The 52581-nt window shown below is 34.5% G+C and overlaps 3 protein-coding genes across 3 annotated transcripts; 1 reads left to right on the forward strand and 2 right to left on the reverse strand.

Annotated features, from left to right (window-relative positions):
- Positions 1-511: 511 nt before the first annotated feature.
- LOC133331230 (carboxypeptidase B1-like) lies at positions 512-1501 on the reverse strand (the record flags this gene model as incomplete). The annotated part of the gene is made up of 2 exons (XM_061539631.1): positions 1398-1501; positions 512-1341 (listed from the first exon to the last, which is right to left on the reverse strand). Coding segments are annotated over exons 1-2 (934 nt in total), but the record flags the coding sequence as incomplete, so codon positions are not given.
- Positions 1502-4952: 3451 nt separating this feature from the next.
- Positions 4953-12536, forward strand: LOC133331218 (cytochrome P450 6a8-like). Its single transcript, XM_061539620.1, has 3 exons — positions 4953-5892; positions 10671-10913; positions 12520-12536. Exons 1-3 carry the CDS (start codon positions 4953-4955, stop codon positions 12534-12536), a joined length of 1200 nt encoding a protein of 399 aa, XP_061395604.1.
- A 446-nt stretch (positions 12537-12982) lies between these two features.
- LOC133331229 (carboxypeptidase B) lies at positions 12983-33738 on the reverse strand. Its single transcript, XM_061539630.1, has 6 exons — positions 33644-33738; positions 14882-15197; positions 13744-14055; positions 13566-13676; positions 13343-13497; positions 12983-13274 (listed from the first exon to the last, which is right to left on the reverse strand). Exons 1-6 carry the CDS (start codon positions 33721-33723, stop codon positions 12983-12985), a joined length of 1266 nt encoding a protein of 421 aa, XP_061395614.1. The 5' UTR covers positions 33724-33738.
- Between the last annotated feature and the right edge of the window lie 18843 nt (positions 33739-52581).

Consider the following 52581-nt stretch of genomic DNA (forward strand, 5'->3'; position numbering starts at 1 on the left):
TCGTTCCTGTCCGACTTTATTGCTTTACTTACTGGTTTTTTTAAAGGTATCGACATGTGATCTAAAAATCGTATTAATGCCGAAATCCGTTTCTGAACCCACAAAACTGGTAAAACATTGAACCAAATTAAAGAGAACACAAAACAAAATGGCGTTCTCTTTGTAAACTTTTTACTCAAAAAATTTGTCCGAATGTTTTAGAACTTTTTACTCGAAAAATGATAAACAGGAATGCCAACTCCTGATTGGCTGTAATGTTGATTTTGAAGTATTGCCATCTGATTTTGGCACATTTACTAGATTTGCATTCTCGAACTTTTCAAATTATTTTGTACTCTGAGAGAGATTTTGAAATGTTTCCTTTTAACTAGATTTACTGTTAAAAAAAGTACTGGAACATTGGTAAGAGATATATATCTGTTGGTAACACCAAATTTTATTCGAATTTAAAATGTTAATTGTAAAACCACCAGTAGCAGAACTATTAATCCCAGTGAAAAATACATTTTACATCTGTCGTTGATTTCGAACATTAAATCTCTCAAGGCAACTGCTTCGGGTTCTGAAAATGCCTCGGGTCCATGATAATCCGTTTCACACGGATCAAATGAGCTGCCAGTATGTGCCCAATAAAAATCAAAATTACGATTTAGATCAACACCCAGACATCGAGAGTAGCCCTCTGGATCTGGTTGTCTTGTTTTACGCCAAAACCTGTCATACTGATGCGAATATTCATAACCATCAGGATTTACCACCGGCCATATTAGCCAATCATACATTTCCAATTCGCGTTGATAAAATGTTGAATTTTCCACCAATTGTTGTATGGCATATAATGCTGTGGCATGGGATATCCATTCTCGGGCATGTATGCCGGCATCTATAAATATTAGTGGTTTCTTTGACCTCATCGTTGTTGCTTCAACTTTTTGCCTTATGTGAATGGCTTTTAAGCTACGACCCTCGTATGATTTACCTAGTTCCACAATATTCACTTGCCGGGGGAACTCCGCTGCCAACTTATCTAGGTAATTATTGATAACGTCAAAACGCTGATAGCTATGAAAATCGATAGCGTCATTTTTGTTAGGGGCGGAACGACTGGAACGCTGAAACACTTTCTCCGCCTGCATACTTGTAGCCACATTGTTATTAATAATCTTAAATGTCAGTTTGTTTTTCTTCAGATAACTCTTTATTGTCGGCATTTTAAATGGTTCTACTAGCACGCGCATGCTGTAAGCTTCTTCACCACGGCCAATGACATCTGGATGGAAATTTTCTCGGAATACTTTGTAATTTTTTGGATTTTCCAACTGAATATCGAGGATTTTGTAACTAAAATGAAAAAAAAAGTTTTAGAATTTAGCAGTTGAAATTTAGTTTGAGCTTACCCCTCATAGTTCCGATGATATGTTGTAATATTCAGACCTTCTATAAATTCGAAATGCAATATTATTCCAAATAATAACAGAAATGAAAGCGGTAAAACTCGCATTTTGCTTGCTACTCTCCGAAGATATCCACACAAATGAAAACTACTTGCAGAACATTCGATTGTAGATAATAAGTTCATGGTTATCAATTTAGTGTTTTATTGGGTGCTATTATTATATGCCGGCAAATATTCTATAGAGGAAAACGTATCAGTGGGTGTATACATTACATCATTGTTCGGAAGAGAAAATCGATGGTGAAGATTGGCAAAAAAATGATTATAATCTTCATCTATGTATTTATTTATTTCATTTTCTTTTGAATATAAAATTTAATTATACTCGACACGAATGGTTCGAATGTCCGTACGTCTACCTATTATAATTTGAAAAACAACAAATGTTGCACGTAGGTTCGGTTCTGGTCAATGGCGACACTTATAGTTGTTATGTCGTAAGGTTATTATAGATTCGTGTGGCCCCATCCCTATTGGGATGAAATGAACCAAAACTTTACTTTGTCTATTTTTCTGGTCGCTGTAGAGGCATCAATTCGGACCGAACATCACGGAATTTTACACAGAGAAGGGTGTATGACCATGGGATATGCATGACAGTTTTGATGTGTGAAATATGACAACCTTTCTATTTTATGACGTATGTATTTACTCCTGAAGAACATAGACGCGAGCAGTTTATAATATATCACAGAGGAGTGGTTGACCTTTAAAATTCTGCTAATTATGTTATTGTATACTAACATAATTGCCTACGTAGGTGTCTACGTATTTTGATTAGATTAGTATTACCATTAATGAAAACGTTTTACATGAAGTTCCGGTTATGATGAAGGACGACACCTAAAAATTATGGATTGGTGATCAATATCATCATATTTAGGAGATTGAAAGGGCCAAAAACCACTATTGTAAGCCGAAAATCACAAAATTTGCACGGGGAAATGATTTGGCCAACTATTTATTTAGGTCAAGTGTGTAAAATACCCAATCAAATGGTATTACCCGCCAATATTTACCAGATCAAATGAACCTAGTAGTTGAGTATGGTATCAAATGATCAGGTTAGTTCGATTATATCCCTTAACACCCAGTTAAAATACCTGAATCTAGAATTTTGGATATTAGGTCAGTGTTGGCGTATGATTAGGCTAGGTTATTGGCAATTCGTACAAAAATGTACTAAACGTGCTCACCGAAGTATAGACAATATTTCAACCTTAAGTTGAGCGAAGCGCACGAAACACATTCCTCACAGAACGTGAATTTTCCCCAAAAAATTTGAACGATATATAAACGTTGTTGTGGCTTAAGCCTTTTCATAATTAAATACCAAAAAATGCTAAACAAAAACCAGCAAGGAAAGTAGTAAAGTCGTACGGGCTCGACTATATGATACCCTTCACCACTTTGGGTCGAAATGAAGTTGGATACATAAACATGTCATTCTGCAACCGATACTAAATTTTTCATTTGGTCAGATATGTAAGCTACATCTAAATCTGAACCGATTTCAGGAAACTTAACACACATCATTCTAGACCTAATTCAGTGCGTTGTGCCAAATTTCGTGCAAATCTAATGTTATATAAGGACTTTGGTATACCATTTACATTAAATCGAATGAAAATATATATGGGAGCTATATCTAAATCTGGGCCGATTTTCCAGAAACTTAACACACATCATTCTAGACCTCATTCCGTGCGTTATGCCAAATTTCGTGCAAATCGAAAGATATGTAGGGACTTTGGTACACCATTTACATTAAATGGGACGAAGATATATATGGGGGCTGTATCTGAAACTGAACCGATTTTCAGCAAACTTAACACACATCATTCTAGACCTAATTCATTACGCTATGCCAAATGCAAGGACATATAGGGACTTTTGTACACCATTTACATTAAATCGGATGAAAATATATATGGGAGCTATATCTAAATCTGGACCGATTTTTCCCGATTTCAATAGGGTTCGTCCGTGGGCCAAATAAGAGACCTATGCCAAATTTCCGGATCATAAATGCGACCTGTACTTTGTTTACAATTTAACATGGACAGACAGACGGACGGACATACATAAATCGACTTAAAAAGTGATTCTATGCATATTCTCAAAAGGAACAATGTGTCTATCTCGACAAGGAGCTTTCCGAAAAATGAGGAGAACCAAGGGTACATAAAAAAATATTTGAACAAATTCTTCAAATATGTTTTTCACTCTTCAAGAACCCAAAATGCCTTCAAAATACAAATATGGCGTGTTATCCATATAAGGGGATAATTTCAAATCTATAAAATCTAGCTATATCTAAATCTGAACTGATTTTTCCCAATTACATAGGGTTCGTCCTTGGGCCAAATAAGTGACCTATGCCAAATTTCATCCAATTCGGATCATAAATGCGACCTGTACTTTGTTTACAATTTAACATGGACAGACAGACGGAATCTATATCGGGTTTTCACCCTTCTAGAACCCGGTATGTCAAAGTACTACAATTTCGTTGGAAAATGCGACTAAAATCTTCGAACTAACAAATATATTTGGAGGGTATCATGTCAAAGCGGAGACCCATATAGCACATTTCCTGAAATATAATTTTCAACCTCAAAATATTCGAAAAGACAAATTACATTTAAAATGCAAAAAAAATGGAGCATGATCTTTATATGGGTGTCATGTCGAAACAAGGACCTATACCGAACACTTTCCGTAAGGATGTTGTTCACGCGCATTTTCTTACCAAATGTTATTAAAATCGGTTCAATTTCCCGGGTAGAACCCTCATAAAGGTACCAAGAAAATTTCAGGATTTTTTTTTTGGATTCCCGTCATTTTATGCTGTAATTAAGTGTTTTGATTTATCGTTTAATACCAAATGACCCTACCAAAAATATTTAATATTTTTTATCTTCTTCTTCGGATAGCCTCATATAACAGTATAATCACGACCGTTCTTCCACTACATGGGAAAGTTTACCCACACTTTCCAAAACACTTCTAAGTTGTATTATTCCTGGTTGAGCGGTTTTTCACACCTTATTATTTCAACTTCTGTGTTCCGATAGTAGGTCATTTCTGATGACTTTAAAATATTGAATAGGAAAACATCCCAAAATGAAAAATGATTGCCCATTTTCCAGTTTAAAGATGCATGTTATGGAGTAGAACAGGTTAGACAAAAGCTGCTGTTATGCATAATTATTCCAGAATAAATCGAAGACAACCAAATGTCTACGTTCACCAACCCGACTGGTGTAGGGTGCTATGAAAAACAAAAACCAATTCAATGCATTTCAATTAAACGCCAAGAACGCTGAAACAGAAAGTATTTTAAACTCGTCGCAACAAGATGTATTTCGGCACCGGTTTCGTTTTATTAACTGCATGCCTAACGTGTTTCGTTTTTCTGTTCCGGAGGAAAGTCCAATATTGGCCGAAACGTAAAATTCTAACACCAACACATCGACATTGGTTATGGGGAAATATGACAGATTACGGTCGGCACAACTCATTTAATGATATATTCCACAAATACTACAATGAAATTCGTGCGTCTTCGCCACCTTTGCTCGGTTTATACGTATTTGTAACCCCAGTGGCTCTAATAACAGACTTGCAATTGGCCAAACGTATTCTAACAAAAGATTTCGGTTATTTTCATAATCGTGGTTTATACCATAACCCAGACGATTTGACGGGCAATCTCTTCACCTTGGACTATGATCGATGGAAAGTGTTTCGAACAAAACTCTCACCAAGTTTTACAAGTGGCAAATTGAAATCAATGTTGCCGACATTTGTTGGTGTCTCTAAAGAATTAATAAAAGTTATGAAGCTTGATATTGCGGAGGGTAATAATATTTTCGACATAAAAGATTTAATGTTACGTTTTACATTGGAAATAATTGGATCCTGTGGTTTTGGCTGTAAGACACATAGTTTACAAAATCCCAAAGATCAATTCCATCAACTCATACAGAACTCGTTTATTGGAGAACACAATGGAAATGTGACAAAACTTCTAATGATCGCCTTTCCCCGCTTGGCCCATCTGATACAACTTCAATATTTACCAGCTAATATGATACGATTTTATACAAAATTCGTAAAAGATATCTTGGATACTAGGAAAAAATCAGAAGTGCGTTATAACTACATTATTGATACCTTAAATGAAATACACATCGGAACGAGTGACCGGAAATTGACATTAACTGAAATTACGGCACAAACCTTGATATTCTTTCAAGCGGGCTATGAAACTACAGCATTCACGCTAACCTATGCCCTATACGAATTGGCAAGAAATTGTGAAATCCAGGAAAGAGCTCGCGAGGAAAGTTTTAGAGTTTTAAAGAGCCACAATGATGGCGTAACATATGAGTGCTTGAGTGAAATGAAATATCTGCAACAGGTTCTGAAAGGTATGTGGAAAAACTTGTATATACATGACACCGTAAGTTAACCTTTTATAATAGTTAAACTCTTAACCGAACTCTATTGGATATAAGTCGTACAATAGCTATTTATACCCTTCACCACACTGTGGTACAGGGTATTATGTCTTTGTGCATATGTTTGTAACAGGCAAAAATAATCGAGATAGACCCATGGTTCCTTTTGAGAATATGCATAGAATCACTTTCTGAGTCGATTTATGCATGTCCGTCTGTCCGTCCGTCCGTCTGTCCATGTATTTTTGTTAACAAAGTACAGGTCGCATTTATGATCCGATTTGGATGAAATTTGGCACAGGTCACTTAATTGGCCCAAGGATTGGAGAAAATCGGTCCACGTTTAGGCATAGCTCCCATATAAGGGTACCCCCAATTTTTCGGTATTTTGAGGTTCTTGAGCGCGTTTTTTAACTGAATTCGCTGAAATTTGGTAATTTGAGTTCTTATTGGGTAGCAAATCTCCCTACCAAAAATTATAAATAAAGGTCCATTTTTTCGGATAGCCCCCATATAAGATTACCCCCAATTTTCGGTATTTTGGGGGTTTTGATCGCATTTTTCCACCGAATTTGCTGAAATTTGGTACTTTGTGTTCTTATTGGGTAGCAAATCTCCCTACCAAACATTATAAATAAAGGTCCATTTTTTCGGAAAGCCCCCATATAAGGGTACCCCCAAATTTTCGGTATTTTCGGGTTCTTGGGCTCGTTTTATAACTGAATTCTTTGAAATGTTGTACATTGGGTTCTTATTGGGTACCAAATTACTCCACTAAAAATTATAAATATAGGTCCAGTTTTTCTGGTAGTCCCCATATAACGGTACCCCCAAATGTTTGGTATTTTGGGGGTTCTGATCGTATTTTTCGACCAAATTGACTGTAATTTAGTATGTCGAGTTCTTATTAGGTAGTACATCTCTTCACTATAAATTATAAATATTGGTCAATTTTTTCTGGTAGCCCCCAGGTTTTGAGGTTCTTGAACCAAATTCTTTTTTCTGGTACAGGGTATTATGTCTTTGTGCATATGTTTGTTTGCAAAAGGAAACGAGACAGACACATGGTTCCGTTTGAGAATATGCATAGAATCACTTTTTGAGTCGATTTAAGCACGAAATTTGGCACAGCGTAACAAATTAGGTCTTGAATGATGTGTGTTAAGTTTCCTGAATCCTGAAGATCTGACCAAATGAACAATTTAGTATCGGTTGCAGAATGACCTGTTTATGGTTCCAATTTCATTTTACTGGTCCTTTAAAAATGCGACGTCTGTTAGGATTAATCTGTTGAATATACTCAAAGTGGTGAAGGGTATCATATAGTCGGCCCCGTCCGACTTTACTACTTTCCTTACTGGTTTAAGATTGTAATTCCTTCTGCAAGGCTTCAATGGGGGAAGGACCTGCAGGTCTGAAAATGCTCTACGGATAGAAGCCATTTGATCGGTGCACCAAAAATATTAAGAGGCTAGATGTCTTTTATGAAAAACTGTTTTCTCTGCAATGCTTTTAGGGGAAAATAGGTAGTATAGTCGTTTTACAGGTATTCTCTGTATAGAAAATCTGTATTCTCTGTTAGAAAATTTGTGTACATATAATACGTTTATATAAGACCCTCTAGGGGCCTCTTTTGATGTAATAATTTCGTCTGGACTTTTATGTAGAAAATATATTCTACAGATCCTCTATAGGTTTTCTTTGGTTAGAAATACATTAAGGACGGATAAGATACCTTCTAGTCTGGATAGGAGACCTTATTCTACACCTTATATTTTACTTATATAGTTCGGCCCTATTGGCGAAAACTACAGGTCTTCTATGAAAAACCTTATATTTTATTTCTATAAGACCTCTCCTGTCCTGTAGATAGGTCCAAAAAAAGTACTAATAGTAGACATTCTACAGGTATTATCTGCATAAAAAATCTGCAACAGGGCCTTATGTGAAGAAAAACCTTTATATAAGACCATCTTCCTTACTTACTTAGCTTGCTTATTCCAGAACGGTTGTTCCATAAGCCGAGCTTAAAACTGATTTCCAATCGCGTCGGTCTTTTTCGCATTTCCTCCAATTTGAAAGACCACGTTCCAAGATGTTGTTTTCTACTTGGTCTTTCCATCTGATTCGTGGCCGTCCTCTTCTTCGGGAACAATCAGTAGGCTCGCTTTTATATGCCTTTTGAGCTGGGGCATTCCCATTCATTCACACAACATGGCCTAGCCATCGTAGTCGCTGCAGCTCAATACGACTGACTATATCGATTTTCGCGTATAAATTGTAAAGCTCGTGGTTAATTCAACGCCGTTATTCACCGTCGACGCAGATCGGCACGTAGTTCTTTCGGAGAATTTTTCTTTCAAACACCCCAAGAGCTGCCTCATCTGCGTGCGCAGGTACCCATGCTTCACATCCATATAACAGCACGGGTAGTATCAGCGTCTTGTAAAGTGTGAGTTTAGTCTGGCTGGAGTTGGCCTTGTTTCTAAACTGCTTACTTAGACCATAGTAGAATCTGTTGGCCATCACAATCCTTCTCCGAATTTCAAAACTGATGTCATTCGTTTTATTTTTGGCGGTACCAAGGTATATAAAATCTTTAACTACCTCGAAGCTGTAGTTCTCAAGTTCCACAGTTGATCCGAGTCTGCTAGACGTCTTGCGCGTTGATACCATCAGCTTGGTTTACTGCCAGACCCAATTTGTTCAAACGTGACTGTTACCGCTCCAAATGTTCGACCCATTATATCGATGTCATCGGCGTAGGCGAGTAACAAGTGTTGTTTGGTGTACAGGGTGCCATTTCAGTTCACCTTTCCGTCTCGTATGACCTTTTCCAGCAGGATGTTAAAAAGATCACACGACAAACTGTCACCTTGTCTGAATTCTAGTTAGTTATTTAAGGGCTCCGATAGCTCCTTTTCGACTTTAACTGCTAACCTTGTGCCAATAAGACCATCTAGAGGACTTTTTTATACCCTCCTCCATAGTATGGAGGGTATATTAATTTTGTCATTCCGTTTGTAACTCACCGAAATATTCATTTCCGACCCTATAAAGTATATATATTCTTGATCAGGGTAAAATTCTAAGACGATCTAGCCATGTCCGTCCGTCCTTTGTAATAACGCTATCTTCTGAAGTAATTGTGACAGGGTGCTGAAATTTTGCACAGGTTTGTCTTTTGTCTGCAGGCAGGTCATGTTCGAAGATGGGGTATATCGGTCCACGTTTAGGCATAGCTCCCATATAACAGTACCCCCCAATTTTCGGTATTTTCGGGTTCTTTAGCGCGTTTTTCAACCGAATTCGCTGAAATTTGGTACATTGGGTTCTTATTGGGTACTAAATGTTTTTTGGTCGTATTTTTCCACCGAATTGGTTGTAATTTAGTACTTTGAGTTCTTAATAGGTTTCGAATCACTCCACAAAAAAGTATGAATATAGGTTCATTTTTTCTGGTAGCCCCCCATATAAGGGTACCCCCAATTTTCGGTATTTTGGGGTTCTTGAGCGCGTTTTTCAACCGAATTCGCTGAAATTTGGTATATTGGGTTCTTATTGGGTACCAAATATTTTCACTAAAAATTATAAATATAAGTGCATTTTTTCTGGTAGACCTCATATAAAGGTACCCCCAAATTTCGGCATTTTGAGGTTCTTGAGCGCATTTTTCAACCGTAATCACTGAAATTTGGTATTTTGTACCCGTAAATGGAAACAAATCTCCCTACCAAAAATTATTAATAGTCAACCCCTTTGGGCGTAGTCCCCATATAACCCCATTTTTTATATTAATATAATTATCTGATTTTTCCGCGTTTTGGGTTTGGTTCTAACACTCTGTTGTAATCATTTCACCTGCGAAGGATATCGAGATAAAAAACTAGAACGTACGGTTCGATAATGAACTATATGTGAACTATAACCCGCATTTTGGCTTAGCCGTAGCCCCTGTGTGGGAGGTACCAGAAGGCATGGACCGATGTTCCCCAAATTCGGACTTGAACTATGTTTGGAAGACATAATAAGATGGTATGAAATCAAATTTTTCTGAAACGGATTTGGTCTAAAGAAACATGGGGTCTAGAACCAATATTTCGATGAGGCACATTTTCACCGTGTGGAAGTGTATACACACTAATTAGCCACAAGGCTGAGGGTATAATTTTCTATTAACAATTATTGTTTGCATAATCGGTTTGTAGAAATGTCTGTATAGGTCCATTTTTGAACATCACTTTCGATATGTTCAAAGTCCTAGCCCAATTATCCACCGTTAGTGCCTATAGTTTGGCTCCTTCAATTTACCATGCCCTGGCGCCCATATAAAAGTTCCGATCGATTTTAGATATTTTCAATGTCCACCTCATGTTAGGAAGAATAAAAGAAATCGGCCCGGTCGAACTTTATACACCAGATTTACTTGTTATCAGTATGTTTTCAACAGATAGAAGACCTGTATACGCAGATAATGTGAGCATAATTCCTAAATGGAATTTCTACACACAGGAACTTAAAAGAAATTCTATGACAGAAATCCATATATGTATATTTTTTTGACACATTCTCCCATACTTAATGTATCTAATATTTGTCTCCTCTGTATATATACTTATTTTATTTCGAATTCCAGATGTTATATAATTTTATTTATAATACAACAGTAATTATTAAATAAATGTTTATTAAAATAAAAACAAGACCCAACATCAACAATTTAAAACCGGTTTCTTATATCATTCCAGAAACGCTACGCCTTTATCCCATATCACCGTTAATTATACGACAATGTTCCAAAGACTACACGGTGCCATCACATTCGGATATTCTAATAAGTAAAGGTCAAATGATAATAATACCGGCGTATAGTTTTCAACGAGATGAAAATTATTATCCTAAAGCGACCGAATTTAATCCAGAGAATTTTGCTGCAGATCGTTCAAATCCTCCCCTGTTAAGTTTTGGTGATGGACCGCGTAATTGTATTGGTATGCGTTTTGCACAAATACAAATGACTATTGGTCTGGCATTACTTTTAAGATCGTTTAAATTTAGTTTTTGTGACAAGACAGAAAATCCAATATTGTTTAATAAACAGAGTGTTCTGCTGATACCACAAAATGAAATTTATTTAAAAGTTGAAAAAATAATAAGTGATTGAAAGAAAGAAAATTGTTGTTTTAATTTTGTGAAATCCTTTTTTATACCCTCCACCATAGTATGGTACCTCCGAATTTTCAATATTTTGGGGGTTTTGGTCGTATTTTTCCTCCTAAATGGCTGAAATTTAGTATTTTGAATTCTTAATAGTACCAAATCTCTCCACAAAAAATTATGAATATAGGACTATAGGACTTTGGTGCACCATTTACATGAAATCGGACGAAACTATATATTGGAGATATATCTAAATCTGGACAGATTTTCTCGAAACTTGGCATACATCAATCTAGGCTCAAATTTCGTGCAAATCGAAAGATATATAGGAACTTTGGTGCACCGGACGAAACTATATATGGGAGCTATATCTAAATCTGGACCAATTTTCTCGAAACTTGGCATACATCAATCTAGGCTCAATTCAGTACGTTATGCCAAATTTCGTGCAAATTGAAGGATATAGGGGGACTTTGGTGCACCATTTACATGAAATCGGACGAAACTATATATGGGAGCTATATCCAAATCTGGACCGATTTTCTCGAAACTTTGCAGACATCACTCTAGGCTCAATTCAGTACGATATGCCAAATTTGGTGTAAATCGAAAGATATGTATGGCCTTTGGTGCACCATTTACATGAAATCGGACGAAACTATATATGGGAGCTATATATAAATCTGGACCGATTTTCACGAAACTTGGCAGACATCATTCTAGGCTCAATTCAGTACGTTATACTAAATTTCGTGCAAATCGAAGGATATAGGCGGACTTGGTGCTCCATTTACATGAAATCGGACGAAACTATATATGGGAGCTATATATAAATCTGGACCGATTTTCTCGAAACTTGGCAGACATCACTCTAGGCTCAATTCAGTACGTTATGCCAAATTTCGAGCAAATCGAAGGATATAGGGGGACTTTGGTGCACCATTTACATGAAATCGGACGAAACTATATATGGGAGCTATATCTAAATCTGGACCAATTTTCTCGAAACTTGGCAGACATCACTCTAGGCTCAATTCAGTACGTTATGCCATATTTCGTGCAAATCGAAAGATATATAGGCGGACTTTGGTGCACTATTTACATGAAATCGGACGAAACTATATATGGGAGCTATATATAAATCTGGACCGATTTACACGAAACGTGGCAGACGTCATTCTAGGCTCAATACAGTACGTTATACTAAATTTCGTGAAAATTGACAGATATATAGGGTCTTTGGTGCACAATTTACCTTAAATCGGACGAAAATATATATGGGAGCTTTATCTAAATCTGAACCGATTTTTCCAAATTTCAATAGGGTTCGTCCTTGGACCAAACAAATGAGCTGTGCCAAATTTCATCCAAATCGGATTATAAATGCGACCTGTATTTTGTTTACAATTTAATTAATTTTGTTTACAATACATTCAGACTTTGCCATAACTTAATTAAATTCTCCCGATATTGTGATCTCTATAAATTGTGTAATAATTTTTCCTGCGATTCTTCTGATAGATCTCCGAGTTTCACCCATTTTCCCGAAGAAAATAAAAATTTTTGGATATTTTATGTTTATTTAAAATTAATTAACAATTAAATTAAACTACTAAATTATGAAAAAATAAAAAAAGAATGACAATTAAAAATTTCACTAATATAAGTACACATACAGACATACACAATGGCTATGTACATACCGTGTATACCCAATAGGAGTATGGAATTCTAACAAAAAACTATGAGTATAAATTGTTGTTATCTTTAAAAAGATTTGCAATAATAGCGTTATATAAATATATAGAGATTTGTTCTATATTCTAACCCTAAAATAATGTACTCCGATGACTTTAAAAGTTCATCGACTAATTTCACAAATAGAAAAACGTCGAGGTAATTAAAACAAACTAACATGACGAATAAATTCAACAAAACCAGCAAAAGTCTCTTTGCATATGTGGATGATGTCACTGGAGGCCACTTGGAAATTTTCACCCGGCAATTCGAGGGTAAACGACATGGGGATGCCCAAATTGCCGTAGGCAAAATCATCAAGACCACCGGCAGCTTCATACAAAATGTTGGCCGATGTACCGACCGTGTAAACGGTACCACGATATTTGGCTATCTGACTGCCGGCACGCAATGCCACCTGATGTAAGAAGTTACGGGTGGGGGCATTGGCATTTCTGTAAGACAGGAAATCATACTTTAATTGCCAGTTTCCATCCAACAAAATGAAATGAAATGAACTTACCTGGAATAGCCGTAAGGATAGAAAATAAATTTGCCAAACGAATGGACATCCAAACTCAACTTGACACGATGACGATTGTATTCCAAGTAACGGGTTATTGCCGATGTTTCCGGTTCAGAGGCAGGCGATGTGCCCGAAAAGACTTCAGAGCAAAGCTGGAATGGAAAAGAAGACACAAAAAGGTTAGTTCTGTTTGATATTCATTTTTTTCCATTTCAATTACATTTTGACTGGCACCACGAAGATTCCAATTATTGGCAAAATTACGATTAATATCAACACCAACACATGAACGACCAGGATAACGATGTCTGTTTTTACGCCAGAAACGATCCTGAAGAGGAAACGAGAATAAATTAAAAACAAATATGTCACAATATTTCTTTCATACGGAAACTTACCGTTGTAAATGTGTACTCATAACCATCCGGATTGGCCAATGGCAGCAAATATACTTCGACATCGTTGAGTACCTTTTGGAAGGCACGAATATTCGATAGCAACTCATTGGCAAAGTAAAGCACTGACATTGGGGTGATCCATTCACGACCATGAACACCAGCTTGAATATAGGCAACACGACGTGGACGTGTACGGCTATTTAGGGAAATTGACAAGGCAGCCAAGTGACGTCCCTCCGATGAGCGACCCAAAGATTCATAACGACAAAATTGGGGGTAGCGTGATGCCAATCCATTCATAAAAGCTAAAATCTGGAAGAGACATAGGATGAGGGAAATTTGAGAACAATAGTACTATAGCTATAGGTGGCATAGAAGAAGATCTACTATTAAAGTCAATGCAATAATAGCAGAACTATGAGAGGTCCTCCCACTAAGAAAATTCTATAAAAAGTCGTCAGACTATAAATGACATATAGAATCTATATGTCTATAACTGACATATATAGCTATATGTTTCAGGAACATCGATAAGGTGTAGAAATTATGGATATTATTGGTCTGTTCCCGTACTGCAAGAATCTGCTAGATTTTACTATTTTCTTTGATATCATAAATTAAAATTCGTTGTCGTAGTAAAAACAGTACGGGAACAGACCATATATTTATGAAAGCAATAGGTGATATTATACATATATATACGGCTGATAGAAGGTCAAAATTTTACTTTATTTAGAAGGCCTATATGCATAATATGACTTCTACAACTAATGATAATACATTTAGGAAGGTTATATATATAGAAAGTCGTTAAGATAAATTCTATGTAGATCTGCAGGATGCTCACTACCTATAGAATACAAAAGAGTGATAGCAGGTATTCCATATATGAGGTCTGTCTATATGGACCGATTAATATTTATATTGTGAGCTCTATAGCGATTTCAATATACGGAAAGAAGGACTGACATGGCTATAGGTAGGTCGTTGAAAAAGAGACATATTACTATTTTAAGAGATATATAAAAACGCGTGTATAGGTCCTTCTGCAGCACTCCATTTTGTGGTTTACCTCATAGTTCATTATTCTTTTCATCTATTATTTATATCTATTAAAATTTCTATACAAAATTCTCACCTCTGGATATCTGGGAAAATGACTGAAGAAACCACGTGCTTGTCTCCTTGTACGACTGTGTTCACAATCACTACCCTCACAACTGCTCAAAGTTTCATTGAATGATCTCATCACTTCCATAAGGGGTACTGCTTGATATGTAACACCCAATTCATTGAGACGTTCTTCAAAAATCGGTATCATAACTGGACTAACCGATACAATAGACATATTACGTGATAGCAACCAGAAATCCAAATCAACATCTTGGGATTGCAGATCGACCATATACTGGAAGGCATTATCTTTATCGTGGAAGACGGTATATTTGTTGTAGCTGGAAAAGAGAAGAAAAAATAATAATTATTTATATTAAATTTTTTTAAATTCCGAATATTTTATCGGGGAACAAAGCATTCGTAGAAAATTTTCATGTATGTAGGTTCTTAATTTGACTAGCACTTTCTTAAAGGTCCCACCCAATTTTATATAAATACTTCAATAATTGTAAACTGACATTTCAAGTTCAATGAAGTCCATGTTTTATGATATAATCTTCATCTAGAGGTCTAGCCCCATTGTCGACATTTTGATGGTCAAAGGGGCAGTTCACAAACGAAGCTACTGTAATTTGCTGGTTCATGATGGGTAGAGCTATGGTCCACGTTTTGACATACCCTTCATATAAATGTCCCGCCAATTTTAAGACTGTTTTGGCGCTAATAAAGTTGGCATTTCAACTGTAGATAAACAGATTATTTACAAAAAAAATTGTCAATATAGGTCCATATTTTGACCTATAAGGTTGCATTCTAGATTTTTAAGATTTTAGTTGCGTTGCATCCCAACGAAATGTCTGGAATATTACAATACGTGTACATTGGGTATAAACTAATTATTTGCAGATATTGTTCACTATAGGTTCCGATTTTGACATAGGCCCATTATAAATATACCTTGACATGTTGAAGGTTTTAGCCGCATTTTCCAATAGAAATGTATATAATTTGTCGATCCAAGATATGTGTTTTTTCCTTAGAAAACTTTCAATACAATTCCATGATTTAACAAATCTCTTCTAATGCCTTTTAATAGCCTAGACACTTTTCCAACAAAATTAGCTGTCATTTGAAATTTCGGTTTCTCGATGGGCAAAAACTCTTCTTAAGTGGGTTATGCACCCTATGCTATGTAATTTTAATGGTCCTGCACCTCTATTTCTATAAATTGGTATTTATTTTAGTCAGTAAGTAAACAAAATTACCTGCCAAACTATTTACAATGTAGGTCCATTTTTAAAAATTTCACCATATTTTGAAGATTTGATCCTCATTTTTCAAAGGACTGGAATTTCGTATTCGATTTTCTCAGAGGATTAAAAAATATCTGAGCACCACACTGTGGTACAAGGTTTTATGTCTTTGTGCAAATGTTTGTAACAGGCAAAAGGAATCGAGATAGACCCATGGTTCCTTTTGAGAATATGCATAGAATCACTTTCTGAATCGATTTACGCATGTTCGTCTGTCTGTCCATGTATTTTTGTGAACAAAGTACAGGTCGCATTTATGATCCGATTTGGATGAAATTTGGCACAGCTCACTTATTTGGCCCAAGGACGAACCCTATTGAAAATCGGTTCACATATAGATATAACTCCCATATATAGTTTCGCCCGATTCAAGGTAAATGGTGCAAGAAAGTCCTTGAAAATCATTTAATTTGCACGAATTTTGGCATAGCGAACCGAATTAAGTCTAGAATAACGTGTGCCAAATTTCGTGAAAATCGTTTCAGATTTAGATATAGCTCCCATATATAGAAGTGCGCCTTCTAAGAACACCATTAAGCGTTTATACGAAAAATTTTCGACTGGTAAGACTCTTTCTAATCCGAAGAGGCCATATAAAAGACGACCAAGGCGATCGGCCGAGAATATCGCTGCCCTACGAGCCAGTGTTGAGAGGTCCCCATGAACATCCCAAAAAAGCCGTTCTCAGCAGTTGGGCATGGCTCGGTCCACTTTACAACGGATTATTCGCATTGATTTGCATTTGTTCCCGTACAAAATTCAATTGACGCAAAGAATGTTGTCTGCGGACAAGCCTCGTCGATTGGAATGGGCCCAAAGAGTCATCGAAATGGCCGAAGATGACGAGCAATTTTGGAACAAAATTATCATGTCCGATGAAGTCCATTTCACATTGAATGGGACCGTAAATAAGCAAAATTGCCGTTTTTACGCCACTGAAAATCCTCAGGGGATTCAAGAAGTGCCTCTTCATGACGAAAAAGTCACAGTTTGGTGGGCCGTTTTTCTTCCAAAATGAAAATGGCCATGCTGTTACCATCAATCAGGAGCGTTATCGCGACATGATGACCAATTTTTGTGATGCCAATTATTCGGCGAAAGCGTATGAGGCAGTTCTGGTTTCACCAAGACGGCACTCCACCGCACCCAAGTCGCATAACAATAGATTTTCTGAAGAATTTGTTTCCGGGCCGTATGATGTCGAAAAGTGGTGATTTGGAATGGCCACCGCATTCGCCCGATTTGACGCCGCCTGACTTCTTCTTGTGGGGATATTTGAAGTCAAAGGTTTACGTTAACAAGCCAAGGACCGTAGAAGAGCTCAAGGACAACATTCGTGAAGAAATAGTCGCAATTCCGGCCGAAATGTTAGCAAAACAATGGAAAATGCAGCAAAATGGACACAATACGTCATCAACGCCAGAGGCGGCCATTTGAGAGGCATCATATCCAAAAATGATGTAAACAAATCAACTTGGAACAAATTAAATATTTAACATTGCCAACCGCCAAACTTTTATTTTTTTCTTTGTTTAAAAAAAAAAAAAAACATGGGTCGTCGAATATGGACAACCCTGTACAAAAACCAGTAAGGAAAGTAGTAAAGTCGGACGGATCCGACTATATGATACCCTTCACCACTATGGGTATATTAAACAACATTATTAACATGAAAGTGGATGAAATAAAATATGTGATATTTATCTAAATGTGAATCGGACTAGATCTATCCATAAACATGTCATTCGTTTGGGACAAAAGTATGAAAATCGGCTTCAAACAAATATCAATAGGTCACCCGTTGGGCTATGTCTGTACTTCTAGAAAACGTAACTACGTTATTCTAGGCTCAATTTTGTGCAAAAAATATATATCTAGATCTGAACCGATTTTCACGAAAATTTGCAGACATCGCTCGAGGCTCAATTCAATACGTCATGCCAAATTTCGTGCAAATGGAAAGATATATGGGGACTTTGGTGCACCATTTACATGAAATCGGACGAAACTATATATAGGAGCTATATCTAAATCTGGACCGATTTTCACGAAACTTGGCAGACATCATTCTAGACTTAATTCAGTACGCTGTGCCAAATTTCATGCAAATCGAAAAATATATAGGGACTTTGGTGCACCATTTACCTTAAATCGGACGAAACTATATATGGGAGGTATATCTAAATCTGAACCGATTTTTTCGAAACTTGGCTCACATCATTCTGGACCTAATTCAGTACCCTGTGCCAAATTTCATGCAAATCGAAAGATAAATAGGGAATTTGCTGCCCCATTTACCTTAAATCGGACGAAACTATATATGGGAGCTATATCTAAATCTGAACCGATTTTCACGAAACTTGGCAGACATAATTCTAGACTGTATTAATTAGGCTGTACCAAATTTCGTGCAAATCGAAAGATATATAGGGACCGTTTACATTAAATCGGTTAAATATATATATATATGGATGCTATGTCTAAATCTGAACCGATTTTTCCCAATTTCAATAGCGTTCGTCCTGGGGCCGAATAAGTGATCTATGCCAAATTTCATCCAATTCGGATCATAAATGCGACCTGTACTTTGTTTACAATTTAACATGCACAGACAGACAGACGGACGGACGGACATGCATAAATCGACTTAGAAAGTGATTCTATGCATATTCTCAAAAGGAACCATGTGTCTATCTCGTTTCCTTTTGCCTGTTACAAACATATGCACAAAGACATAATACCCTATACCACAGTGTGGTGAAGGGTATAAACATGGGTCCGTCGAATATGGTGAAGAGTATCATATAGTCGGCCCCGTCCGACTTTACTACTTTCCTTACTGGTTTATAATGTCTATGTTGTACCATAACCACCTCAATGCGAAGGGTATAAAAAGTTCGGCACGGTCGACTTGAATGTATTTCGCACTTATTTCTATTTATTTTTTGTGCAAAAATCTACATTTAATTATTCTAATGGCAAGAATGGAACCTTGAAATTATCAATGAAGACCAATGAAAACTTGATATTGAGCATGATAAAGAATATACCTCTTAAAATAAATTAACATCACATTACGCTTTATATTATTTTGCACAATGACATATTTAATTTGTCCATCCATTGATTAACACTTTTTTAACCTTTGTTTGGAAATTGTCAATAGAACGTCAATGCCTCCACCGACAATAGCAATAAAAACCTATATTTTATTTATCTCAAAATTCCTAATCAGACCGGAATTATGTGAAGATGCAAATAAATCGTGAATATCTAACTAAATTTTTATGGTGTCAAATCGTATAACTTAACTGTCATTTAAATGCCATTGTTTATGATGGTGTAAACAAAAATGATACGGAGCATCTATACAAAACGAAAAAAACGAAATAACGTTTAATACTATTTTATGGTCAACATCTTCATAGCCTGTCATTATTATCCATACATATGTATTAGCAAAACGTTGTTTGTTTGCAGTGGTGATGATGAAGCCAATAACTGAGATTGACTAGACCGAAATACACACACATTCACATTTAACAAAGTCACTCAACAACCGACCACAACAACAAATAATTTATTTGTTTATCATTCACATTTGTTTGTGGTTGTTTTCGGTCATTCGCTGTCATCGATGACCACGAGGCGGCTTTACCTATAATTATTATTAACATATTTTTTATTGGTATTCTTGTTGTTGTTTCGTTTGTTCAATTGTATGTTAATGATATTTTGTTTGAAAGCCCAAAAACACACATACACACACAATGAAACAAATTATAAATCTTTGTAACACTTTTAAATAAACATTAATCAATAAAATGCAAAATTAACTTCACAGTTGTATGTATACACATAAATATATCGAACACATGGGACAATCGATTAGTGGCAGATAATTTCTTTTTTTTCTAAAGTTAATTATAATGACGTAAAGTAACTTAAAACAATTGTGTAATATTTCCACATAAATTAGAGTATTTGCTACAAAATGGTAAAAGACATAATATAAGCCTTCCATTGATAGGTTCTATTGTACTTAAGAAATAAATAATTAATAAAAATATGTAGGCTTTCTAAAGAAGAACTTCTTTAGGCCTTTGAACCTACAAGAGGTGAACTACAATAGATATTTAGGAGATCCTCTAAAAAATAGTACACTTTCAAAAGTTCGTTTATGTGACCTTCTAAAGTATATACTTACATAAATATTTCTCTTACAGATAAAAATGATGTATCTTCTAGAGATTCATATTTCGGTCTATATGTTTTCCATAAATATAAAACCTTATATACATAGATCTTCTATACAACAATATATGTATATTTACTTTCTTATTTTCTAAGGTTAGAATGATGACCTTCCTTATACAGTATAGACCCTGTATGTTTTTTCCATATATAGAAAATTTTCTAAAGGCCTTCACTGGAAATCTATAAATAGATGACTTTTTTTCAGACGTAATTTTTCCGGTCAGGACCACCATAAAAACCAGTAAGGAAAACAGTAAAGTCACACTGGCCGACTATATGATACCATTCGAAAGCTATAACGAATTTATTATGACTGTTTTAGATAGATCATCATTTAAGCATGGATTTAAATATATATTGTTTTAATGTATGTATACTTTTGAGTTCCTACATCTAGATCAGATCCTTATAGACTAATTTAAAATAAAAAACCTCACGATAGTCCAATTTTTTAATGAGTTACAGAGCTATCTTTGGATGGGTACAAATGTACCACTGTTATTGATCTACGTAGGTAATAACTTTAAAAAAATTTATAGTGAAAATATTTATAATTCTTTTCTTCGATTATCTGTGAAAATACCTCAAGAATGATTCCTCAAAATTTGATTCAAACATCTCCATTATTAAAAATTTTACAACATTTTTATTCAAAAAAGGTACAAATGTACCCGGTTATTGAATATAAACATCAACCCCAACATATTCCATTCTACACACTATTTGGTAAGCTTCACTGTTTAAAATGTAATATTAACCAGGTACCCATTTATTATTTGGTGTACAATAAACATGAATAGGTCGAAATTATATATGCAAGCTAAGCTATATCTAAATCTGAACCGATTTCAAGGCACCAACATAAACATAAAATCGGACGAAAATATGTATGTAAGCTATATCTAAATCTGACCCGATTTTCTCGAAACTAAGCACAAATCATTCTAGAATCAATTCAGCATGCTATGCTAAATTTCGTGCAAATCGACAGATATATAGAGATTTTGATGCACAATTTACATAAAATCGAACGAAAATACATATGGGAGCTATGTCTATATCTGAACCGATCTTCAAGAAACTTAGCACGCATCATTCTGGACCTAATTCAGTATCCTATGCCAAATTGCATGCAATTCGAAAGATATTTAGGGACTTTGGTGCACCATTTAAATAAAATCGAACGAAAATATATATGGGAGCTATATCTAAATCTGAACCGATTTTCTCGAAACTTAGCACACATCATTCTGGTCCCAATTCAGTACCCTATGCCAAATTTCGTGCAATTCGAAATATATATAGGGTCTTTGGTGCCCCATTTATCTTAAATCGGACGAAAATATATATGGGAGCTATATTTAAATCCGAGCCGATATCCTCGAAACTTGACACACGTCATTCTAGACTCAATTCAGCACGTTATGCTAAATTTCGTGCAAATCGAAAGATATATAGAGACTTTGGAGCACCATTTACATAAAATCGGACGAAAATTTATATATATATATATATCTGAACCGATTTTCACGTAACTTAGCACTCATCATTCTGGGCCTAATTCAATACCCTATGTTCCAATTCAATGCTCTATGCCAAATTTCGTGCAATTCGAAATATATATAGGGACTTTGGTATACCATTTACATAAAATCGGATGAAACTATGTATGGGAGCTATATCTAAATCTGAGCCGATTTTCAAGAAATTATACACACATCATGCTAGACTTAATTGAGTGAGCTATGCCAAATTTCGTGCAAATCGGAAGATATATAGGGACTTCGGTACACCATTTACATTAAATCGGACGAAAAACTACCAATATTTGTCCGATTAAGAAACAATTTTGCACAGAGTACTAAATTAGGTAATCTATTGACGTGGGTGTTTTGTGTTAAGTTTGAAATCGGTTCAGATTTAAATATTTTTATGTAAATTATGCACCATATATCCAAAAAAAGAGGCGGTGCCATTTATGAAGGCTATATCCAAATATGGATCTATATACCATTCGAATATTTCGAGATAACATATACTCTACCTTATGGTGGAGGGTATAACATAACTATGTTTTATATATATTGAACCTTCTGAAGTTATTTAGGAGGTCTTCTAGAACGAAATCCAGCTATAGAAAAAATTTACAACTTTTAACAGGACTTCTAAAAATTAATTCCAATTTTCTTTGAGTGTAAATAAAAAATTACTACAATAACAACACAAAAAAATTAGTCACGTGATGTGACACCACATACCAGCAGCATAGTCACAACAATAGCACAGAGATGAAACCAACAACACCACCTGTTTTCATTGTTTTAAACATCTTCGTTGTTTTTTATATAAAAATAGATTTAATAAATGGAAATTTTATTATAACAAAATTCCAACACCATATATATTGCACATAATGACAGTAGTCATGGCATATTATTAGTTGGTTTGTTTTTATTATAAAAAAAAACAAATATGTTTTATAATAAATTATATTCACGTTAGGAGTGTTATTTTTTTGTTTTTCATCCACTGACCTTACCCTTCATTTGGGTTTTGTTTTTTTAATTTTCAAACATTTCATGAAGAAGCACCGCCATTTGGAAAGGCGGAAGATATTGATTTCTAGTTTATTTAAAATTTATTTCGTTGACGTGTTGATAAATCATTAGAATTGCTAAATAAACACTATAGTTGATTAATAAGTCAACTATGGATTAACATCAACAGATATTTTGAAATTTTTATAAAGATGTTTACATATGTGTATATGTATTATAAAGATATATGTGTTAATAGAAATAAAGTGAACACTGGCTGCATAAGTTATGAATATGGAATTTGTTATTTCAATTTAAAGAAGTTTAAAGTTGAAAGATCATACTTGAGAAAGAAAATCGAACAACCATGAATGTGTTGATATTTTATATACCCTTCACCACACTGTGGTACAGGGTATTATTTATTTGTGCATATGTTTGTAACAGGCAAAAGGAAACGAGATAGACACATGGTTCCTTTGCATAGAATAACTTTCTGAGTCGATTTATGCATGTCCGTCCGTCCGTCTGTTGATGTTAAATTGTAAACAAAGTACAGGTCGCATTTATAATCCGATTTGGATGAAATATGACATAGCTCAATTATTTGGCACAGGGACGAACTCTATTGAAATTGGGAAAAATCGGTTCAGATTTAGATATAGCTCCCATATATATTCGTCCGATTGAAGGTAAATGGTGTAACAAAGTATCTATATATGTTCCGATTTGCACGAAATTTGGTATATCCTACTGAATTAGGTCTAAAAAGATGTGTGCTAAGTTTCGTGAAAATCGGTTCAGATTTAGATATAACTCCCATATATAGTCTCGCCCGATTTTTTGTAAATGGTGCACCAAAGTCCCTGAAAATCATTTGATTTGCACGAATTTTGGCATAGCGTATTGAATTAAGTCTAGAATGATGTGTGCTAAGTTTCGTGAAAATCGGTTCAGATTTAGATATAGCTCCCATATTTAGTTTCGCCCGATTTTACGTAAATGGTGTACCAAAGTCCCTATATATCTTTCGATTTGCACGAAATTTGGTATAGCCTACTAAATTCGGTCTAGAATGATGTGTGCTAAGTTTCGTGAAAATCGGTTCAGATTTAGATATAGCTCCCATATATATTTTCGCCCGATTTTAGGTGAATGTTGGTGCACCATTCACCTAAAATCCCTGAAAATCATTTGATTTACACCAATTTTAGCATAGCGTATTGAATTAAGTCTAGAATGACGTGAGCTAAGTTTCGTGAAAATCGATATAGCTCCCATATATAGTTTCACCCGATTTTAGGTAAATGGTGACCCAAAATCCCTGCAAATCTTTTGATTGGCACGAATTTTGGTATATATAGTCTCCCCCGATTTTTTGTAAATGTTACACCAAAGTCCCTGAAAATCATTTGATTTGCACGAATTTTGGCATAGCGTATTGAATTAAGTCTAGAATGATGTGTTCTAAGTTTCGTGAAAATCGGTTCAGATTTATATATAGCTTCGCCCGATTTTAGGTAAATGGTGCACCAAAGTCCCTGCAAATCTTTTGATTTGCACTAATTTTGGTATAGCGTACTAAATTAAGCCTAGAATAATGTGTGCAAAGTTTCGTGAAAATCAGTTCAGATTTATATATATCTTTCATATATATTTTCGTCCGATTTAAAGTAATTTATGCACCAAAATCCCTATATATCTTTCGATTTGCACGAAATTTGGTATAGCGTACTGAACTAAGTCTGGTATGATGTATATAGAATGTGTACCTATATATATTTTCGTCCGATTTTAAGTTAATGGTGCACTAAAGATCCATAGCTAGGCCTATTGACACAACGTACTGAAGTTAATACAAATTAATCTCTGGCAATTTTGCTTGAAATCGGTTCAGATCGATTTACAGAAATCTGTCCCGCTGTGCGCAAACGACTCTAAACTTGCCCAAATGAAATTAACTTATATAAGTTCGTTCAATTTCATGTCAAAATTCCTTTTAAAAGGCGACGTCTTTTCGGATAAATATGTATGGTCATCAGAGAGTAGAATAGCTATTGCAAACAATTTGTTCATGTTTTCGGTGAGATTCAGGTCCTATCAGACATTTCCATCCGAAGTGGATATAATTCAATGTTGCTCAAAACTTAAAACAGAGAAGACAGATATCAAGTATCTAATCATTGTAACTGGTTCAGTGGTTGGGATTGACTGTATATGCATAACCCACATCAGAATGTATTATGGGTTATGCACCCTTCATTAGAGTGAAGGATATACCTCAACATATTCACCGGAGACCCTATAAGGATTATATATTCTTGATCACAATATGTGTCTTTATTGATTCATACATGTAGATTTAGATTTCATCCAAACTTTTCCCATGTTATTATTTATTCCAAACATAGTTCAATTTCGATGTTGGGGAATATTGGTCCACTCGTTCTGGTACCTCCCACACAGGGGCTGGGACTAGGCCTAAATGAGGCCTATAGTTCATTATCGAACATTACGATATCCTCCGCATGTGAAATGATTACAACAGAGTCTTAGAACCAAACCCAAAACGCGGAATAAATCATATAACTATTTTAATATACCAATGAGTGTTATATGGGACTACCCAAAAAAAGGGGCGAATATTATTCTTTTTTGGTAGGGAGGTTTGTTACCATATACGACTATAAAATGCCAAATTACAGCGAATTCGGTTGAAAAATACCCTCAAGAATTCCAAAATACCGAAAATTTTAGGTAGCCCTAAATGAGCGCTATCCGAAAAAATGGACCTATATTCATAATTTTTTGTGGAGAAATTTGGTACCTATTAAGAACTCAAAATACTAAATTCGGTGGAAAAATACGATCAAAATGCCAAAAATACTGAAAATTAGGAGGTACCGTTATATGGGGGATACCAGTAAAAGAGGGCTTATATCTATAATTTTGTTGTGGAGACATTTAATACCCACTAAGAACACAATGTACTAAATTTCAGCGAATTCGAAAAACCCGCTCAAGAACCCCAAAAATACCAAATATCCCATCTTCAAAGTTGACAAAAGACAAACCTATGCGAAATTTCAGCACCCTATCTCAATTCCTTCAGAAGATAGCGTGATTAAAACAGACGGACGGACGGACATGGCTCGATCGTCATAGAATTTTGCCCTGATCAATAATATATTTACTTTATAGGATCGGAAATGAATATTTCGATGAGTTACAAAACGTATGATAAGATCAGTAAGGAAAGTAGTAAAGTCGGACGGGGCCGAATATATACCCTTCACCACTATGGGTATATTAAACAGCTGATGATATTTATCTAAATGTGCATCTACAAACCTATGCGAAATTTCAGCGCCCTATCTCAATTCCTTCAGAAGATAGCGTGATTAAAACAGACGGACGGAGGGACGGAGGGACGGACGGACGGACATGGCTCCATCGTCGTAGAATTTTGCCCTGATGAATAATATATTTACTTAATAGGATCGGAAATGAATATTTCGATGAGTTACAAACCGTACGATAAAACCAGTAAGGAAAGTAGTAACCAGTAAGGAAAGTCGACTATATACCTTTCACCACATGGGTATATTAAACAGCTGATGATATTTCTCTAAATGTGCATCTACCTAGATCTATCCATAAACATATCATTCGTTTGTTACAATGGGACAAAAGTATGTAAATCGACTTCAAACAAATATAAATTGGCCATCTGTCAGACTATGCCTGTACTTCTAGAAAACGCAACAATTCTATGATTTGAAAGATTTCACAAAACTTCACCGACATCACTCTAGGCTCGATTCAGTACATTATGCCAAATTTCATGCAAATCGAAGGATATATAGGGACTTTGGTGCACCATTTACATGAAATCGGACAAAATATATATATATATATATATATATCTAAATCTGGACCGATTTTCTCGAAACTTGGCAGACATCACTCTAGGCTCAATTCAGAATGTTATACTAAATTTCGTGCAAATCGAAAGATATATAGGGACTTTGGTGCACCATTTACATGAAATTGGACGAAACTATATATGGGAGCTATATATAAATCTGGACCGATTCTCACGAAACTTGGCAGACATCATTCTAGGCTCAATTCAGTACGTTATACTAAATTTCGTGCAAATCGACAGATATATAGGGTCTTTGGTGCACCATTTACATCAAATCGGACGAAACTATATATGGTAGCTATATTTAAGTCTGGACCGATTTTCTCGAAATTTGGCAGACATCACTCTAGGCTCTATTCAGTAAGTTATGCCAAATTTGGTGCGAATCGAAAGATTTATAGGGACTTTGGTGCACAATTTACCTTAAATCGGACGAAACTATATATGTGAGCTATATCTAAGTCTGGCCGATTTTCTCGAAACTTGGCAGACATCATTATAGGCTCGATTCAGTACGTTGTACTAAATTTCGTGCAAATCGGCATATATATAGGGTCTTTGGTGCACAATTTACCTTAAATCGGACGAAAATATATATGGGAGCTATATCTAAATCTGAACCGATTTTTCCCAATACAAAATAGGGTTCGTCCTTGGGCCAAACAAATGAGCTGTGCCAAATTTCATCCAAATCGGATTATAAATGCGATCTGTACTTTGTTTACAATTTAACACCAACAGATGGACGGACGGACGGACATGCATAAATCGACTCAGAAAGTGATTCTATGCATAGTCCCAAAAGGAACTATGGGTCTATCTCGTTTCCTTTTGCCTGTTACAAACATATGCACAAAGCCATAATACCCTGTACCACAGGGTATTAAGTCCCTGTACCATACTACCGTGGAGGGTAAAAAATAGATAAATTCCAAGCTCTAATACATATTAATTTCCTTAATTTACTGTCAATTGGAATCTATCTTTTTATTAAATTTTTAATCCTCAGTTTTCTGCAAAAATTTTAATAACTTGTTGATTATCAGTCATTAGCCGACACTTTTGGCATGACATAAAACTAGGGTTTTCTAGAAAGGACAGTGGTTTTCTAATTATTCGATTGCATTTTGCAGTTATTAAAGAATATCAACGTACTGATTTATTTTATTTAAAATAGCCTATTGCCCCATAATACCTTTTATAATAAAATGATTTACATCCTCGTAAATTGGTAACCAGTGTTAAACAAATGACTTCAAATTATTGACCTCTGCTTAATTTCCTCAGCAACTGCTTATCGCTCAGTTGGCCATAATTATGCCACAGCCTCATCAAGATACCTATAGATTAAACATTTTAAACATTGAACATTTAATGTTTTAAGGCAATCTTTTAATGAGTGTGAGCAAGCTTTAACGCACATACACATGTTTATATGTAAGTTTATTCGGTCGTTTCTGTGTCCCTACTTATTGTTGGCTATAATTTAAATATAATTAACAAGAAAAACTTAATTGAACAAATATTTACGTTTTTATACAAGTCTTTTTATCTCATTTTTATTATTACAATCATTATTGTATTGATGGCGATGACGATGATGAATTGCTCTTTAATTATTTATTGCACGGCAGAGATGGAATAACAAATTTGACAACAAGATAATGTAAAGTGTAATACGTACATATATTATTTAATTATCAACGACGGATTTTAAGATAAGATAATTGTGACTTTTTTTGATGGAAGATTGATCTGTGATTAATGATTTCAGGCGTTTTAATTGGATTTAATAGGTTGAAATTATCATTATAGTGACCCATAAAAATCCATAAGTCCAACCATTTTAGATAATTATGAAAACTAAAATATCGATTATTTAATGCAGAGTTTGCAACACCTCCAAATATTTGTGGGAGACCAGATTATGTATATATTTTCAATATTTGAGATTTGTGATTTTTGCACATACATTAGCAACATTAAGAGATCATGGGTGAAAAATTCAGAATATTTTTAAAGTAGGTCCATGGTTTGATATATTACTCTCTCGCCCATTTTCGGAATGTTAAAGATCCTAATCGAATTTTTTTAACCTTATTAGTTTTCTCATAAAATAAAAAAAATCAGAGATCTAACATGAGATAGCCTCATATAAAAACCTCGACCGTTTCTAAGTAGATGTACCTGAAAATGTGGACCGAACTTTTGTACAAATATTACAATGTGCAAATATTAGCGTTAGTTCGGTAGAAAATAGCCGCAAGTTATCTCAGAATTATTCTGCTAATTTTTATTATAATATATTTTAATTCTCGTCTTCTATATTTTTTTAGAATATCGAATTTTTAATCATAGGTGGGATTTGGTTTTAAACCCAAACTCAAACAAGAAATCTGAACAGCTTATATATAGCCTTCATGTGTCTAGAACAAGTCCCAAACCTATTAAATTCAAATAAAATTATAGATTTTTTTAATTATGTACATATTTTAAATATAGATAAAAATGTGTTTGAGATTATTTAATTCGTCGTCTAGTCTTCTTTAGAAATATACACATTAATATCCCAAAATGATTGTCTAAAATCAACTACCACATTTTACTACAATAATACACCTATTTAACATTTGAATAGCAGTTTATGGCAGACAGTATGTCTGCTATAATAACATTATTATATCCTTTGTGTGAGATGACCTAAAAAATCGTACCTATTGTTTTGCAAATTTTTGATTTTAATAGATTTTTTTTTTTTTAATGTTCTTGAGAACTAATACTTTATTAGAATTTTATGGACAATTTCTACTTGGCAACATTGAAAATAATTTGGTAACAAGTTTTTGTTTATTAAAAGTAGATTTTCAAGTTTTGAAATGGAATATTTAGAAAATTTGTGTATCTCTCATCACAGTATACCAACAGATTTGAATATAACACATTTATGGCAAAATCTATAAACATAATTTTGGGGAATTACTTAGGAAACTAATCTGTACAACAGCAGGGTTTTTATGAAATGCTTTAATTAATTGGAGCCACAAATTATGTGTATTAAGTATGAAGGACAGTCAAAGAGAATTAGTCTGTCTACAGAACATATAGATTTAAGAAAACAGAATTCTTTCAATTTAATAAGCCACACCCTCCACCAGTATGCGGTGTTTATATTAAATTTGTAATTCTATTATGCACACCTTGAAATATTTAACAAACACCTGATACAGTATACAAGCAGGATCAGAATCAAATCCCATATCCAATTGTCTGCTGAAATAACGGTAGAATTCAAAATATTTAATTCAAATTTTGCATATACATTGCGACTACTCCATTTTCACCATTGCATTCCCGGTTTTTAGAGATTCTCTCTCTCTCATCATTGCAGAAGATTTTCGATATATGTCCATATTTTCACATTGCCCCAATATAAAACCAGTAAGGAAAGTAGTAAAGTCGGACGAGGCCGACTTTATGATACCCTTCACCACTTTGGGTGTATTCAACAGGACCATTAAAATGAAATTGGATGAACTAAAATAGTTGATATTTATTTAAATGTGAATCTACCTAGATATATCCATAAAGTATGTAAATCGACTTCAAACAAATATAAATAGGTCATCCGTTGGGCTATATCTGTACTTCTAGAAAACGCAACTACGTAATTCTATGCTCAGTTTTGTACGTTGTGCAAAATTTGATGTCAATCTGACTAACATGAGGAGTTTGATGCCCAATTTACTTGAAATCGGGCGAAAATATATGTGGAAGCTCTATCCAAATATTAAGCGATTTGAAACAAACTTGTCACAGTTTAGGTTGTTCTAATTTCAGAAAGTTTTGTTCCTATCAGCCTATTGGTTCCTTGGTGCGTCAATTACTTAAAATCAAACTATAATAAAAGGGAGCTATATCTAAATCTGGACCGATTTTCACGAAAAAACAGACATCACTCTAGGCTCCATTCAGTACGTTATGCCAAATTTCGTGCAAATCGAAAGGTATATAGCGACTTTGGTGCACCATTTACATGAAATCGGACGAAACTATATATGGGAGCTATATAGAAATCTGGACCGATTTTCTCGAAACTTGGCAGACATGACTCTAGGCTCAATTCAGTACGTTATACCAAATTTCTTGCAAATCGAAGGATATATAGGGACTTTGGTGCACCATTTACATGAAATCGGACGAAACTATATATGGGAGCTATATCTTAATTTGGACCGATTTTCACGAAACTTGGCAGACATAATTCTAGGCTCAATTCAGTACGTTATGCCAAATTTGGTGCAAATCGAAGGATATATAGGGATTTTGGTGCACCATTTACATGAAATCGGACGAAACTATATATGGGAGCTATATCTAAATCTGGACCGATTTTCACGAAAATTGGCAGACATCATTCTAGACCTAAATGATTAGGCTGCACCAAATTTCGTGCAAATCGAAAGATATATAGGGACCGTTTACATTAAATCGGTTAAATATATATATGGGAGCTATATCTAAATCTGAACCGATTTTTTTTTGGTGCACCATTTACATGAAATCGGACGAAACTATATATGGGAGCTATATCTAAATCTGGACCGATTTTCTCGAAAATTGGCAGACATCATTCTAGAAAGTTGGCACCAAATTTCGTGCAAATCGAAATATATATAGGGACCGTTTACATTAAATCGGTTAAATATATATATATATGGGAGCTATATCTAAATCTGAACCGATTTTTCCCAATTTCAATATGGTTCGTCCTTGGTTCGAACAAGTGACCTATGCCAATTTTCATCCAATTGGGATAATAAATGCGGCCTGTACTTTGTTTACAATTTAACATGGACAGACAGACGGACAGACGGACGGACGGACGGACGGACATGCATAAATCGACTTAGAAAGTGATTCTATGCATATTCTCAAAAGGAACCATGTGTCTATCTCGATTATTTTTGCCTGTTACAAACATATGCACAAAGACATAATACCCTGTACCACAGTGTGGTGAAGGGTATAATCGGATTAGGATAAAATAGAAATAAATAAAATAGGATAACAAAAAGGGCTTTTTCGACAGCGGTCATGATTTCCGAACGTACCAATCCAAGAATTCCAACGGCATTTGAAAGAGTACATCGCACAAAAAGTAACAAAATGGAGGACCTTTTAAGTTTGATTTTTGGAAAATTCTCTATTTTTGATTACGTATCAAAAATGAAAATAAGGAAGATATTGGCCGATTACATTTATCCTAATTCATACGACATACATGAATGTACAAGAAAACTTTCTAAAAATTGGAAGGAGTAGGATTATACATTTTTGAGTAATCGCGCCCGCTATTCGTAAACATCCTACTTCGACAAAAAAAAACGGGTTTGAAGTTTGATGATGACCCAATAAATCCCATTTGGCATAGCGTAATAAATTAGATCTAGAATGATGTGTGTAAAATTTTTTGAAAATCAGTTCAGATTTATATATGTTTGACCGATTTAATGTAAATGGTTCACCAAAGTCCCTATATATCCTACGATTTGCATGAAATTTTGCACAGCGTACTGAATTAAGCCTAGAACAATGTGTGTTCAGAACAATCGGTTCAGATTTAGATATAGCTCCCAAATATATTTTCGTCCGATTTTAGGTAAATAGTCCACCAATGTCCCTATATATCCTTCGATTTGCACGAAATTTGGCATAACGTACTGAATTAAGTCTAGAAATATGTGTACTAAGTTTTTCGAAAATCGGTTCAGATTTAGATATAGCTCCCATATATATCTTCGCCCGATTTTATGTAAATAGTGCACTAAAGTCCCTGGAAATCTTTTCATGTGCACAAAATTTGGCACAGAGTTATGAATAAGATCGAGAATGATGTCTGCCAAGTTTCGTGAAAATCGGTTCAGATTTAGTTATAGCTCCCATCAGCAACGTACACAGGATTTCATTTCGGGGGGAGCCCGGTAGTACAAAATGGAAAAATTCGCTGTTGCAAACATAAATTTACTGCGAAAAAATTGGCGCACCAAAGACCCTATATATCTTTCGATTTGCACGAATTTTGGTATAGGGTACTGAATTAAGTCTAGAATGATGTTGCTAAGCTTCGTGAAAAGATCCATAGCTAGGCCGATGGACACAACGTACTGATGTTATATAAATTAGTCTCTGGCAAGTTCCCTGAAATCGGTTCAGATATAGATCTTTAACAAAACGCGTCGTCTGTTAGGATACATATGTAAAATATACACAAAGTGGTGAAGGGTATCATATAGTCTGCCCAGTCCGACTTTACTACTTTCCTTACTGGTTTTTAACTATCGTTCCCACGCCTCTCTTACCCGCCTCTTCTTGAATTAAACAAAATTAAATTTTCTGAAACCGAGAACCGAGGTCCCCTTAACTATTTTTATATACAAAACGGGTTAAATGAGAGCTACCCCGAAAAAGGGGACGTATATTAATAATTTTGGTGAGAATATGAATCCAAACTACCATATTACAGTGAAAATCAAGGCGGATATTTTTCAAAAACGCCAATAATATAAATTAAATAAATTTCTTAACAAATTCTCTATTTTTTATTTATAGACAAATTCGATTTTTAGTCATAGACGTTGTTTCTTGAGATCTATTTTTCATGATCAACATTTCAAAATGTTAATGTGGTAGTATATGGAAACATTAACAGCCTGGTAATTATCCAAATTCAACTAAGGACCTCAACTTACCCTTCATATCCTGCCAAATTACTGGCAACAGCTGTGCCCAGCACTGCCACAGTAATGGCTAGAATTAATTGTAACCGCATTTTGAATTTATTACTGTTGGCGGATGGATGGGTGGGTGGCCGTATTTAATTGTCACTTAAATATAATTTACACCAACTATTATTGTAATTCAACAGTAATAATAACACAAATAAATTATTTATTTATTTGTTTAATTTGTGACTTTTGTTTTCGTTTCGTTTTTTTAATCCGACTCGTGATTTTTACACCGAATATGTTTAAATGTTTGTTTTTAACACTTTTTTGCCAATCGCATGCATCATTCAATGATAAGCAGCAACAACAAAAACAAATCACCAAGGCGGTAACAGCATCAACAAAAACAAATCGACAACACTGTTGATGTATCTGGAACTGAGCGGTTTCAATGGATTAACGCAGTTTATGGGTCTGTTTAGATGTTATTCAATATCTGCCAAAGCCAGAGATGAGTGTAAAATTAGCAGTCGAGGTGGTTGATTGGCTAAATATTTATTAACACTGCACTAAAGATGAGTTAATGTTTTTTTGCTTTGCCAAATGCAATGTGTTTTTTAGTTTAATTTATGTAACTTTATTTAAGTTTTAATTATTTGTTTTACGTTGCTTTTTTCTTCTTATTTTATTTAATTACATAATTGTTGATCTTTTTTCTAACGTTTTTTTTGTTTAATTTAATTTAAAACATAAGCTTAGACTTTAAAGCTTTTAAACGATTTTAGCGATTAACGTCCGCAACGCTTAGCTTAACGCGACAGACTGATAATCATGCAAAACTACAACTTAGAAGGAAGACGTTACCAAAATATCTGCAAGATTTCAAATCTAATAATGAGATGAGAAACACAACAACAACCAAGCCAGCCGAATCAATTCAAATCAAATAAATTCCGAAAAAAAAACCGTAATCATATACAAATTTTTATTTTGGTTTTCTTATCTAGTTTTTTTTTTTTGCTTTTGTTTTTATTTTATTTTGAAAAGTATGATTTGTCGTTTTTAGACAACTAACTGTGTGCATATATGTATGTGTGTGTGTGTTTAAAAATTCTCTAACTTTTATGTAGAAACACTGTCTTTGAGTGGATCTCAAAAGTTGTGAGTGTCAAGGTTAAAAGTCCAAATGAGACGACATCACAGCTTCCAATGTGAAACATTAAACCCAACGATCACTGTGACGACTGACTGGGTGACTGACTGACAAACAGCCCAGACCCTAATGAACGCCACAGCATATCCACACAACAAAATTCCATTAGCCCGCCGACGACGTTTTTACACAAATGTAAACAACTGTCCAACAGCAGACGATAGATTTCAACTTGTTACCACCTCAAAAATGTTTCAAATTTCAAATCATCAATGACCGTTAAGATAAAAAATTAAAAGTATTTTTAAATTGTTATGGCTCCACTGTTTCTTGTCAACACAACAATTGTCAATGTATTTGTCGGCGACAGTGTTTAGAATTAAAAAAAAAAATATGTATATATATATATATATATGAAGTTTTATATTTATTTACCTGTGAAATGAACCTTTAACTACATGGTTGTTGAATTAAATAGCAGAAGCTTATTAAAGGCTATATACGATAAAGAGATTTTTCTATGGATTTAAGAGATCTCCGTAAATCCAAAATATTTATTCGAAGTAGTCATGTGTGTGTGTTTTTTTCTACCCTTCACCACACTGTGGTACAGGATATTATGTTTTTGGGCATATTTTTGTAACTGGCAAAAGGAAACGAGCATCAAGTGTGTGTGTTTTTTATACCCTTCACACAATTTGGTACAGGCTTTATTTTGAGCATAGGTTTGTAATGCATGCAATCACTTTCTATGTCGATTTACGCATGTCCGTCCGTCCATGTATTTTTGTTAACAAAGTACAGGTCGCATTTATGATCCGATTTGGATGAAATTTGGCACAGTTCACTTATTTGGCCAAAGGACGAACCCTATTGAAATTGGGAAATATCTCTCCATATATACTTTCGTCCGATTTAAGGTAAATGGTGCACCAAAGTCCCTATATATCTTTCGATTTGCACGAAATTTGGCACAGCGTAATGAATTAGCTCTAGAATGATGTGTTGTAAGTTTCGTGAAAATCGGTTCAGATTTAGATATAGCTCCCATATATATTCGTCCGATTTTAAGGTAAATGGTGCACCAAAGTCCCTATATACCTTTCGATTTGCACGAAATTTGGAACAGCGTAATGAATTAGGTCTAGAATGATGTGTTGTAAGTTTCGTGAAAATCGTTTCAGATTTAGATATAGCTCCATTTATATATATTCTTCCGATTTAAGGTAAATGGTGCACCAAAGTCCCTATATATCTCTCGATTTGCACGAAATTTGGCACAGCGTAATTAATTAGGTCTAGAATGATGTGTGTTAAGTTTCCTGAAAATCGGTTCAGATTTAGATATAGCTCCCATATATATTTTCGTCCTATTATATGTAAATGGTGCACCAAAGTCCCTATATACCTTTCGATTTGCACGAAATTTGGCACAGCGTAATGAATTAGGTCTAGAATGATGTGTGTTAAGTTTCCTGAAAATCGGTTCAGATTTAGATATAGCTTCTATATCTGACCATATGAAAAATTTAGTATCGGTTGGGTATCATATAGTCGGCCCCGTCCGACTTTACTACTTTCCTTGCTGGTTTTTAAATCCAGTCGTGGATTTTTTAAATATTATTTTAACAGAACTATTCAGTCGAGGATTTTTTAAAAATTATTTTACCACAGCTATTCAGACGTGGAATTTAAAAAAATGTTTTTCTAGAGATTATTCTGGCGTGGATTTTTAATAAATGTTTTTCCAGAGGCTTTTCGAGCGTAAATATTTTAATTTATATTTTATTTATCCAGAGACTATTCAGGCGGGGATGTTTTAAAAATTATTTTTCCAAAGACTATTCAGGGGTGCATTTTATAGCCTACACAACTATGTTGTCAGCTTTGTGCAGTCCCAAGAGTTTGTTACGCCACGGAATATTGGTCCTAGACCCACCTTTAAGTATACCGTTCGTCATATCTCGAATAGCTGAGTCGATCTAGACATGTGTGTCCGTCCGTCCGTCCATTATAATTTGTAAACACGATACAGGCCACAGTTATGAACTAATCTTCACGAAGACCCCTATTGTTTTTGGTAAAGATTAATTAATATTTAGAAGATGAAATAGACCAAAAACTTTATTTTTGTCGGTTTTTCGCTCCAGAGGCCGCAATTATGGCCCAAACATCGCGAAATTTTACATGGAGAAGGGGATTGGGCCAAAGAATAAGCATGCCTGTTTTGATAAATATCGGTCAATATTTAGCAGATCAAATGTACCCTGACTTTTGTGTGAAAAATTACAAAATTTGTATTCTATAACGCATATTTTTACTCCTGAAGGACATCGAGCCGATGTCCAAGAGAAAAGTTGATTGTATATCCTTTAAATAAAAAAAATCGTTTTAATAAGAGCTATGTCAGAATGGGCATACTTTTTTAGAAGCTTTTAAAATTTAATCCATACAAAGTGTTTAGAGGTTTTTTGAATTTTTAGTGTAAAATTGTGCTAAAATTATAAACACACATGTAAGTAAAAAATTTAAATTCCATTAAATTCCGGTTGTCACCCGATTATTGAACTTTAACTGTCGCTATCGCATTATGTGTGCTTGTATATTTGTCAGCACTTTCAATTAATGATTAATAAAATTACTTTGTTGTTCTTTTCTTTTTTTTATTTATACGCCCATGGGTGTATGTAAACTTCTATTCTAGACTAATACTAACACAAAACATGAATAGTAGATATACATACGTTCTGTGTCTTGGTACGTGGCTAAGATCTGATGATGTTGTAGTAGTTGTTGGGGATTTTCGAAACTCGTTTATGTTTAATTAAAACCCCATTATCGAATATCGAATTGTTGCTTTCCAAAAAAAAAATAAAAACAAATTTCCATTTTTAATCGCATCCGCTTGCCACACAGATCCAGCCGATCATAGATAAACCCGTTCTTAGAATGATGCTCGAAAACAAATTCTGGCTAAAGATTCTATCTTTCGATTTTTTTTTGTCAGATTATTAATTGGAGTATCATTTGAAGAGGTTTTCTTACTTAACCAATACCATTAATAATTTCCAATAATTTTGATTTTTTTTCGTACTCTATATTTAACATTTTAAAATTTGGGTAAAGAACAGAGCGATATTATGGGTTTGTCATAGTCTTTGTAACATTTCGATGCAAAACTTTAATAAAAAATTTTTTCCAATATACGAATTTGATATTCCCAATATACGCATATTTTTAATTTCTAATATATGAGATATATTGGTATGTAATTCGTATTTATTCCATTTTTACATACTCAAAATTCGTAATAAGTTATTAATCTAAAAAAATATATTTTATTAAAAATCCAAGTTAAATTGTCACTAAAAATAATTTTTTAACCAGTTAGCGGAGCAGTATAGTCGGACGGGACCGACTCTACCCTCTACCACGAAAATCTAACTTTCTGCTGTTCTTTATTCTTAGCATGGGTAATATATCGCGATATTTGCACCCTCTTGACCGATTATACGTCAACAACTCCAATTTCTAACCCTGGCATATTTTCCAAATCATGTTTTCCAGAGGTGAAAATAAAAATTTGGTCACTTTAGTTTTTGGTTGATTTAACCCTCGAAATATTTACCGATCGTCATAGTTTCTTAAAAAAATATTTCTTTAAATCACGCTTCAATAGTTTCTGAAATCATTAATAAAACACACTTAAATATTATCTTAAAAATATATGTATATTTTTTTAAACCTGAATAGTTTAGCTGAATAGAATAGCGAAATATTGATCCTAGATCCACCTTTAAGTATACCGATAGTCATATCTCGACTAGCTGAGTCGATCTAGGCATGTGTGTCCGTCCGTCTGTCCATTATAATTTGTGAACATGATACAGGCCACAGTTATGGACCAATCTTCACGAAATTTTGCATGTAGGATGGGTTCTGCCCAATGAAGACCTCTGTTGTTTTTGGTAAAGATCGGTTACAATTTAGGGATGAAATGGACCAAAAACTTTATTTTTGTCTGATTTTCTGGTCAATTATGGCCCAAACATGGCCAATTTTTACATGGAGAAGTGGATCAGGCCAAAGAATAAGCACGCCTATTTTAATAAAGATCGGCCAATATATAGCGGGTCACATTAATCCTGACTTTTGTGTGAAACATTACAAAATTTGTATTCTACAGCGTATATATTTACCCCTGAAGGACATAGACCTGAGACCTGAGATATACAATATATACAAGAGGAGTAGTCGACCTTTAAATTGATACCAATTTTATTGTCGCATATAATCGGGTGTGGGAGTTACACTTAAGTATTAACAGGTGCTTACGTATTCAGATATTATTTAGTAACCCATTACCACACTAGAGGGCGGTAATATATTTTGAAATTTTTCATGAGGATCCAGGTATGGTCAAGGACAACGCCTATAATTTTCGGTGATGATCAGATAATAATTTTGGGATGAACTGGACCGAAAACATTTGCAAGAGGGTGTAAATATCGCGAAATATTTCCCAAGCTCAGAATATAGAAGAACAGGAAGTTCGATTTTCGTTGTGTAGGGTATCATATGGTCGGCCCCATCCGACTGTACTGCTCCGCTCACTGGTTTTAACATATCCACGTTTGAAAAAATTATTTATTAAAAATAACCACACTTGAAATATTATTTTTTTATATACACACTTATTTTATAATTTTTAGAATCAGCTCTTTTTTTAAAAATCATGCATAAAATAATTATTTTTTAAACCACCCTTTTGTTAAATACACAATTCATAGAGTATTACTTGGTCCGGCCATGTTCGACCATTGCCTTTACTTGCATATTTTTATACCCTTCACCACACTGTGGTACAGGGTATTATGTGTTTGTGCATATGTTTGTAATAGGCAAAAAGAAACGAGATAGACCCATGGTTCACTTTTTTGGCCTAAGAACGAACCCTATTGAAAGATTTAGATATAGCTCCAACATATAGTCCGATTTTATGTAAATAATGCACCAAACTCGCAATATTTGTCCGATTGGGACAAAATTTTGCATAGCGCACTAAATCAGGTTCATACATATGTATGCGAAGTTTTGTTGGAATCGGTTCAGATTTAGATATAGCTCCCATTTATAGCATAGTACGATTTTATGTGAATGATGCACCAAACTCCCAATATTTGTCCGATTGGGACAAAATTTTGCACAGCGAATGGAATTGAGGAAAAAATGATGTGTGATAAGGTTTCAGGTTCAGATTTTAATATAGGTCTTATATATATTTTCGTTCGATTTTATGCAAATGTAAATATTCTATATCTGCCCTATCTACATGACATTGTAGATATTAACATATCTTGTATGTACCCAAGTGGTGAAGGGTATCATATAGTCGGTCCCGTCCGACTTTTGAACTTTCATTACTGGTTTTCTATATATTTTAAATAAATTTATCACAATTACGTTCAAATTTCATAGACTTCAATTCTAATTGATCCGAACTGTCAATCATCTTTGTACATATTGGGAGGGAAAATTCCCAGGGTCAAAAACCTATAAATACTCATGGTCGGTTAAATTAATTTCGGCTTCGGTGGAGATGTCCAACTTTATTCAAGGTCATCTTTGCCAAATCTAAAACACTTAGCATAAATCTTTACTTTCACTTTTTTATTGAAAAAGTGTGGACCATCAACATTTAGGAATAACAAAGACTACAACCATTAACACTTATAAAAACAACAACAGCAAAAACTAATAAAACGTCATTAGGCGGAGTTTATTTTTATAGATTTCCTAAGTGAAATACAATTTCTGACAACATGCGTATTTATGAGCCATTAATTATTCAAATAATAATAACAACAATAATAATAATAAGAAAAAATTAAATAATTTTAAAATAAAAACAAAAATAGATACAATTAAAATCAAGCTGTGCCATATTTAACTAAAAAAAAATATGTATATTGGAAATATCTGAAAGAATTGAATAGCCATTGGCAATAATGATTAATCGTCGTGGAATGAAGTCGGATTTCCGAAACACAAACAAAAATAAATCATGTATCTAATCAGGTGTATCGCTGTACACCTGGATATCATTAAAGAACAGATACAAGAACACATTAAAAAACATAATTGATGAAATCTTCTGGCGATTGAGTACTCGGAACATGGCAATTAAAATTCGAACTAATTTAGTGATGGAACAGCAATCAATATACTCTCTTCCGCACAACAAAAATATTGGTTCTACAATCTAAATTTTAGCCATTATAAAACCAGTGAGCGGAGCAGTATAGTCGGACGGGGCCGACCATACGATACCCAACACAACTACAACGGAACTCTGGCTTTCTGCTAAGTTTTATTCCGAGCCTGGACAATATTTCGTGATAGTTGCATCCTCTTTCGCGATAAGAGGCCAATAGTACCTCTTCCTTACACTTACATATGTTCCGAATATTTCTAATATTCAGTAAAGACTTTCGAACTACTTGTCCATATTCCCTTTACCGTAGGTTGTGTTTTGATGTTCGGCTTATAATTGTCGCCTATAGATTGACTAGAAAAAAACACACACACACAAATTATGTTTTTCGGTCCACTTCATACCAAAATTATTATCTGATCATCACTGAAAATTTTAGGCGTTGTCCTTCACCACAACCGGAACCTCATAGAAAATTTCAAAGCGATCAGCGCTTTATTTCCGCCCTTCAGTGTGGTAATGGGTTACTAAATAATATTTGAATACGTAAGCACCTGTAAATATTTAACTCTTTCAGTGTTTTTATCGAATATATTCGACATTTAAAATTACTATCTTTCTTTGCGATTTTTTTTATCCTATGTATCGTTACAATTGATGTTTTTGTTTTTGCTGAAAGACAGACAAAACTGTCCGAGGGTTAAAATAAAAATTGCTTTTTTTCTAAACTCTGTGCCTTCATATGATCTTAAATACAAAATGTTAGATTTTTATTCCGACAATTTTTTTGACACTGAAAGGGTTAAGTGTAATTCCCACATCCGTGCACATACGACAATATAATTGGTATCAATTTAAAGGCCAACCACTCTTCGTGTATACACTATCAATTTCTCGGGCCTATGTCCTTCAGGAGTAAATATATACGCCATAGAATACAAAATGTGTAATTTTTCACACAAAAGTATGAGTCCGTTTGGCCCGCTAAATATTGATTGGCCAAAACCCATCCTGCATGCAAAATTTCGTGAAGATTGGTCCATAACTGTGGCCTGTATCGTGTTTACAAATTATAATGGACAGACGGACGGAGGGACACTCATGTCTAGATCGACTCAGCTAGTCCATGTTCTATATTCCATTGACTTAAAGTCAAACGAAATATCGCTCATATGCTGCAAGATCGACATAGAGATCTTGCAGCATATGAGCTGAGATCTTGATTTTTGAGTTAATAATACGGAATTGTTCACTATATCGGACCTCATGTTTTTTTTTTAAATACAGATAAATATCTCTTCCACACGCTGATTGGGAAGCTGTAGAAGTTCCTCTGTTTCTTGTAAGATGTAAGTGAATGGAAACGTAACCTTTAGCTGGGTGGGTATTTATTAAATATTAATTAAAATATTTACATTGATAGCTCAGAGAGTCTTCGTCTTCATGCTTAATTCGTAAGTATAACGCTCGTGTCTTAAGTCTTGTGATTTTAAATAACAATAATAAACATGATGATGCTATAAATAACAATTATAATGATGATGATGATAATGAAGACAATGTTAATAAAATTATAAAAAAATATAAAAATAATAATAGGCATTCTAAAAACTATTTAAGCGTAATAATAACAATAATATTGATAATAGAACTAACATTTATTTAAAAAAAATACTTTATAACAGTTTATTAAATCATAATAATAACAACAGTGAATATGTCGTGATTGGGCACATGTTAATTCGAAACACAAACATTTAATGATATTAGCACATGTCTAAACTACAGATCAACTTTTAAATTGTATTCTTTAAGTATAACCCCTTGATCTAATGGAAGTTATTGGAATATTAATCATTCGCATATTTTTCATGTTTCTCTTAAGCACCCATTTCCTAGTTTCAGCATTTCACGTGTTTATTTTTCATAAATCAAACTTGAAAATAATAAAAAATTCACAAATTAAATGATAATAGTTTATTGACCATTTGTTTGTTATGTTCGAACGAACTCACTTTTCATCTGAACCAGTTTTAGAATCATAGATTTTTATGATTCTATATTGACTTGTTCTAAAGCATATTCTCAATGCTATTAGTTAATTTGTTTTGTCGTCGGCATGGTATTTTGATGTAAAAAATCGAATTGGTATATAATTTCAATATTATGGAAATTGCCTATTAAGAGTTTTAGGGGATTCCATAAAATGAAGACAACCAAAACACACACACACAATGACTCAGTTGTTTTTCATAATTTATGGCATGCTTAATGTCGAATATATTAAAAAACACTGGGGGTCATTGGAAAAGTTCTGTTTGAAAATATCCACACTTATAGAGGTTTGGGTATTTGAAAAATATTGTTTAAAATCCACACTTATCACTCTGTCGGGGGTTTATAAAATACTGTTTGAAAAATCTACTTTGCGTTTTTTGATAGATGATTTTTAAACCAGTAAGGAAAGTAGTAAAGTCGGACTGGGCCGACTATACGATACCCTTCACCACTTTGGGTATATTCAACATATGTATCCTAAAAGACATCGATTTTTCGAAGGAAAATCGACATGAAATTGAACGATATCAATCGGCCTAGCTATGGATCTTTAGTGCACCATTTACCTAAAATCGGGCGAAACTATATATGGGAGCTATATCTAAATCTGAACTTAGCACACGTATAGATTCAATTCAGTACGCTATGCCAAAATTCGTGCAAATCGAAACTATATATGGGAGCTATATATAAATCTGAACCAATTTTCACGAAACTACGCACACATCATTTTAGACTTAATTCAGTACGCTATGCCAAAATTCGTGCAAATCGAAAGATTTTGAGGGACTTTGGTTCACCATCTAACTAAATCGGGCGAAACTATATAGGACCTATATATAAATCTGAACCGATTTTCGTGCAAATAAAAATTCGATTTTCAGGGACTAAAGTCCGTAAATTGGACAAAAATATTTATGGAAGCTATATCTAAATCTGAGCCGATTTTTTCCCAATTTCAGTAGGGTTCGTCCTTGGGCCAAATAAATGAGCTGAACCAAATTTCAGCCAAATCGGATTATAAATGAGACCTGTACTTTGTTTACAATTTTACATCAACTGACGGACGGACGGACATGCATAAATCGACTCAGAAAGTGATTCTATGCATATTCTCTAAAGGAACCATGGGACTATCTCGATTCCTTTTGGCTGTTACAAACATATCTTCGCTAGCTGCTGTTTAACAAATCCACGCTTATAGAGCTTTGGGTCTTTGATAGCTGCTGTTTAAAAAATCCACGCTTATAGAGCTTTGGGTCTTTGATAGCTGCTGTTTAAAAAATCCACGCTTATAGAGCTTTGGGTCTTTGATAACTGCTGTTTAAAAAATCCACGCTTATAGAGCTTTGGGTCTTTGATAACTGCTGTTTAAAAAATCCACGCTTATAGAGCTTTGGGTCTTTGATAGCTGCTGTTTAAAAAATCCACGCTTATAGAGCTTTGGGTCTTTGATAACTGCTGTTTAAAAAATCCACGCTTATAGAGCTTTGGGTCTTTGATAGCTGCTGTTTAAAAAATCCACGCTTATAGAGCTTTGGGTCTTTGATAGCTGCTGTTTAAAAAATCCACGCTTATAGAGCTTTGGGTCTGTGATAGTTGCTGTTTAAAAAATCCACGCTTATAGACCTTTGGGTCTTTGATAGTTGCTGTTTAAAAAATCCACGCTTATAGACCTTTGGGTCTTTGATAGTTGCTGTTTAAAAATCCACGCTTAAAGAGCTTTGGGTCTTTGATAGTTGCTGTTTAAAAAATCCACACTTATAGAGCTTTGGGTCTTTGATAGTTGCTGTTTAAAAAATCCACACTTATAGAGCTTTAGGTCTTATATAGCTGCTGTTAAAAAAATCCACTCCTATAGAGCTTTGGGTCTTTGATAGCTTCTGTTTAAAATATCCACACTTATAGACCTTTAGGTCGTTGATAGTTTCTGTTTAAAAAATCCACGCCTTTAGAGCTTTGGGTCTTTGATAGTTGCTGTTTAAAAAATCCACGGTTATAGAGCTTTGGGTCTTTGATAACTGCTGTTTAAAAAATCCACGCTTATAGAGCTTTGGGTCTTTGATAGCTGCTGTTTAAAAAATCCACGCTTATAGAGCTTTGGGTCTTTGAAAAATAATGTTAAAAAAATCCACGCTTATAGAGCTTTGGGTCTTTGATAGCTGCTGTTTAAAAAATCCACGCTTATAGAGCTTTCGGGTCTTTGAAAAATACTGTTTAAAAAATCCACGCTTCCTCCTCAAAATTCCGAAAATTGTGCAAAGTTGGCCGATATATTCCATATTTAATAGAATTTCAAGCTCTATCTAAAATATTACGATCTCTAAATTGATTAATCGGCACAAAACTGTATTCTAATCAGGAATACTTTGAGGTATCCGACGAATATTTCGAAGTGTTGCAAAAGGCAGTGTATAAAATATAAAAGTATTTCGCGGCGTTACAAACTCTTGGGCCTGCACAAAGCTATAACCCTGACAACATAGTTGTGTAGGGTATAAAAATGCACGGTTATAGAGCTTTGGGTCTTTGATAGCTGGTGTTAAAAAATCCACGCTTATAGAGCTTTGGGTCTTTGATAGCTGGTGTTTAAAAAATCCACGCTTATAGAGCTTTGGGTCTTTGATAGCTGGTGTTAAAAAATCCACGCTTATAGAGCTTTGGGTCTTTGATAGCTGGTGTTTAAAAAATCCACGCTTATAGAGCTTTGGGTCTTTGATAGCTGGTGTTTAAAAAATCCACGCTTATAGAGCTTTGGGTCTTTGATAGCTGGTGTTTAAAAAATCCACGCTTATAGAGCTTGGGGTCTTTGATAGCTGCTGTTTAAAAAACCTATGCTTATAGAGCTTTGGGTCTTTGATAGCTGCTGTTTAAAAAATCCACGCTTATAGAGCTTTGGGTCTTTGATAGCTCCTGTTTAAAAAATCCACGCTTATTGAGCTTTGTGTCTTTGAAATATACTGCTTAAAAATTCACGCTTATAGAGCTTTGGGTCTTTGAAAAATACTGTTTAAAAAATCCAAGCTTATAGAGCTTTGGGTCTTTGAAAAATACTGTTTAAAAAATCCACGCTTGTAGAGCTTTGGGTCTTTGATAGTTGCTGTTTAAAAAATCCACGCTTATACAGCTTTTGGTCTTTGATAGCTGCTGTTTAAAAAATCCACGCTTATAGAGCTTTGGGTCTTTGAGAAATATTGTTTAAAAATCCACGCTTACAGAGCTTTGGGTCTTTGAAAAATCCTGTTTAAAAGATCCACGCTTCCTCCTCAAAATTCCGAAAATTGTGCAAAGTTGGCCGATATATTCCATATTTAATAGAATTTCAAGCTCCATCTAAAATATTACGATCTCTAAATTGATGAATCGGCACAAAACTGTATTCTAATCAGGAATACTTTGAGGTATCCGACGAATATTTCGAAGTGTTGCAAAAGGCAGTGTATAAAATTCCATACTTATATCTCTAAATATCTTTGGAAAATATTGACCTCTTAAAGACCCACACAGTTATAGCATTTTAGTTTCAAAATTTGCCATAATATTAAAATAATTGTCATATAAAAGGTATAACAATTCAAGTGGTTCAGTTTTGGGATTTTTTTCAAAATGTATGATTTTACAAAATTAAGTATTTGGTCCATTTAATCCCCTAAATATTAACCGATCTTTACCAAAACAATAGGGGGTTTCATTGGGCCGAACCCTTCCTACATGCAAAATTTCGTGAAGATTGGTCCGTTACTGTGGATTGTATCGAGTTTACAAGTTATAATGGACAGGCGGACGGACACACATGTCTAGATCGACTCAGCTAATCGAGATATGATGATCGGTATACTTAAAGGTGGATCTAGGACAAGTATTTCGCGGCGTTACAAAATCTTGGGCCTGCACAAAGCTATAACCCTGACAACATAGTTGTGTAGGGTATAAAAATGCACGGTTATAGAGCTTTGGGTCTTTGATAGCTGGTGTTTAAAAAATCCACGCTTATAGAGCTTTGGGTCTTTGATAGCTGGTGTTTAAAAAATCCACGCTTATAGAGCTTTGGGTCTTTGATAGCTGGTGTTTAAAAAATCCACGCTTATAGAGCTTTGGGTCTTTGAAAAATACTGTTTAAAAAATCCACGCTTATAGAGCTTTGGGTCTTTGAAAAATACTGTTTAAAAAATCCACGCTTATAGAGCTTTGGGTCTTTGATAGCTGCTGTTTAAAAAATCCACGCTTATAGAGCTTTGGGTCTTTGATAGCTGGTGTTTAAAAAATCCACGCTTACAGAGCTTTGGGTCTTTGCTAGCTGCTCTTTAAAAAATCCACGCTTACAGAGCTTTGGGTCTTTGCTAGCTGCTGTTTAAAAAATCCACGTTTATAGAGCTTTGGTTATTTGATAGCTGCTGTTTAAAAAATCCACGCTTATAGAGCTTTGGGTCTTTGATAGCTGCTGTTTAAAAAATCCACGCTTATAGAGCTTTGGGTCTTTGATAGCTGCTGTTTAAAAAATCCACGCTTATAGAGCTTTGGGTCTTTGATAGCTGCTGTTTAAAAATCCACGCTTATAGAGTTTTGGGTCTTTGATAGCTGCTGTTTAAAAAATCCACGCTTATAGAGCTTTGGGTCTTTGATAGTTGCTGTTTAAAAAATCCACGTTTATAGAGCTTTGGGTCTTTGATAGCTGCTGTTTAAAAAATCCACGCTTATAGAGCTTTGGGTCTTTGATAGCTGCTGTTTAAAAAATCCACACTTATAGAGCTTTGAGTCTTTGATAGCTGCTGTTTAAAAAATCCACGCTTATAGAGTTTGGGTCTTTGATAGCCGCTGTTTAAAAAATCTACGCTTATAGAGCTTTGGGTCTGTTTAAAAAATACACACTTATAGAGCTTAGGTTCTTGAAAAATACTGTTTAAAATATCCACACTTCCTCTTTAATATTCCGAAAATTGTGCAAAGTTGTCCGATATATTCCATATTTAACACTAGATAGCCGAAGGCAGTCATTTTGACCGTTTTTCAATTTCAAGTACAAAAACAATTGTGTATATTATGACCCAGCTTTTTAAAATTTGGTGACTTTTTGTACCACATTGAACTAAGTTTATTAATCATAGTAGCTGCTTCCTCCCCTCTTTCATTCCCCGTATTCACATGTGTTATACCTATATAGCCTAAAAGCGGTCATTTTGACTTTTTGTGAACTATTAAATAATCAAAATACTTTTATTATTGTATAAAGTAAATTTCTTATATGACAAGATCACTACAACAACATCGAAAACCGTTTGATACTCTAGAAACACAAACGAACACACAAATCGGGAAAAATAAATTTTATATTTCCAGTCGATTTCACTCTTAGAGTAAAGACTTCTTCACTCTTAGAGTAAAGACTTCCTTTTTTCGAACATTTTGTCCGCGCTCTTTTTTTCAAAAGGGGAAACTCGAGAGCCCTACCACCGAAAACAAATAATAACAACGTTTTGTATGATTGTAAATATTGTAAAAAATATTAAAAAAATAGTTTAAAAAAATTTCTTTACAAAATAAAAATTTTTTCAGAATGAAGTCATTTTGACCGATTTTAGGCAATATAGGTATATACAAAATTCCCGTCTTTCTAGTGTTAATAGAATTTCAAACTCTATCTAAAATATTACGATCTCTAAATTGATGAATCGGCACAAAACTGTATTCTGATCAGAAATACTTTGAGGTATCCGACGAATATTTCGAAGTGCTGCAAAAGGCAGTGTATAAAATTCCATGCTTATATCTCTGAACATCTTTGAAAAATATTGACCTCTTAAAGACCCACAGAGTTATAAGCATTTTAGCATCAAAATTCACCATAATTTTTAAATAATTTTCATATATAAAATATAACAATTCAAGTGATTCCGTTTTGGGTTTTTTGTTCAAAATATATGAGTTATTTTTGCGTGGAAGACATACACTTCCCTATAAATAATAATTAAAACAATTTTTATAAATTTCATCTTATCTTTGCATGTAACGTAGGAAGTCTAAGTAATTTATATTCAAGTTCAAGTATTCAATGAAATAAAACCAACAACAACACACGAAACAACATCTTCAGACACTTCGTGTGCCAATAGTTTCCGCAATGTCATGCTACAATTAATAACTGGAGCAAAGTGTGTGGCCGTCCACACATTGGATTAAATTGGATTTGTGTGGCCAAGTTGGTATTTCAATGGTTTCTTGGCAATGCCATAGAATTCAAAAAAAAAATAAATAAAGAGTAAGGTTAGTGTAAACCAATCAATGGTTGACGCAATAATAGACCTATAAACAAAGAATTGATTTAAGTATCTAAAATTTCGTTTGGTTTAAAGATGATTAAAATTGAAATAAAATTAAATACTTCAGTTAACATAACAATCATAACACTGTCTTGTCCTACACTTTTTGTAGAACTTCCGGTGGTTGGCGAACAGAATGGTTACTGAAACAGCTAACCAATCGAAATAAACCATTTGAATGCTCAGCATGAATATCAGAAGAAACAACAAAAATAAAGAAGTCAATGGTGGTGATGAGCAGCTGATGACCATTTGCTTTCGAACCAGAAGCAATTATTCAAATGAGGATATTCACCTTTTGTTTATCGAACAATAAAAAAAAACCTTCAAAACATCAACTTTATGCAAAACTATTCATAAATCACTTTTACTTATATTTTTTCGAATTGATTAATTATTATTCTATTTTTTCTGAATCAAAAAAAATCTTCACAGAATAGACAGATCTTATTTTTATTTTTTTGGAAATGCAATGTGAATTGAGGAACATTTTTAGATCCTCCATCAATTAAATTTGATGGATGGAATAGAGCTCGCCATATTTTAGAGCTATTCTAAGGATGTATGGAATTAATAATTTGGGTTTGGGGTTTTTACCGCTTTTTGAGACACGTTTTTCAACAAAACTGGCTGTCAGATCTGTATTAAAATTTAACAATGAAAATGGCGAACATTGATAAGAACTATTTCCCTGATTATTTCATCTGTATTGTAATCTAATATGAAGAGACTTCAGATTTCAGACACACCAAATCAAAATACAAAACAGATAGGTCCGCGTCACATCCATCACAGACATAACCTTGCAACTTGTTAGGCAAGAAAAACAAAACGAACATACATATTTTTATGTATTTTTTTTTTCTAACACGAAATAGTAAAATTTTCTTTGTTAAATTCGTAAATAGATGTCACCGTTCTTCTTCATTTATTCGCAAATGAAAACGGCATCGGAAACAAATAAAAAACATGGGAATGGAATCAGACAAATGAACTGAACAAAAAAAAATACAGACAGAAACCCAACTCAATAAAAGTCAACAGAAAATATAATATAATCATATAAAAAACAACAACATCAGATTGCAAAACATTATTATGTTAATTAATTTGATTAAAAATATACACAATACAATAAACAAACAATAAAGTGTGATGAACAGTTATTAGACCTTGGCCATGAATACCTTCTGTATTAACCACAAAATAAAAAAATCAAATATTGTACTGAATGCAAACTATGAATAAAGAACTTCATTCATAAAATTATAATTTTTTCTATTCTTATTGTGACAAAATAATAAATGTTGAGAATAATCTATCTATATATATAAAACCCAGTAAGGAAAGTAGTAAAGTCGGACGGGGCCGACTATACGATACCCTTCACCACTATGGGTATATTAAACAGGACTATTAACATGAAATTGGATGAAATAAAATATGTGATATTTATCTAACTGTGAATCGACTTCAAACAAATATCAATAGGTCATCCGTTGGGCTATATCTGTACTTCTAGAAAACGCAACTACGTAATTCTATGCTCAATTTTGTAAGTTGTGCAAAATTTGATGTCAATCTGACTAACATGAGCAGTTTGATGCCCAATTTACTTGAAATCGGGCGAAAATATATATGGAAGCTTTATCCAAATATTAAGCGATTTCAAACAAGCTTGTCACAGGTTAGGTTATACTAATTTCAGAACGTTTTGTTCCTATTGGTTCCTTGGTGCGTCAATTACTTAAAATCAATCTATAATAAAAGGGAGCTATATCTAAATCTAGGCCGATTTTCACGAAACAAGGCAGACATCACTCTAGGCTCAATTCAGTACGTTATGCCAAATTTCGTGCAAATCGAAGGATATATAGGGACTTTGGTGCACCATTTACATGAAATTGGACGAAACTATATATGAGAGCTTTATCTAAATCAGGACCGATTTTCTCAAAACTTGGTAGACATCACTCTAGGCTCAATTCAGTACGTTATGCCAAATTTCGTGCAAATCGAAAGATATATAGGGACTTTGGTGCACCATTTACATGAAATCGGACGAAACTATATATGGGAGCTATATCTAAATAAGGACCGATTTTCTCGAAACTTCACTCTAGGCTCACTCTAGGCAGACATCACTCTAGGCTCAATTCAGTACGTTATGCCAAATTTCCTGCAAATCGATGGATATATAGGGACTTTGGTGCACCATTTACATGAAATCAGACGAAACTATATATGGGAGTCAGGGACGTACGCAGGGGGGCGGCCCGGGGGACCCGGGCCCCCCCCGAAATGAATTTTTTTCATAGTAAATTTATGTTTGCAACAGCGAATTTTTTCATTTTGTGCTACCGGCCCCCCCCCCCCCGAAATGAAATCCTGTGTACGTTGCTGATGGGAGTTATATCTAAATCAGAACCGATTTTCACGAAACAAGGCAGACATCACTCTAGGCTCAATTCAGTACGTTGTGCCAAATTTAGTGCAAATCGAAGGGTATATAGGAACTTTGGTGCATCATTTACATAAAATCGGACGAAACTATATATGGGAGCTATATCTAAATTAGGACCGATTTTCTCGAAACTTGGCAGACATCACTCTAGGCTCAATTCAGTACGTTATGCCAAATTTCGTGCAAATCTAAAGATATATAGGGACTTTGGTGCACCATTTACGTGATATCGGGTGAAACTATATATGGGAGCTACATCTAAATCTGGACCGATATTCTCGAAACTTGACCCTTAATCCCCTCAGTGACCCTTAATCCCGGGTCAATGACCCTTAATCCGGATTAAGCCTTAATCACCTCAATAACCCTTAATCCCCTCAGTGACCCTTAATCCGGGGTCAATGACCTTTAATCCGGATTAAACCTAAATCCCCTCAGTGACCCTTAATCCGGGGTCAATGACCCTTAATGACCCGGGATTAAGGGTCATTAAGGGTTTAAGGCTTAATCCGGATTAAAAGTCATTGAACCCGGATTAAGGGTCATTAAGGGGATTAAGGGTCACTGAGGGGATTAAGGGTCACTGAGGGGATTAATGGTCACTGAGGGGATTAAGGATCACTGAGGGGATTAAGGGTTATTGAGGTGATTAAGGCTTAATCCGGATTAAGGGTCATTGACCCCGGATTAAGGGTCACTGAGGGGATTAAGGGTCATTGACCCCGGATTAAAGGTCATTGACCCCGGATTAGGGGT

This window comes from Musca vetustissima, unplaced genomic scaffold (assembly GCF_032173495.1).
Source record: "Musca vetustissima isolate MV318-11 ecotype Yass unplaced genomic scaffold, APGP_CSIRO_Mvet_v1 utg67107, whole genome shotgun sequence".
NCBI classification, from domain to species: domain Eukaryota; kingdom Metazoa; phylum Arthropoda; class Insecta; order Diptera; family Muscidae; genus Musca; species Musca vetustissima.

Coding starts and splice junctions, on each gene's coding strand:
- LOC133331218 (XM_061539620.1), top strand. CDS start 4,953: ATGACAGATTACGGTCGGCACAACTCATTTAATGATATATTCCACAAA. Junction 5,893..10,670: donor TCTGCAACAGGTTCTGAAAG/GTATGTGGAAAA, acceptor ATATCATTCCAG/AAACGCTACGCCTTTATCCC.
- LOC133331229 (XM_061539630.1), bottom strand. CDS start 33,723: ATGCGGTTACAATTAATTCTAGCCATTACTGTGGCAGTGCTGGGCACA. Junction 14,056..14,881: donor ATTTTCCCAGATATCCAGAG/GTGAGAATTTTG, acceptor TGTCTCTTCCAG/ATTTTAGCTTTTATGAATGG. Junction 13,498..13,565: donor TTCGTGGTGCCAGTCAAAAT/GTAATTGAAATG, acceptor TTTCCATTCCAG/CTTTGCTCTGAAGTCTTTTC.